The 72,089-nt window shown below is 34.8% G+C and overlaps 4 protein-coding genes across 9 annotated transcripts in view; all 4 read right to left on the minus strand.

Annotated features, from left to right (window-relative positions):
* Window positions 1-3,165, minus strand: part of dip2ba (disco-interacting protein 2 homolog Ba) — a 66,246-nt gene extending 63,081 nt beyond the window's left edge. For both annotated transcript variants that reach the window (XM_073822603.1, XM_073822602.1), the window contains exon 1: window positions 2,940-3,165. In XM_073822603.1, the coding sequence (XP_073678704.1) occupies window positions 2,940-3,024 (85 nt within the window). In that variant the 5' untranslated portion in view covers window positions 3,025-3,165. The remainder of the gene's footprint in view (window positions 1-2,939) is intronic.
* A 10,974-nt stretch (window positions 3,166-14,139) lies between these two features.
* Window positions 14,140-49,726, minus strand: atf7a (activating transcription factor 7a). Of its 2 annotated transcripts, none has more exons than XM_073823166.1 (12): window positions 49,683-49,726; window positions 35,971-36,042; window positions 27,547-27,643; window positions 26,026-26,156; window positions 25,671-25,820; window positions 23,547-23,704; window positions 23,175-23,268; window positions 21,828-21,947; window positions 19,629-19,778; window positions 19,283-19,471; window positions 16,859-16,964; window positions 14,140-16,785 (listed from the first exon to the last, which is right to left on the minus strand). In XM_073823166.1, the coding sequence occupies exons 2-12, from the start codon at window positions 36,016-36,018 to the stop codon at window positions 16,550-16,552; spliced, it is 1,479 nt and encodes a 492-aa protein (XP_073679267.1). In that variant the 5' UTR covers window positions 36,019-36,042; window positions 49,683-49,726; the 3' UTR covers window positions 14,140-16,549. The 2 variants fall into 2 exon arrangements, with proteins under 2 accessions (XP_073679267.1, XP_073679266.1); XM_073823165.1 differs by having other exon boundaries at window positions 25,656-25,820.
* Window positions 49,727-51,818: 2,092 nt separating this feature from the next.
* asb8 (ankyrin repeat and SOCS box containing 8) lies at window positions 51,819-59,075 on the minus strand. 2 transcript variants are annotated; one of them, XM_073823310.1, is made up of 4 exons: window positions 58,930-59,075; window positions 56,502-56,709; window positions 56,323-56,427; window positions 51,819-53,474 (listed from the first exon to the last, which is right to left on the minus strand). In XM_073823310.1, exons 2-4 carry the CDS (start codon window positions 56,628-56,630, stop codon window positions 52,839-52,841), a joined length of 870 nt encoding a protein of 289 aa, XP_073679411.1. In that variant the 5' UTR covers window positions 56,631-56,709; window positions 58,930-59,075; the 3' UTR covers window positions 51,819-52,838. The 2 variants fall into 2 exon arrangements, with proteins under 2 accessions (XP_073679411.1, XP_073679412.1); XM_073823311.1 differs by having other exon boundaries at window positions 58,837-58,993.
* A 3,425-nt stretch (window positions 59,076-62,500) lies between these two features.
* larp4aa (La ribonucleoprotein 4Aa) overlaps window positions 62,501-72,089 on the minus strand; it is a 21,219-nt gene continuing 11,630 nt past the window's right edge. The window contains exons 11-17 of one of the 3 annotated variants that reach the window (XM_073822641.1): window positions 70,750-70,791; window positions 69,380-69,589; window positions 68,976-69,027; window positions 68,717-68,875; window positions 67,569-67,690; window positions 67,298-67,490; window positions 62,501-65,475 (exon numbers count right to left, since the gene is read on the minus strand). In XM_073822641.1, the coding sequence (XP_073678742.1) occupies window positions 65,089-65,475; window positions 67,298-67,490; window positions 67,569-67,690; window positions 68,717-68,875; window positions 68,976-69,027; window positions 69,380-69,589; window positions 70,750-70,791 (1,165 nt within the window). In that variant the 3' untranslated portion in view covers window positions 62,501-65,088. Of the gene's footprint in view, window positions 65,476-67,297; window positions 67,491-67,568; window positions 67,694-68,716; window positions 68,876-68,975; window positions 69,028-69,379; window positions 69,590-70,749; window positions 70,792-72,089 lie in introns of all 3 variants that reach the window. The other 2 variants (XM_073822638.1, XM_073822642.1) reach the window with 2 other exon arrangements.

The raw sequence follows: 72,089 nt of genomic DNA on the forward strand, positions 1-72,089 counted from the left end.
GAGGGGGTTGAGGGAGCTTGCAACCGCCCTCCAATTGACCAAACACTCCAGATCACTCACCTGCCCCAAGGGCACTAAAAGCCCTCCACTAAACACACAGTTGCAAGAGCTTTAATGCCGTTTTCACATCTCTCTCAAAAGTCACAGACCTCTAGTTCGCATACAAACACAGTTCATCCAAAAATGAACATTCAGTCATGATTTACTCACCCTCACGTCTTTGCAAAGCTGTATGACTTTATCGCTCCAACATTTGGATAAACTATTCCATTACGTTCTTTCGCACTCAGCAAATATTTTATAGTGTGGCTAAATGACAAAAAAATTGCTCAACGGTCATCGGTAATTATATGGTCATAATTTATAGTATATCATCATACAGTCATCAAATGTTGTGTTACTCCGGTTACAGTTTCTATGGCTGGTTTTCTTGATAAGCAGCCTGGAGCTGCTCACATCAACAAGATGTTTGAGAGTGTGGCCCACACACTAAACACTTCCAGTTGTGTAACACTATTACTAAGCTGAAAACCGACACATCTCCCCCACATAGCGCGCTGTGACAGAGTGAATGAGTACGGCGAAACCGCCTTTCACAGACGGATGACACGGCGGTGAGAAGATGCTCGAAGACGCATGACTGTGCGTGAAACAGCATCGCTGTGATGTCACGAACATTGAATGAACTTCTAAAACCTGTGAATAGACAGAATGACTGATCTATAACACTATAATGTCATATTGGTCACGCTGTCAAAGATTTAGTATCACAAAAGAGCTCTTAAAGACTGAAGAACTCAGCATGGTTCTATGTATGGTCTTAAAATATTAACAAAAATCAAAGCATACTGCCTTTCAAATGGTTAGTTTTTTAATAAAGTAAAGTAATACTTTTATTCAGCAAAGATGCATTAAATTGATTAAAAGTGACAGTAGAGATATCCAAGTAAAGATATTTGTAATTCTGTTCTTCATATTCATCAAAGCATCCTGGGGGGAAAAACCGTATCATGGTTTCGACAAAATTATTAAGCAGAACAACTGGTTTTGCAACACTGATAAAGTTTTATAAGCACCAAATCAGCATATTATAATGATTTCTATAGGATCATGTGGCACTAAAGAGAACAGAAGTATCAGCTACACAAAATTCAGCTAAACTACATTTAAAAAAATATTAAAATATACATATTTAAAAATGAAATCAATGAAATATCAAAACATTTATGTTTTTACTGTTATCTGCCAAATGCAGCCTTGGAGTGCATATTAAAAAAAATCTTTAAAAAGAAAAACATCTGAAAAATCTTACAGACCCCAAACTTTTGAATTGTTGTGTATAGAGGGTTTGCACTTATGTCACGATTTGGTCAGTTACCCGGATGTGCGGCCATATTGGCGATACTCAGATGTAAACAACAGTGTGAATTGCACTGTTAATGTACTACTGAATACTTTGTTCTGCTAATTTATGCTGTCTAAACCACGGGAATAAACGTGTGGAAGCTGCTAAATCATATAGAGAAGGACTTAGTAAGTAGAAAAGGGCGCAATATTTTAAATAACTAAATTTAATAGGTGGTAAAGACACATACGAGCAGTATTAACTAAGATATTAGCCTAATATATCACCTATCTGATCGGAAATAAAAACAAACACGAATGTAGTCAAGATTCTTGCCCTGGAAATGCCCTGGCCAACCGCAAACGCCACTTGTTCCTCAGACAGCATTTTGCAATCTTCTCTTGGATTTGTTATAACTTTTGGCAGTCTATAGTACTCCAAATGTTTTTCCTGGTCCAACCGATTAGTACAGCCCAAAATGACAATAATTGACCATTTTCAGCAGAGTTTTGTGCATTGTTTACGTTTAGTGCCATCAATATGGCTGAAAACACTATATATTCTCTATAATATACAAAAATGAATTATGTCTTCCATCAAATGCATTGCAGACCTGTACAGTCAAGTATCAATGTTAACCAGATGTCTCTATCTCCACAATACAGAACTGTTTATGAACTAGATATAAAACTACTTGAATAAAGGTAATAAATGTAATAATGATTTCCCTAAGCTGACTTCTGGCTACAAATGTAGTTTACAAAAATCAAACAAAGGTAATGTCAAATTGGATAATCATCATTTCATAATAACGATTAAAGGGGAGAGGAAGTATCAACAGAAAAGGTGTGTTTGACAGATGTCTATGTGCAAACAAGAGTACAGCAAAAAATAGCCCAACGCTGTCATTGAGTTTCGCATTCGAGCCCAGACACACACTGGCAGCAAAAGTGATGCCCCTTTAACAGCGTCTCCAATATGGAAACAAAGGTCTTTGAGAACAAAGATCGTAACATTCATGAATCTATATGCAGTCGATGGGTCTCTGTGCTTCGGTATTGTGTCTAGCAGAACTGTCAAGAGCTCTCTTTTCTTTGAGGTCTAGATCTGAACAAACAATAGTCTGAGTCTCCTGAGGTGAAATCAACAGCCGGATGCAGCAGCATTGCTATTCTATCTCTCATTCCCGTTCGGTTCTTTCATACACACGAGTTTAAAAGCACATTTGAGAAAGGAAAATCATAATTTCTGATGACACACTCCGGCTCTGTCTCGAAACCTAGTGAGCTGCCTACCTAGACAGCATGTCTGGGCATCACAGGCGCGTTCGCAACCGTACAAACTGCATTTTGGACATCCAGACATTCTCTCTAGATAAGCAGCTCACTAGTTTTTGAGACACAGCCTATTTGGGATGAAATTCTTTGAATGGAAAACAGAGGGCATTCAAACATTCAAACAAAGCAGTAGACAGCCGTCTGTTTGAGCTTATGTATGTGTCTGTTATAGCGCCGTACGACTGTGGGATTTAAATATTAGGTTAATGTTGTTAACATTAACTTACTAAGGCTGAGGCGATAACTCCATCTCTTACCTTCAGACAGCTCGAGCTCCAACTCCGCCAACTGCTCTCTAACCTCTTTCGGTAGAACAGCCAAATCCACACCGCGGTCTGCCATCGTCGTGAGAAAACGTTGAAGTTGTTTCAAGTGTGATAAAATGCGTTTCGAAAGCCAAAAATCCTCCCGTCAAGACAGAAGACGTGAATTAAAAGGTGAGTAACAATCCATCCGGACAACTACTCCTTCCGCCATGCTGTGAGAACTCACCAACGGCACTGTGCGGTCACGTGATCGCGTTTACCTCCTGTGTGTGATCAATGACACCCCCAAACACACGCACGCACGCACGCACGCACTCACACACCTCGAGACGACACGCATGCGCCCTCTAGCGACAACACCACAGAGATTGTAATGCCGCCATGGACACGTACTATGATATTACAGAATGTACTCTCTGTCTGATAGACAATGTGTCTGGAACAATTTTTGCCCAAGAGACTTTTTTTGTTTAATGTATTTTTCCAAAGGAGCCACAGTAAAAATGATATCACATTATTATTATTATTTTCAGTTGAAAACAATAAATAAGTTGCAATATCAAATTAATTGCACAGGGGTTTTACTGAGGTTGAATTATCACCTGAGGACTAGTACTAGTGGTGTAAAGATACTAGTATCTTTTTCATTAAGTACTATTTATTTTTTATTTATGTTATTATTTAATACTGACCTGAATAAGATATTTCACATAAAAGACATTTCATATAGTCCACAAGAAAAAATAATAATAGTTGAATTTTAAAAAATGACTCTGTTCAAAAGTTTACATACACTTGATTCTTAATACTGTGTTGTTACCTGAATCATCCACAGCTGTGTTGTTTTTTATTTGTTTTATTTTTGTGTTTTTGAACCCTTTCCAACAATGACTGTATGATTTCAAGATCCATCTTTTCACACTGAGGACAACTGAGGGACTCATGTGTAATTATTACAGAAGGTTCAATCGCTCACTGATGCTCCAAAAGGAAAAACCATGCATTAAGAGCCAGGGGGTGAAAACTTTTGAACAGAATGAAGATGTGTACATTTTTCTTATTTTGCCTAAATATCATATCTTTTTTATTCAGTACTGCCCTTCAGAAGCTACTTACATGTTTCCCAGAAGACAAAATACATTAAATTTACCTTGATCTTTAAATTGGAAAAATTATGCCTTTTGGGAAACATCATTTTCATGTACTAGTATTCATTACTTATTTTTTAGATACTAGTACCTATAATTATAAACTAGTACATAATCATTAGACCTGTGCCTATTTATTATACTCTTAGTACTTTTACATACTAGTATTTATTAATTTGATACTAGTTCTTATTTAATAGTTACTAGTAGTTACTTATTCATTAGGTACCGAACCTATTAATAGATACTAGTACTTACTCTTTACATACTGATAGGTACTTTAAATTATAAGATCCTAGTACTTATTTGATACTAGTATTTATTTAAATAGTTACCAGTACTGTTACTAGAAACAAATGTAATTTTTTGCCATTGACTTAGGGGTCACTGAGATATCAACTGTTCAGTTTTGACTCTATGTATTCTATATATTTTTTATTTATTACATACTAGTATTTATTCATTAGATACTAGTAATTATTTATTAGATACTAGTATGTATTCATCAGGTACTAACCTAATAAAAAGATATTAGTACTTATTTGTTACATACTAGTACTTATTTAATAGCTACTAATATTTATTCAATAGATACTAGTGTAAGGTAAGGTAAGAAGTCTTTCATGTATGCAGCGCCGTTTGATTGGAATCTCCTCCAATCAAAATTAAAATTAGAAAATTTGCTGACTCTAGATCATTTTAAATCAGTTATCCGGCAAATGGAAGTTGATCTAACAATATGCAACTGTTTTTAAGTGTTTTTAGTCTGTTTGTGTGATGTTTATCTGTGATGTTGTTGATTGTACTGCTGCACATTTTGGCCAGGACACTCCTGTAAAAGAGATTTTTAATCTCAGAGAGCTCTTTCTGGTTAAATAAAGGTTAAATTAAAAAAAAAAGTGCACATTTATTAAATACTACTACTACTTACTCAAAATGTTACAAGAATGATTTTTTATCTTAGCCTACTAGTACAATTTTTAACTGAATTGTACTGTGGCCATTCGGACTAGTCATTACATAAGTACTAGTAGCCAATGAATAAGTACTAGTAAAGTTAATGGAAAAGATACTAGTATCTAAAAAATTAAGAAAATAGATACTAGTGCAGTTAAATGTTACAACTGGTTACAACGGATTACCATATACACAGCGCTTACATCAACTGCGTTTATGTGACTACTCATGAAAGCAGCCATTTTGTCATCACACATCTCTTATTTACATTGAATATGCTTTATTATAATGAATAGATTCGCCAGCGCGTATTGGACAAAAAGAAAAAAAACTTCCTTTTGAGCAGTGAGTGGATTCTAACTTGAATGCTTCTGACTGGCCATTGCCTTCAAAAAATAAACAGATGCCTGTTACTGGCTACAGTGCTCAATGCTGCAAAAGTACATTGTAAATAGAAACCTTTGAGGCTCTGCAAGAGTGCGAACACAACTACACTTGCCATATTATTACAGTTTCAACTGAGGGTGCTCTTACTGTCACCTTCTAATGCTGCGTTCCAGGCAGGTTTTTAAGCTCGTAAATCACGACTTCAAATCACGACTCAGTAGCGTTCCAGGCAAGTCACCCCAAACTGCCTGAACGCATGTATTATTATTACATTATTATTGTCATGTTGAAGAGGCTGAGAGATGAGGTCTGGGTCCAAGTGCAGGTGTGTATATTTAATTAACTATAACCAAACAAACAAAACATAATAAAAGGCCAACACGGCACAACACAACTTGAATATAACATAAAATAAACAGAACTTGAAAACCAGGATACAGGATACAGGATACAGGATCCAGGAACACAGAGACAGACGGTACAGAAGACAATGCAGCCAGAATGAGGAGTGGGAAGTGCGCAACTTTATAGTCCATATAATTGTGAACAGGTGTGGGTGAGACAAGTGTCATGATCACAAGACAGGTGTACACAATCAGGGGAGTGAAGTGCGTGTGTCGGCATAATGCAAATGTTTTTTGTATAGTTAATTTAATGAAATAGTTCTAGGTTGAACTATCTTGTGTTGTTGGTGATCCGCTTTAATATAGAACTTGGTCTATTTCAGTTATAATATGGGTTGTTATTGTTTTAGTAAATGTCTGTTTCTCATATTATAAAAATTGTGGCCCCCTACGAAAACGAAATGCTCCCTCCCCCCACCCAATTTTATATGTTAGGGAGGGGGCCGGCTTCACGTGTTTGCCTGGGGGTTCTCAGCGCCAGCCTTAAGGGGGTCGCACACCGAACGAGAAGCGCAGCGTCGCGTCGCGTCACGTCGAGGACAGCTGGAGGTATCGCACACCGGACGCGCACATTCTATACGCGCCAGCTCATTTTTAGGCTAGATTCCCATTCATCAATTAGTAGCATTTTGTATTATTACAAGCAATTTCAACATTCCTTATGCTGTAGCTAGTAATATGATTTGTTTGCTCAATAAAAAACTACATGCTATTTTGTTGTGTAAGGTATACTTATTTCTTTGTAAACTTCAATTATAATCGTATTGTTGTTGAGGCAGTTTATTGGAGTCTAAATTCAACATGAGGGTTTGTATTTAAAATAAAATAATTGTCATTTTGTGGTCAACAGTATTGATATTTTTAAGGACATGAAATGACAATGCCTGTACTGTACATTATTTTATGATTGTACTGTACAATTACATACAGTTGCTCACTATACATTTTACCTCAGATCGTACGTAAACAAAATTGAACATTCTTACCTGAAAAACCGATGACATCGGTAATCTTCCTCCAAGCTGATGAATTCCTTATGTTGAATCTATGATTTGTTGCAAATAATTCTGGCTATTTCTATTGCCCTACTTCCTTGATCAGTTTTTCGTCGTCCATCGCGCTCCGCTACACCGTTATTTAAATGACCTGAATGACGGTTGTGACCTTGTAAATCCAATAGATGGCAGTCAAAGACAGTGAATATAATAATGACAGGCAAATGTTACATAGGACTTTAGATTTTGCGTAGCCTATGTAAAAATGTCTCGAGAAAATAAAATATGAATTAATTATATAGGTTTACATTTTTTTCAAGCTGTAAACCTAATGTAAGTAGTATTTTGCAGCAGTGGTATCTTGTTTTTTTAATCTAATAGGACGATTTGAGACAAATATGATGTTATTTAATATAAAACTATGCAGATGGCGCTCTGTGGCGCGGCAGAAATTTGAACAGCTTCCTGAGTCGTAGCTGGGCGCCGCGGACAGACGCCGAATGGCGCCGCCGGTGTGCGTATGCTCATAGAAAACTATGTGTTCGAATTTTAAAGACGTGGCGCGACGCGACGCGGCGCTGCGCTGCGCGTTCGGTGTGCGACCCCCTTTACACCCTTGTCTAAGCGTGCGCTAGCGCCTCACCCCAGGGTGTGCACGAGTAAACCGGGTGCCAGTCCGTGCCGGTAAACGGATGCTGCTTCGCGGCACAACCGAAGCAGCAGACACGTCAAGTCCTTCGCGGGAATTGCGTTTAGCGTACGCAACCCGCGAAGTCCTAAGCACAGACTCGCCGAATGAAGCTTCACGAAGAAACTTCACTCGACCGTCGGTATTGAGCTTACCTTTCCATCCTGCAGTTACAGACACAATGACTGCGCTCCAAAAAGAATTCAGCTGGCGCGAATCTTTAGAACACTTGTCATTATGACGTCACGGAACTAGGCTGTGTGTTGCCAAGTCCTTGGTTTTAAAGCGATAATTCACCCAAAATAAACATTTTGTCATTAATTATTCACCGTTCCAAAACCGTAAGAGCTTCGTTCGTCAAAGGAGCATAAATTCAGATATTTTTGATGAAATCCAAGAGCTTTATGAGGGTTCACAGTATGAGGGTGAGTAATTAATGACAGAGTTTAAATTTTTGGATGAACTATTCCTTTAATACTGTTGCCGCATGTTAATTTTCATGTCCGCGGGTTGAAGCGACCGTAATTACGTGATGTTTAGCTCATGGAATGCGAATTATAACCTGTATTTTACCCCCGGAACGCAATTTTTTTTTACCAGGGGACCCCCTCCGAAATGCAATTGGGCTATTTTTGGGTTAGGACTAGATGGTATACAGGTGCGGCTACTGGGCATGCGCACATCAATATAGTGTCATTTTTGTCACACTGTACAACAATAATTACTGTTCCATTATCAGGGCTCTCAAGTCTCACGCATTCACCGTGAGACTCACGCATTTCAACCGGTTCACACGCTCTCACGCCACACCTTGTATTTCTCACGCTGAAAAGTAAGGGATAACTTGTCCCGCTATATGGTGTAAATGGACGAGGTGCAGGCTTTGCAGAGAGAAGTAATCTGCCAAGCTCATAGCTGTCTTGAGAGTTAAATGGCACCTACCAGCCAAAAAATTAGAATTTGCTGTTTTCTGGTATATTACGTGATCCCGCTAAAATCACGTTCGTCACTAGGCAACGTAGACGCGCACACACGGGACAAGGCCAGCGGAGGAATCGTTGCGGGGCTGCGGCTTTCTCTCGCAGTGGAAGCGTTTAGTACAGTTGAGGAGGTGGTCGCGTTGCGGTCTCGGAGCGGACGTTGCCATTTGTATTTACTAGAAACTAAATAAATGCAGCAGGGTTTTTCATATTTATTTTTACTTATTTATTTTTTCCATTTTACGATTCCTAGACAAAATCACTTGCCTGTGATCAAAGATAGTGAGAATTTATGTTGGGGATTACAGCCAAATTTGTGCAAAATTATTAGTTCTTCAACAGCTTTAACTAATTGTGGGCCTGAAATTAAGGAAAAGACAAGATAATTGGTAAATCTGCTAAAAAAGACAGACAAATTCATCCAAATAAAATAAATTGTTTTATATATTTCAAAACACGAAATGCATCAACATTGTTGGGAAGGTTATTTTGGAAATAGACTGTAATAGGCTACAGATTAAATTTCCCTATTTAAAATGTAATTTAAAAGTAGAGCAACTATTTCAATTGCTTTAGAGGTAGTGTAACATTACATTTGATTACTAAATTTCTAAGGAATGTTTTCAACTGTTAATCCTTTTAAAAACTTTTTAAGCAGGCAGGTTTACCTTACAGTAGCACTCAACACTAATTACTGTCAATTTTACAAAATCCTTCATCACTTGAATTAAGATTATAATAATTTAATTTTAAAGCACAGCCACCACAAAATCTTTAGCATCTCTGTTTAACTCCTGAAACATTGGTGTCTCTTATTTTAAAGCAGTCAATGCGATTTGGGAAATAAATCAATCAAAATATTTACATGTAACCCACTTTGTAATTGTAAACATTTTTAAAAGTAACTGTAATTTAACTATATCTGTTATTTCTCAGTAACTGTAACAGATTAGTTAAATGCCATTTATAATTAAATTACATAATTCAGTTACATGTAACTAATTACTCTAGCTAAGTTCAAGCCCCTACCACTGTCATCAAGGCATCAAAGTGTGCAATAAACACTTGAAATACAAAATGACATTAGTAAGCTGAAATATGTACCCTCTCTCTTTCACAAACACACACACAGATTGACATACATGCTATGAGCAAGTTCTGCAATCCTCCTGTGTGTTTACAGTATGTGCATTGAGCACTGCTGTTTAGTTTGCTCGTTTGGGGCCAAATTTCTTTTTTTACTTTTGATACATGAATTTGACTTATCAAATCTATCAGTTGTTATATTTTTTTATTTTGTGCAGGTTAATTATGAACAACAGATAGTTGAAAACTGGAGAGAATTGCGTGGGGCCGAGGGGCCGCTGCTGCAAATATTTGAGTGGCTCCTCCCCTAACAGATAAAATCTCACTCCAAACTTTTTCCAAAACTTGAGAGCCCTGCATTATTGTAAGGGGTAAGTTTAGGGTTGGGGTAGTAACACAGTTTAATAGGTAGAAAATGTAATTTCATTGTTAGTTTCCGGCCACAGATGTATCCCTGCCGTTTTCAATATAATATACAATGCATAAGAAACATAACTTATTACATCTAAATTTATATTATATTGTGTGTGTGTGTGTGTGTGTGTGTGTGTGTGTGTGTGTGTGTGTGTGTGTCTTTATTTTTATAAATATTGTTATAAATTAAATATTATCCTTATATATGTATATTATTGCTATAAATGTATGTGATTTTATATTATTGATATTCAAAACATAGTTATGTATATTTTATAAAATAGGACTATTATTACAAACATTACTTGTTAATACATCAAGTTAATACATCTATTATTTATTTTAATACCTATTAACATTATATACACTGCTGCTCAAAAGTTTGGGATCAGTAAGATGTTTAATGTTTTTATAAAAAAGTTTCTTATGTTCATCAAAGTTCCATTTATTTGATCAAAAATATGGAAAAAGGTAATATTATGAAATATTATTGCAATTCAAAATAACAGATGCAAAGCTGAATTTCTATTTTGAATAAATGCTGTTCTTTTAAACTTTTTATTCATAAAAGAATCCTGAAAAAAGTATAACAGGTTTCAAAAACAATATTAAGCAGCACAACTGTTTAGAACACAGACAAATCAACATATTAGAATGATTTCTAAAAGGATCATGTGATAAGACTGGAGTAATGATGCTGAAAAATCAGCTTTGCTTCACAGGAATAAATTCTATTTTAAAGTATATTAAAATAGAAAACCACTATTTGAAATTGCATTAACATTTCACAATGTTACATTTTTTCCTGTATTTTTAATCAAATAAACAGCCTTAAAGAGCAGAAAAGTCTCCTTTAAAAAGCATAAAAAATATTACTGATCCCAAACTTTTGAGCGGCAGCGCATGTATATTATTACTGCTACTTTTATATTACTGATATTTAAATCATATGTATATCTTAATGTATATTTTATAATATAAGACCATTATAATGTTTGGTGGGTATAATAAATATTTTTTTCATAACGTTTTTAAATAATATATATTACCATTAACACATAAGTCACACTTACAAGCATTTGATACATTTGATCACAAAAAAAAAAACTAAAAAAAAAAAAAACACCTGGATGTCCTCTTTAATATAAAAGAGGATTCAAAAAGGATTTTGGGGGTTTAGTTTAGTTTATACAAGAATTAAACAATGACCACTTATATTAGAATTACATAAAACATTTTAAGTATGTACAGCGTTTTCCGCAGCCTAAATAAGACTAGAAACATTTGCTTTGTTTTTTTGTTTAATCAAAACTGCAGCACTGTGTTCAAAGTATTTCACTTCAACATGCATGAAAAATAGTAAATATATATGGTACACATATGTACATTATAAGGACAATTCCAAAAACTATCAGTCCAACTTGGAGTGAGGTTATTTCCCATAAAAGACATACACACAAACAACTCCTTTTCCCACAATATCCTCTTTTTTTCTTTAGCCTATGTGATAATCCTATTCTAAATGACTTCTTGTTGTATTTTGTTCAGTCTATCTCAATGAAACTGCATTCAATTTGACTTGCATGAACTAACTCCATAATAAATTAATTGTGCATTATGTTGGAATTACGGATCATTAAGTCCATCAGAAATCTGGTACAACTTTAAAGTGATTATCGGGGGGGAATCAGACATTATGAATCTATACAAATAAAAATACCTACAAATATTTGAGTACAATGTGTTAGAAGAACAAAAATAGAATGAGAAAAAAAAGTCTACAAAAAAGAATGTACTTTTCTGTCTTACAACACACACACACACACACACACACACACACACACACACACACACACACACACACACACACACACACACACACACACACACACACACACACACACACAAAAAGATTTATTATAACAAGTAATTTCTATAGTCCTGGCAGCGTACAATGAAAAAAAAAAAAAAAAAAACACGACGAAATTTCAGAAAAAGTGCCAGTGAAGCTAAAAATTCTCCATTCTGCTCATTTCAGATCAACAATCTTTTATATGGGTTTGGCTGAATGACTACAGTGCCAGCAGATAATAGAATGACAGAAAAGCCAGGGTCAGCACTTAAACCAGGAGTCATTTGTGAGATATCGGTTAAGTGGTAACCTTGATATGCTATTTAAAAAAGAACGAAAAAAATGAATCCAAAATGTCTTTTAGTGCATTCCGACAGGCCTATATACAGTTTGGACTGACATTGTGTTAATGCAGCATTACACGCTGCGAATAACGAAAGAAAAGTTAGACAGAAAGTTCAAGTTACAAACATCGAGCAACAACAGTACATCTTAGTCCCTTGTTTATATGCTGCCTTAATATATTTTTTAAAGTGTCTGATATTGCCATGTGTTTGGATAAACATCTTAGTACAGATAAAAGCATTCAAACAACAGTAGGACACTCTTTGTTCCCTGCAGCTTTTCGAGTTGCATGTAATAGCACTCTATTACATCCAGGTGGCAGTATAGAATATGTTTCAAATTAAGGGCAGTGCACTCTGGCTGTTTGAAAAGTATTAAAGGCATTACTGATGATTTATTACCCCAGGTCTGATGGTACAGATAAAGCTTTTAACATCTCTGAATACGCTAGGAGTGAGGTTATGCTAAAAAGAGGCACTCGTGTGATTGGTAAGGCAGAATTCTCGTCTTTTCTCATTGTTTGTAAGGGATTGTGTGTGTTGTTAATGTGTGGATAAGCGACTAGAGAAACAAATAGTGTTATGAAGCATTGTGATATCAACTTTAACAGTCAGGTAAATTGTGAAAGCGACTGAACGGGAGCATACAGAGGCACTAGGCTGTTCTGTAAATTGAGCGGAGAACTGTGGAAGCCAATTTCTGCCACATAAAGAAGAAAAAAAGAAATCATGCTTTGGTAAATCATATTTGTGACATAAATATTATATGGAGACTTGAAGACTTACTAAGACAATGAGATTAGTCTTTATTATGCGAGGTTATGACAAGTCGAAATTGTAAATGATTGTCATAATTATAAGTCAAAACCATGACATACTGAGTTATCATTATGAGGGAAAAGTCAAAATTATGGGGAAAAAACATTTATTTTTTGACTTTATCAACTTTTTGGTCGATTTCTGTCATATATATGACCTTTTTATAATTTGTTGACATTATGAGAGAAAAGTCAAAATAATGGAGGAAAAACTCTTGATTTTTCATAAGTTCGATTTGTGTTATATTTATGATTTATTTTTATCAATTTCAAATGTTTGTCAATTTTTTACTTTTATCTTATGAATTTTATGACATACTAAGTCATAATTATGAGGGGTTTTTCTCAGTTTCGAATTTTTTGGTCACATTTCACTTATGTACTTTTTATTTCATAATTCAAAGAGTTTTATACTCTATTTTCTACTTTTTAATCTCATAATTATGCATGTTTAATTATGTCATATATTTGTCATACTTAGTATGTTATATTTTTGATGTTTCATCTTTTAAGTCTTTATTATGAGATGCTGTCATGAGAGATTATGACAAGTCAAAATTGTAAATAATTATCATAATTATGAAAGTTAATATCACAACATAAGTTATCCATATAAGAGAAAAGTCAAAATTATGGGGGAAAAACTCATGATTTTTACTTCTTATTTTTGACTTTTCATAAGTTTCGATTTTTCATATTATGACGTTTTATCAATTTCAAACATTTTGTTCAATTTTTACTTTTATCTTATGAATTTGTATGACAGGCATAGTCATATTTATGATTTTTTTTCCCCCATAATTTTTTAGTTTTTACGGCTTGATTTCTACTTTTTAATCTAATAATTATATATTTAAGCAATAAGGTACGAGAGGCCGTGCTGTATCGTGAATAAATCACAGCTGTAGGGCGTTGTTAGGCACGACACGAAGCGGAGTGCCTGCAACCCCTTCAGCCGTGATTTATTCACGATACAGCACTGCCTCAAGTACCTTATTGCTTTTATAAAATGGTTACCACACAATAAAAATATTAATATCAAAAATATATATTAATTTATATATATTAGGTTGTACGTTTTCATGAAGTAAAATCATTAACTGCCTTCCGCTGTAAAAAGTAGTCCCTAACTGCTAAAGCTTTGTTTACGTTGCTAAGGGTGGTTGCTAAGGAGGTTCAATGATACACAGAACGTTGAGTGAAGCGGTTGTAGCCGTGCTGTATCGTGAATAAAACACAGCTGCTGACCAATCAGAATTGAGGAATGAACTAACCGTTTTATAAATATAATTATATCATACTTAGTATGTCATATTTTTGATGTTAAAATCTTTATTAGGAGATGCTATCATGAGAGATTATGGCAAGTTAAAATTGTAAATAATTGTTATAATTATGACAGTCAAAATCATGACATACTAAGTTATCATTCTGAGAGAAATGTCAAAACTATGGAAAAACAAACCCTCATAATTATGACTTTTTTTCTTGAATTTTAACTTAAATATGACTTTATCAATTTTATTTATTTATTTTTAATTATGACATTTATTTTTTAATTTTCATAAGTTCTGATTTGTCATAATTATGACTTTTTTTATCAATTTTGAAATATTTTGGTCAATTTTTATTTTTATCTTAGAACTTTTTATGACATTCTAAGTCATAATTATGAGGGGATTTTTTTTCGCCTCAATTTTGTTTTCAATTTCAAATGTTCAAGTTCCACTTCTGTACTTTTTATTTCATTATTTAAATTTGTATGGCATGATTATGACTTTTTAATCTTAGAATTATGTACGTCAAACATTTATGTCATTCTTAGTATGATATTTTATCTCATGAATCTTTATTATGAGATGCTATCATGAGAGATTGTTACAAGTTGAAATTGTAAATGTCATAATTATGACAGTCAAAATCTGGAAATATTAAGTTACTATATCATTCAGAAAAAAAGTCAAAATTATGGGGAAATGTTTTTCTTATTTTCGACTTTTCAGAAGTTCTGATTTCTGTCAAAAATATTACTTAAAAAAATCTTTTTTGTTAATTTTTATGTTCATCTTATGATTTTTTTTATGACATTAATTAATAATTATGATTTTTTTTCCCCTCAGTTTTAAATTTTAGATCCACCAATGTATTTTTAATTTCAGAATTGTAATTTGTATGGATGGAATATGAATTTTATGCTCTATTTTCTACTTTTAAAACTCATAATTATGTATTTCATAATGTACGTAGTATGTTGTACTTTTGATGTATTATCTCATAACGACTTAGCATCTAAAATCTTTCTGTAATACTTTTTACATAATAATGATTTACCAAAGCATGTTTTTTCTCTCTTATGTAGCAGAAATGGGATTCCATAAAGAACACAGCAGCAGGGTTTATCTCATAAATTATAAAAGTTAGATAACTAATAAAAAGGGCAAAAAAAGTCTTTTTTAGGAGTTTAATAACTCATACTTATCTTACTTAACTCAATCTAAGGCTGCATTTTAAACATTGTAATCACAGGGAAAGGAAATTGGAAATGGCCTAATTTAAAACAGTCAATACATCGATTTCTCAAGACGTTGGATCGGGCGCAAAGATCCTGATTAAAATAAATCATCCATAACGACCTCGGACAGTAAGCTGTTTGAGGTTTCTGAGTTTGTCGTACGAGAGAAAACAACGATAGGACCAAACAAACGACAACTATGAGGTTCCAAGGCCCAAACTGAACGCAATGTGCCAATACAATACAGTTTATATAGAGCAAAAAGTTTGCATGCTAACAAGGCAGTCTTAGTGTATCAGTCCTTCACAAACTGCTATTTTCCACTGTACATCACTGTACACCCACACGAGAAGCACACATGCACACGTCGATTATAAACGTATATAACAGGTTAAAAATGAGGTAAGATGAGCAAGGGTCAGATGAGGGGGGGATGGCCACCTGAAAACTAAAAAACCTGCTCTAAAAGAGCAAGGTAGAAGATCCTACGGAACATTAAAGCATCATGTTTCTCTCAAACACACACACGTACTAATACATATTTATATATATAAGAATATATAAAGTATTGCATCTTCTTAACTTTGAGACGCAGCCTGCCTGTGTGACATACACATCCACCGAGTGTGCACGGTTCGAACGATGTCTTTATTGCAGCGTGTGTCTGTGGGGATACATTTAATGACAGGAAGTGCTTTGCAGTCCTACAGCCAGTGGAGGAGCAGGAGAAAGTTGAAGGAAGGAGCAGGAGTTACAAAGGATGCAAATGAGAGCATGGTTTGGAGTCCAGCCCCCGTAGTCTATGGCATAGTGAACGACAATCTCCTTCTGTCTCTCTCTCTATATGTGTACACAGTCCCAGTTTCATTCCCAGAATGCAGCTGAGCTCCAGGCCAGAGCGTGACGGCATGAGAGGGAACCAGACTGAAGAACGTGAACAGTGTGCGTTCTCCTCTCGCAGATCTGCCCCTCTCCCGGGATGCGGAGAGTCCCTGGCAGACTGTTACCTGCTCTCATCATCTGCTGGATGGGTGGGACTGTGTGGCCATGATGACGTGCGACGGCCCGCCGCTCTCCCCGCGCTGGCTGCCCATCCCTGCCAGCACCGACATGGCCACCGCCTCGGCCGCGGCGCGGGAGTTCAGGCCGTTGGGCCCTACTCCAGACGAAGGGCTGGGGGCCAGAGAGCTGTGCTGAATGACTGGTGCCGGGGAGCCCGTGGGCTCTGACGTCTCTTTCATGTGCTCCTCTCCTGAGAGATGTAAATAAATGAAGCTTAGATCCTGCAGAAGCAAGTGTAATATCTCAACTTGAGCGCCACTCACCCAAGTAGGCGGCTTTCTTCTGGAGGTTGGTGACGGGACAGTCTTTATGGGCTAACAGCAACTGCTTCAGATGAGCAACTTCGTTTCGTAGATGGGACACCTCGTTCTTGTACACATACAAATACAGGAAAAAATTAAAGTGTAAACATCACACGTAGACAAACTAGTTGACAGCAAACACATTTGTATCTAATTTAAGTAAAATGCCAATCCATCAATGAACGAAACAAAACTAATTTAAAAAAACAGTAATGGTAAAAACAAATGAATACATACATATATAAATTACTAGAGATGTAACGATATTATCAATATCTTGGTAACGTGATAGCAAAACTGTCACAATATTATCGTGGTCACATGATGATATGAAGCGATAGGTCTTCCGGGCAAAAACTGTTATTTTTAAAAAGATATTTAAACTTCTTATTCTAACATAAAAGGTCTTTAAAGTTATGTTTTGGGCCATTGTGCTTTGGCACAGTATCTGTCAAACGAACTAAAACGGAAAGCACAATATGGCTTAATCCCTTTATCAAGTCTGTTTTCGTTGTGGGTTTCAAAGCGAAGCGTGCACTTCGTTCAGGCTATCAGCTCGTGATCCGGTGTTTTCCGTTCCTCAGAACGGCTCAGTTCACAGTGGATGCGATTAACTTATTTATTTATGTGCTGTGAGTTTATCATGAGTTTTACTAGATTTGTAGGGAGACGAGTTTTTGTAAGCCTGTTTTTTTTTACTGAAGCTGTAGTTTTCTGTCAAAATAAAAGCTTTACTGCAGTTTCCATCAAATAAAAGCTTAAAAGTGCAGAAAGAATTGCTGACAGCTAGTGGTTTAAATAGGTAACGTTACTACAGTCCGAATTCAAAATATCTCTTTTAAGCGTAGAAATTAGGAAAGTATTATATTGTAATTTCCCTACTGTAGTGTAAAGCAAAAATAATATACCCATGTAATATCCATTTTCATTTATTTTTACAGTGCGATTGTTTTACAATATATGGCTATTACTGTCATAGGAATAACATTACTATGAAATTGCTGTGGCCCTATAAATCTGAAAGCTGACTAAATACGCTTTCAATTGATGTATGGTTTGTTAGGATAGGACAATATTTGGTCGATATACAACTATTTGAAAATCTGGAATCTGAGGGTACAAAAAAATAAAAAATACTGAGAAAATCACCTTTAGGTTGTCCAAATGAAGTTCTTAGCTATGCATTTTATTAATTAAAAATTACATTTTGATATATTTTTGGTAGGAAATTTTCAAAATAACTTGAACATGATCTTTATTTAAAATCCTAATGATTTTTGGCATTTGCTACAAATATACCCATGCTGCTTAAGACTAGTTTTGTGGTCCAGGGTCACATATTCTACTTTGTTTGGCTTCCTAAAACACCAGTGTGAATGTAATTTAGACTGAGACAGTATATCACAAATAAAAAGAGGATTGAGTCCCCTTTAAAGTTCAGGTACAAGTGAATTCACTTACTTTTTTTCTGACTTATGTATTCTTAATTAAGATCATGGGTTAGAGCTTTTATTTTGAACTCTCAAAGTGCATTAGATAAAATAATTTAACTTTAAAATGTACAAAAATAATTTTTTTTCCTAATTCTTCACTTGTCTTTTTTTTTTTTTATATTGCAATAAATATCATATCGTGGACTCCACGTTGCGATATTATCATATCATGAGATTTTGATATCGTTACATCTCTATACAATTCATAAATTTTTGATACAAAATAAATAAATTGTAAATAAATTACAAATTAATAAATAAATAAAGTAAATAAATTGAAAAATAAGCAATATTTGCAAAAAATTTTGTGCAATTTTGTGAAAACAAAACCTGCCTTAATGTTTGCCACTTAAAGAGATAATAAAACATCACAGTTGATATTGTTTTTGGTGCAGACTTGACTGTTTAAATAAAAGTTACAGACAAATGCATTGCATCATGGGATACAGAATCCCACACAGTATGCTCTGGTTGCATAAAATCTGGGTTTTCCATGCATTGCATACAGAAATGTAAAAAAAATCAAAATCAAAATATATTAAGGAATCACCACACATTTCTCAAGTTGCTATAAGCAATATCCACCTTTTTCTTCAATGCGGAAGTAAGCCTATGGGTGAGACTTCCGGTTCATTATCCACTACAGGGAAATAACGAGAAGAATCACAACGTGCAACGTGAAAAATTATATGGTAAGACACACCAATTTGCAATATCAAGCAGCAAAACGAGCTGTTTTGTACAGCTAAAAAAAACTGGACACGGATGAGACCGAAGTCAGATTCATTCAATTTACAAATGGCCATGCCTGCTCTTATGGGAAGAAAAAGGTGGATATCATTCACATGTTAGATAAAAAAAAAAAGTCCGAAAATCTTTCGCACACACTAACCGACAACGAGACGTTGATGGAGGTGAGCTCTTCAGCCTTCTTCTCCAGAGAGTTGACCCATATCTTGCGTTTCTGTCTGCAACGAGAAGCTGCCGCCCGGTTCCGCTCCAGGAAGCGCTGCCTCCTCTCATCAGGATCGTCATCAGCCGTCCTCCGCCTGCGACCTCCGGTGGGCTGAGCGGGTGACACCTGAACACAGCAGGGCAGAGTAAACAGAGATGTTTACTACATAATGCCACAGCAAAGTGACAGACTGCTCCCTGACAAACGTCAAGGCATCTGTTCAGGCATCTGTTGTACATATAATGTTTACGCTCGACAAATTGAGGGTGAAGAAAGGCCATACCTGTGGTTGAGCAGGGGATGGAGCGTCTGGATGCTGGACCAGCAGCTGGCTTTGCTCCACCCTTTGAGGGATCATCGCACTGGATCCCATCGCCACACCGAGACAACCCTGAGCTGAAGGCATCTGCTGAGATAATGCTGCCTTCAACCTCTGAAAATAACAACAAACACACCATGGTAATGTGGCACGAGATGGCATTCTGTCTAATTATAAGGCAGCTGTCAGAGCCGCAACATTCAATTTTATTTCTCTTTCATGTGGAATGGTGAGAGAAGACATTTCATAAAACTGAACCGTAACTCGTCAAGCACGGAGGAGAGAAATCATGTGACAGAAAGGAAATAAACGTGTGAACTTCTGCATTTTTTTTCACTGGGCCAGGATGGTCATTTAGATTTTTTCTCAGTTTTTTTTTGTTTGTTGTTAGTTTGTTTTGAAATCTTTGGGAAACATCTCTTAGGGAACCAGAAGTGTAGCGCGATTTATTAATAATAAAGAAAACTACAGAAGCCCGTTTCCACCACTGATTTAAGAAAAGTCAGAATTGTGAGATTTAAACTCGCAATTCCGAGTTATAAACTAAGAATTGCAAGATATAAACTTGCAATTCGGGGAAAAAAGGTCAGAATTGTGAGATATAAACTCACAATTGCGATAAATAAAGTCAGTAGTCAGAATTGTGAAATATAAACCCACAACTGTAAAAAATAATGTCAGAAATGAAAGATATAATCTCACAATTATGAGAAATAAAGTCAGAATTATAAGATTTAAACTGCAATTGTGAGATAAGATATAAACTCACAATTCTGAAAAAAAAATCATAATTGTGAGATCTTCGAGTTATAAAGTCAGAATTGAAAGATATAAACTCGCAATTCTGAGAAAAAAGTCAGAATTGTGAGATATAAACTTGCAATTGCGATAAAGTCAGAAAAGTCAGAATTGTGAGATGTAAACATGCAATTATGAGAAATAAAGTCAGAATTGCCAGCTATAAACTTACAATTGTGAGAAAAAAAGTCAGAATTGTGAGATATAAACATGCAATTGTGAGAAATAAAGTCAGAATTGCCAGCTATAAACTTACAATTGTGAGAAAAAAAGTCAGAATTGCCAGCTATAAACTTACAATTGTGAGAAAAAAGTCAGAATTGTGAGATATAAACATGCAATTGTGAGAAAAAAAGTCAGAATTGTAAGATATAAACATGCAATTGTGAGAAATAATGTCAGAATTGCCAGCTATAAACTTACAATTGTGAGAAAAAAAGTCAGAATTGTGAGATATAAACTCGCAATTTTGAGAAATAAAGTCAGAATTATAAGATTTAAACTGCAATTGTGAGATAAGACATAAACTCACAATTCTGAAAAAAAAATTCATAATTGTGAGATATAAACTTGCAACTTCGAGTTATAAAGTCAGAATTGAAAGATATAAACTCGCAATTCTGAGAAAAAAGTCAGAATTGTGAGATATAAACTTGCAATTGCAATAAAGTCAGAAAAGTCAGAATTGTAAGATATAAACTCACAATTGTGAGAAATAAAGTCAGAATTGCCAGCTATAAACTTACAATTGTGAGAAAAAAAAGTCAGAATTGTGAGATATAAACATGCAATTGTGAGAAATAAAGTCAGAATTTTAGGATTTAAACTCGCAATTTTGAGAAATAAAGTCAGAATTATAAGATTTAAACTGCAATTGTGAGATAAGATATAAACTCACAATTCTGAAAAAAAATCATAATTGTGAGATATAAACTTGCAACTGCGATAAAGTCAGAAAAGTCAGAATTGTGAGATATAAACATGCAATTGTGAGAAATAAAGTCAGAATTGTAAGATATAAACTCGCAATTGTGAGTTATAAAGTCAGAATTGCCAGCTATAAACTAACAATTGTGAAAAATAAAGTCAGAATTGCCAGTTATAAACTCACAATTAGCCAAATTATACTAACTAGTCTATTATGTATTTTCTGCATATCCCTGTACAAGTGCATTTGAAATACAGACCGTTAATGACAGAGCTGCTTTGTTCGAACAGCCTGTGTTTGTTTGTTGTGAAAACTATCGCCCATGTGATGTGCTGGATAAAGACTTTCAACATGCAAACTCTAAGAGAAAGCTATGCATCCCAGCATTTTGCAAAATGATCCACAGGCTAGATTAGGAAGAAAACATTTGCCCTCACCATCTTTGCCTCATTGTGGGAGATATATCCAGAGGGTGAAGACGAGCCGCTGCTGCTGCCCCCTAGTGGAGGGCCGGGTATTCCTGGAATGTTGGGCACCATACACAGGGGCCTCGCCAGCTACACCACAGAGCAAAATGCAAAACAGATTATGAGCAAATGGCAAATTATGAATGACTCCAAAGATCGGAAAATAACAGCTCACAGGAATACCATATTAAAAGAGAAGTGGGTCAGTTTTTAGCTATAAGTGGCGTTGTGCTGAAACAAAGGGCTTGTATGATACTTTAACATTGGAAAAATATGAACACTTTGCCAATTTTGCAAACTAAATCACAGCAAAGTCCCTGCTTGGTTAGTCACGAGAACCTAGTTTCTTTCTAAGTAATAGGTAAGTACAGCTAAAGTACAAGTACAAAGTCTGCTTCTTTAACTCAAATTATGCTAATAAGTATTTTTATAGACTTCTAAAAATGATGCAAAGAACCTCTTTCTCAAATTATAAATGCAGCTATATATTTTAAGACCCTGAAACACAAAATCAGTATTATATTCTATTTAGCTTTATTTTGACTAAAATACCTTTCTCAAATGTTAAAGAAGCTATATATTTTAAGATTGGTTTAAGATGTGAGAAAAAATATATACTATGTCATAAAAAGACAAAAGTTTGTTTAAAAAATAAATAATTAATAATACTGTTACTGTACTAAAGTCAAAATAATTTCTTTAAATATTGTCTGGAAAATATTAGTATTTATTCAAAATACTTAGTGATAATTTATTTCTACAATGTATAAATGTAAATTTAAAAATCTAATTTATTTTTTAAAAAGATACCATAAACAGCAATTTTTTGGTTACTGAAAACTTTTTGTAAGATATTTTAGTATCATTTATTAGTTATTAAGATATTTTGCATTTATTTTGAAATCTTCAGTTTTCAATTACATTTTCAAGTAAATTTGTTATGTGCTCTGTCATTTTTTTAGTTCTGTTTGATTTATTTATTTATTTATATATATTCTATTTTTTTTTTTTTATTAAAATAAAAAAAAAACTAATTTTGATTTGAATTTCAGGAAATCTTTACTACTTTAACTAAAATCTATTTTATTTCATTTCAAGCCAATATTTATATATATTAATATATATTAATTTTTATTTCTATTTTTTTCCCCATTTTTATTAATATTTTTAATAGTTTTAGAGACCTTTGAAAATCAGTTTTACAGTAAACAAAAAGGCAAGTGTCACAAACTCTCCTATTCTTTTTCCTCTAAATGGGCCATCTCTTTATACTCCATACATTTATATTCCATATTTAGAAACACACTTCACACTTACAGATATTACAGAGGGCATCTGCATAGGACCTGGAAGCACAGGAACTGTTTGACCATTGGGAAGCATCATCATTGGGTATGGCACTGTGGGAGATCTAAAACAGAAGTAGAGAAAAGCCCAGTTTGCACAAGCAGCGACAGCAAAAAGCATTACACAGACTTAAGTTTTGCTCTCTTCCTGTCCACTATCTGACCAAACATCCGTGGAACATCAAGTACAGCATAAATGAGCCAGCTGCCCACAGTTTTCTAAGAATTACTACAAAAATCAACTTATAGCAGCACAGTGAGTCATACAGAAATGAGTCACAGACAATAAGTTGACGGTCCAAAGCAACGGCTCCTCACTGACAGGCCGTGGTTTTACTCTTACCCCAGTGTGCGGTTGGATGGCGGGGTGTGTGTGATGACGGAGGTAGGGGAGGGCATGGTGGGATGCAGGCCGTCATAACCCAGGTGCAGTGGGAGGGAGCCAGGACGCACTATGGCAGGGGTGGGAGCCGAACTGACGGCAGGCTTTGGAGGAGAATCCTGTAAGAAAGATAATCAGCCAGCTAAGCACAAAATAATTGAAAAAGCAACACTGTCCGCTTCCAAAAGAAATGTCATCCAGTCACAACTGTTTGTTTAGTGAGGCAACACATCTAGTTCAGTTACTGCTAATTACATAGTTTAGTGAAATGTACAATTATGGTCTCTACAGTGGCCACGTGAATGCCAAATGTGTGCTAGCTTACATTGCTGCGCACTATTTTATATATTTTATATTCTAAGCATTCCACAAAAAGTCTCAGACCATAAGTATTAATGCTTAAAGGGTTAGTTCACCCAAAAATAAAAATCTGTTGTTAAATACTCACTTTCATGTCAAGAGCTTTCTGATCCTGCATAGACAACAACTGACACGACCCTGTTCAAGACCCAGCAAGGTAGTAAGAATATCATTAAAATAGTCCATGTGACATCAGTGGTTCAACCGTAATTTTATGAAGCTACGAGAATATTTTTTGTGTGTAAAGAAAACAAAAATAATCACTTTATTCAACAATTTCTTCTCTTCTGTGCTAGTCGCATGTTTACGAGAGTAACACAACGTTGAATAAAGTTACTCTCGTTTTCTTTGTGCACAAAAAGTATTCTCATAGCTTCTTTTATTTGATCTATTTTATCAGTGTCCTCACTACTTTTCTGGGCCTTAAACATGGTAGTTGTGTTGCTGTCTATGCAGGGTCAGAAAGCTCTTGGATTTCATCAAATATATCTTAATTTGTTTTGTGAAGATGAATGAAGGTCTTACAGGTTTGGAATGTCATGAGGCTAATTCATGAGTAATTTTTGACAGAATTTTAATTTTTAGGTGAACTATCCCTTTAAATTGAGCATTTTCTCACTTTTATTATTTTATTGTATTTTAATTAATTAAATAAATTATTTGGATAATTCAATAAATAGTTAAAATGATTTTCAATTCATTATTAAATGAAATAAATCATTAAAATGACATTAATACAAGTGAAAAGTTAAATGTAAAGTTCAATGTAATTTCATAACGTCTTAGTATTTGATTTGTCATCCTTTTGCAGAACTCAAGCTGCATGAACTTTACAAGATTAGCATGTTCTCCATAATTTGAAAATGATCTAAAAAGTATCTTGTACTTCAATAAAAGAACATCTGACTCTCTACAAAATGCACATCAATGTCAGAATCTTAAAGTCCACATGAAATCAAAATAGTTTTTTCGTTTTTCAAACTGAACATGTTAGCCATAAGCTAGTGTGCTCTAAAACAACAACAAAATTTGCATTTACAAGATATAAGCATTCAAAAGTTACAGTCTCTAACTTCCAACAACATGGATCAATGATTTTGATGACATCACCCTGCACTTCAGCTTCTCATGCAACCTTCTGTCCAATCAAATGCTCTCTAGAATCTGAAGCGTCCCACCCCCTACATTATAAATAGACGCTGAAGCTGCAGCTGAATTAGGATTTTCTGTATGGTGAATGGCATGTAGTGCACTATATGGTGGATAGGGAATGATTCAGACAATGCAAATGTGCTTTCCTTTGAAGCCAAATAGATCTGGTTTCATGCTGTGTCACATAAAAAGCATTAGACACAATTGAATGCTTGATTTCAAAGCAATATGTATGAGATTGTGGCTGTACATACATGTGGCTTTACTGGGCTCAACAGCTCTGGCCCAAGCTGTGATATAAACTAAATGCTATTGGCTATTTAAAAAAGGGGGCGGGACTGCTTGATATGTCTTCCTGTTTCAATTGTAATTATGTCAGCACATAGACAAAAGCTGCGTGTTTCAAAGCACTTCAGTGCACCTTTAAATCTTAAATATTCATTTTACATAGTTCAAAATCCTAACATTTTAGGTTTAAATCAGACTTTAAATGAGTTTTGGACTTGTATTTGTGCTTTTGGATTTGCTTTAGCAGTCTGGTTTGCATAAAGCATGTACCTTTCCTATGCTTACAGGTTCTTTGCTGCTATCCGACATGCTGGAGATGGAGTCAGGGCTGGCAGGCGGAGAAGAGTCCACCTCCACGGGGTCCTCCTCTTTCACTTTAATGTCTGAAGGCGTCTGCAAACTCATGTCAAGTGCTCCTGAATTAGGAGCAGGCAACTACATGGAAAAAAAGAAAGACAAATTACGAATGTGACAGACAGAGAAGGAGAGAGCGAGACGAGACGGAGTTACACATGAGAACTGATAGGGAACTCTGCAGTCCATAAATCTTAAGTTTTTGGCAGCAGGCAGCCCGAGCTCTTCATGTTTGGAGCACGTCTGACTGTATGACTGAATCCCTCCACCCAGTCCCATAGCTCACCGGGTTCTTGGCCCTCTTGTCCTCATCTTCCTGGGCCTTGGGGAACTCCTGCTCGAACGAGCTGGCCAGCTCATTGAACAGGCCCACCTCTTCACAGTTTTTCAGGAAACGAGTGGGAGTCGGCGTCTGGTCTGGAGTAGAGAGCGAGAAACAGAGAGATCTCATTGTTTCCTTATGCAAGACGGCCTCAAGGACAATATAAACTGCCTGTACGTAGCAGTGCAAACTAAATCTGCTTGCGATTTAACATGATAAATCTGGGAGAGTTCAAGGCTGTTATTACATTTGTGTTTTTTTCCCAAGGGTTTAATGTGACAAAAAAAACAGCACGTTGTGAATTTTCTCCCTTAAAATTATAAGCTTAAGGGGACTTAGCTTCACTCCACAGCTATAAAGTAATCATATCGAATTACATTGTTAAAACTCTACCATTTGTTTTGTCAATGGCATTAAAACAAGCATTCCAGGTTACCATTAACCACAAAAGAAGTGACAAAAAACATTTACAGAAATACGGGAATGGATGGTAGGAACAAGCACCTACCAAAGACGAATTAATAATAACTAGAGTATTTAGTTTATAAATATAAAAATGCATAAAATTGTTATATAACTTAATTATATAATATATAAATCAATATTGCATAATTTAATTACATAATTAAAACACACAAACATATATTTAAACCTAAAACACTTTATATGTTTTATATACAAAAAATTTAAATGTAAATTCTAAATATTAAAAATCGATTATTTAGAAAAACTGGCCTTTTTTGTTTAGTGATAGTTGTCCATGAGAAAAGAAAAGTCTTTCAGGTCCCACAAATTCTTTGGTTTTTCAGCATTTTTTGTGTATTTAAACCCTTTCCAACTATGACGGTGTGATTTTGAGATCCATCTTTTCACACTGAGGACAACTGAGGGACTCTTATGCAACTATTACAGAAGGTTCAAACGCTCACTGATGCTCCAGAAGGAAACACAATGCATTAAGATCCTCTGAAAGCATTAGTGAGCATTTGAACCTTCTGTAATAGTTGCATAAGAGTCCCTCAGTGTAAATAAGATGGATCTCAAAATCCTACAGTCATTGTTGGAAAGGGTTCAAATACACACTTTCTCAGACTTTCTAAGACCTGAAGGATTTTTCTGAAAAACAGCAGGCAGTCTAACTGTTCAGGGCAAACAAGGGACTCATAAACAACTATCACTAAACAAAAAAACAGCTGTGGATCATTCAGGTAACAACACAGTATTAAGAATCAAGTGTAAGTGTGGACTACACATAAACATCTTTTATGTAAAATATCTTATTCAGGTCAGTACTAAATAAAAAAAAACATGCATTTTGGATGATCCATTTTATTTTGGTAAAATAATTAACATTATGCACATTCTGCCATGAGCATGTAAACTTTTGACTTCAACTGTATACTGACGTGTATATAATAATATGTTATAAAACAATTTTGACAACTCTGCATTCATACTGTATCATATTCTCTGCGTGCAAAGTACCTGCAATGATGACTGAGTCAGTTCTGGCAGGTCCGAACTTCAACGTCATTTCATGTTTGTGTTTATGGACAGCCAGGTGGTCCTCATTAGTAAACCTCTACAAAGCGACACAGACGAACAGATGGATTACGAGACAAATCTGACTAGAAGAAGAGAAAGAAGAATTTCAAGACCTCAGGGCAAAGATACATTTCCAAAGGAAGACGAGGGAGTGGCATTGACAAGATTTGTCTTTTCGAAACAGATAATGTAGGCCAGAGACGACTTCATAATGATCGTTTTTCACCAAACCCGTGCTCTACTCCAAGTCTCTGAGGTATAGGATGTAACTATACAGTGTCAGTGTTCAAAGACGTACAGTAGAGGCGGCTTTCTGTTTCACAGCTGACCTTTGTGCCCTCACACAGCCTCAAGGCTTACAACGCTTACGTTTCTTTGTGCTTCCGTTCAGAAGTGCAGCTACAGCATTACACAGTAAGTATTGAACTTCCACATTTGTCACACAATGAAAAAATGTTCCACCAACTTTCGTGCCAATACAAAATACATTGTGCAGACGACAAAAGAGCTAGTGCTAAAGTGGAGACCGGTGGTTTAGCACTTTGACCCAGTGCCCGAGCCATGATGTTATGTATGCAAGACACAACTCATGGGCTGAGCAAACTACACAGATGTATTCAATTAACATTTATGACAGGCAATCATGCATTCTCCAACGTGCTTTTATATTTACCTTTGAAACAAAGCAGCTGTTAAGGTGGTAAAACTGTACGCTGCAGATGCACAGCCAGTGAATCATGGATATTTAAGAAACCAGTGTTAAACATGCTTTTGTTGGAATATGATGCATAAAAAGTCCCTATGATCTGACATATATATTTTTTGATTCATTTTTATGATTTCAGTTCCTTAACGGAACTATCTTTCACAACTTTCACAACAAAAAAAATCTTGAAAAAAACTAAAGCAACTCCATTACCAAATTATGAGATAATTTTGCTATATAACTATAACAAATTATTGAAAAGGGTGTTTACACAGTCTTTCTATTGACTTTTCAGCAGCATTATCATATTGTCTGTTTTAACTACATGTTAAATGAATAATAGTCATAATATCATATGAAAAACTGAAGTGCAAGATTACACAGTAAGACGTGAACTGTTCATTTTTTATTAAAAAAAGATCATAAGAGTCATTTGTTCAGTAATCAGACTGCTTTGAATGAGCAAAACAACAACAACAGCTCATAAGAGTCATTCGTTCACGAATCAGACAACTTTCAGACTACTTTGAATCTTCTGCATGAGTCACTAAAAGAAACTGGCTCAAAAAAAGACTTAATCTTTTGGGAACCAGACTACTTTGAATGTGCTTCATGTGTTTGATTCGCTGAAAGGAACTTTCTCAAAAGAGTCAATTGTTCAGAAATCAGACTACTTTGAATGTTCTGCATGTGTTTGATTCACTAAAAGGAGCTGGCTCATAAGCCTCAATAATTCAGGAATCAGACGACTTTAAATGTTCTGCATGTGTTTGATTCACTAAAAAGAAATGGCTCAAAAGAGAGTCGGGAGAGTTAATCATTTGGGAATCAAACACCTTTGAATGTTCTACATGTGTTTGATTCACTCAAAAGAAACAACTCAAAAGAATCAATGTCAGAAACCAGACTACTTTGAATGTTCTGCATGTGTTTGATTCACTAAAAAGAAACAACTCAAAAGAATCAATGTCAGAAATCAGGCAACTTTGAATGTTCTGCAAGTGTTTGATTCACTAAATGGAACTGGCTTATAAGAGTCAATCATTCAGGAATCAGACTACTTTGGATGTGCTGCATGTGTTTAATTTACTAAAAGCAACTGGCTTATAAGAGTCATTCATTTGAGAATCAAACTACTTTTAATATGCTGCATGTGTTTGATTCACTAAAAAGAACTGTCCCAAAAGAGTCAATCATTCCGGAATCAGACTACTTTGAATGTTCTGTATGTGTTTGATTCACTAAAAAGAAACAATTCAAAAGAATCAATGTCAGAAATCAGGCAACTTTGAATGTTCTGCAAGTGTTTGATTCACTAAATGGAACTGTCTCAAAAGAGTCAATCATTCCGGAATCAGACTACTTTGAATGTTCTGCTTGTGTTTGATTTACTAAAAGCAACTGGCTTATAAGAGTCATTCATTTGAGAATCAAACTACTTTTAATCTGCTGCATGTGTTTGATTCACTAAAAAGAACTGTCTCAAAAGAGTCAATCATTCCGGAATCAGACTACTTTGAATGTTCTGCTTGTGTTTGACTCACTAAAAAGAACTGGCGCAAAAGTGAGTCAGTTCCTTTTAGTGAATCAAAGACATGCAGAGGATTCAAAGTTGTCTGATTCCTGAATGATTGACTCTGTGAATCATTCTGTTTTTTGAAAGTGTGCTTTATGTTTGATTCATAAAAAATAACTGGCTTATAAGAGTCATTCATTTGGGAATCAGACTACACTGAGGGCACTGAATTGCATGTGTTTGATTCACAGGAATAGTTTTTGACTCAGGGCTACACTGTTTACTCTGTATGTTTGTAATTCACTAAAGAGAACCGACTCGAAATGGTTATTTGCCTGGGATTTGGACATTGCTGCTTGCGATACATAGTTTGGACTCCCTAAAAAGATTGATTCACAATAGTTATTTGCTCAGGAATTGGACTACACCAGGGGTTTTCAAACCTGTCCTGGAGCCTCCCCTGCCCTGCACATTTTGCTTGTCTCTCTCATCTAATACACCTGTTTTTGATTCATTAAAAAGAACCAGTTCAAAAGAGTCATTTGCTCAAAACTTGGACTAAACTGGTAAGCTCTGTATTTGTTTAAGTCATTAAAAAGAACTGGCTCACAAACGTCATTCGGAAGCAGACTACACTGGTCAAACGTCATTCATTTAACTTTTTTTGTCGTTTTAATGGAACGGTTTGCGGAAAATAACAGTTGTTTAAAGAAGCACCTCAACTACTGGATCCTTGCATTCTTTTCCAAAACAGCTTGAGCGGACGTGGAGCCTCTAGGATTAGCTCTTTTCCTCTTTCTGAGTGGATTTCATGACTCAAGCCATGTTCACTGGGCTTCACAGTCTTCTTCAGACTATTTCTGGCTCCGTGTCACGGTTACAGTTCAGCCGTGACAGCGCAAAGTGGAAACACAGTCAAGTGTCAGAGACGTATTTTTAGATGTGCCAGCATCACCAATACAACAACTGCATGGCCTGTAGCTTCTTCCCCTCAACTTAAATGAAGTTACTTTGGCAAGGACAACACATGATGACAACACAAGGACAACAGCATGGCTGAAGCAAACAGAGCAACTAATTAACACCAACAAACAAGAAGCGCAGCTAGAGAGCCTTATGTGCACGCAGAAGACTTTTTAGACTTCCTCTTTTGCAGCCATATCTTAACTTTGAGCCTTCTTCTCAGAAAGGAGAATGTGACACAGGGAAATGCCAAAAATAGAGCTTTTCTAGTAATCAAGATAGAGATATATGTTAATTAGCAGCATAATAGTATTAAACTCACCTTACTAAGAACAATGTTATATGCATTTCTCAAGATCTTGTTTAAATGTTTTCCATTTTATCTCCTTGTAAGTGTAAAAGAGATACAAAGGTGGGTGAAATGTGACCCTAGACCACAAAACCAGTCTTAAGTAACATGGGTATGTATGGGTCAAAATTGTCGATTTTTTTTTTATGCCAAAAATCATTAGGATATTAAGTAAAGAACACGTTCTATTAAGATAATTTGTAAATTTCCTACAGTAAATATATCAAAACACTTCATTTGGACAACTTTGAAGGTGATTTTCTCAATATTTCGATTTTTTTGAACCTTTAGATTCCAGATGTTCAGATAGTTGTATCTCGACTAAACATTGTCCTATCCTAACAAGCCGAAAAATGGACCCTTATGACTGGTTTTGTGGTCCAAGGTCACAAATAACATGTCAAGCAATGCACATTATTTGTCAAATACCAAAGTATAACTACTCTGACCAACTTCCCCCAGCAGGACATGGTCATCTATGCATAAAATCTGAGTTTTTGTTGGCCTAAGGTTAGTACACATGCTTCTACATGTTGTGCTGCGGTGCTCATGCGGGCAGAAATAAAGTTAGAGCCCAGCTCACTTCTTTTCCTGAGCTTTTTCTCAATTATTTTCAGTTTTTTTGTATACCATATCTAGCAAAAATGTAAAAAAACAGCCTAAATATATTGAAAAAACAGTTATATTGCTCATTCCAATTGCTAATAGCTAATAGCTAAATTTACTGTAGATTTGAATAAAAAAAAAGATTAATTAAAACCAAACCTACACTACAATTAAAAAAATATGGGGTCAGAGTAAGATTTTAAACTGTTTTTGAAAGAAGTCTATGAAAGCAGCATTTATTTGATCAAAACCACAGTAAAACAAGTATTATAAAATACTGTTACAATTTAAACAACTGTTTTTAATTGTAAAATATGTTAAAATGTAGTTTATTCATGTGATGGCAAAGCTGAATTTTCAGCATCCATTAACTTTAGTCTTCAGTGTCACATGATCCTTCAGAAATCATTCTAATATGTTCATTTGCTGCTCAAGAAACAGTTCTTATTATTATCAATCTTAAGAACAGTTGTTCTGCTTAATATTTTCAAAAAAAAAAAAAGTTCAAAAGTAAAGCATTTTTTGAAATAGAAATCTTTTATAACATTATAAACATCTTTACAGTCACTTTTGATCAATTTAATGCTTTCTTACTGAATAAAGTAATAATTAAAAAATAAACAGACACAAAAACTTACTGAAACCAAATATTTGAACGGTAGTGTATGTCCTGGACTTCCTGTTGTAAAAACGAAACCATAAACTGACTAGTAAGCACTAGTTAAAGTGTATCCTTTAGTTAAACCCAATTTGAATTTAGCTGCACAGTTTTTTTTATAATAAGAGTATGATACAGAGGAAATCAGTCTAACATATCAGCCATTATAATGAGGAGTACATTAAAATGGATTCATTTACTCTTTAAACAAGCTCTAGCATTAATAATCTCAAATCTCAGTTTCCTCTGGTTTGTTATTTTTCAGCAATAGGTTGACAAAACAGAGGAGTCACGTGAAAATCTGGTTCACTGGGAAGAAGCAAAACAATCTTAAACCCCTATGGACTTCAGTATGACGCAAACAGCGTTTGCTCGACAACAAAAGAACAATACCTCCACTAGAGTAAACCCTCACTCCCCTCATCCAACTACACACCGGTGTTAATAGAGCCTGACAGATGTGCACAACCTGATCTCTATTTCAACCATGATCCTTTTTTTCCCCTTCAGTTTTGGTTTACGGGAGCTGAGTGGTCTTAAAACTGCCTTATTTTCACCTCACGACATGATCTGTTATTAAAACTTATGAACAAGGTATTCAGCTTAGAAACCGGAATGCTTCAATGTACACTACTGTTTAAAAGTTTGGGGTCAGTATGTTTAAAAAAAATAAAAAATAAAAATTAACACATTTATTAAATGCATTAGGATGCATTAAATTGATCAAAAGTGACAGCAAAGACTTCAGATTGTAACAAAGATTTCTATTATTATTTTAAAATTGAAACACTTAAGCATCCGCATATTAGAATGATTTCTGAAGGATCATGTGACACTGGAGTAATGGCTGCTGAAAATTCAGCTTGCTATTATGAGACTAAAAATAGAAAAAAAAGAAAAAGAAATCTCACGTCTCCCTTCAAAAAACAATACAAGCTGAAATATCATGTCACTATATTAGTTCAAATCCTAAGTATTAGCAATAGTAATATCTAAGGCACCTTTTTATGTAAGGAAAACAGATTTTTCCTGCTCAAAGTCTGGCTGGGTCAGAGCAAGAAGTATTAAACAGTCATGGTCCCTGTGGCTTCTCAGAAAGAAACATCTGCAAACAACTAACTACCATAAATTATTCATCAAGTTCATGCTGTTCCTCTCAATTCTCAAGATTATGCCGCCAACAGTACGGTTAAATGATCATTGTTGCATTCGGTATTGGAGAGGCAAAATCTAACTGTTAAATTGGCTCATTTTGATCCATGCTACTTTTCTCATGCTGTTTTCTACGTAACTTCGGAGGAGAACATTCAGATCAAAACCACAAAACGAACATCAGTGTCTCACTGAGTAGGATGGGTCTCAATCACTTCCTCTTTCGGTTTTCAATGCCCTCAAAGCAGCACATGCCTCTAAAGGCCACAGTGTTTTTCAGTTCTTACACTGGAAAAACATCATTTCTGGTTTTATGATCCTTAATTGCATAATATATTAAGACTTGTTTTCAGAGAATAAATTTATTACATTTTATACACTACCAGTCAAAAGTTTTTGAACAGTTAGATTTATATGTTTTTTTTAAGAAGCCTCTTCTGCTCACTAAGCCTGCATTTATTTGATCCAAAGTACAGCAAAAACAGTACAATTTTTAAATATATGTTTACTAATTCAAATACCAGTTTTCTATTTGGATATATGTTAAATTGTAATTTATTCCTGTGATCACATTTAAATTTTCAGCATCATTACTCCAGTTCTCAGTGTCACATGATCCTTCAGAAATCATTCTAATATGCTGATTTGCTGTTCAAGGAACAATTCATTACTTCTATTTCAGATAAATGCTGTTCTTCGGAACTTTCTAATAATCAAAGAAACCTGAAAAAAATTCTACTTAGCTGTTTTCAACATAATAAAAATACATGTTTTTTTGAGCAACAAATCAGAATATTAGAATGATTTCTGAAGGATCATGTGATTGGAGTAATGATGCTAAAATTGAGCTTTGAAATCACAGGAATAAATTACACTTTAAAATATATTTAAATAGAAGTAGTATAAATAAATAGTAAATATTTTATAAATACTTTGTATAAAATAAATACAGGCTTGGTGAACAGGACTGTTTGACTGGTAGTTTATATTATAAAAAAAAATAATAATAATAATTTACATTGGTTTGTTGGTGTGTTTTTCTAACTACATTTCACTATACAATATTTTATTTACAAATTTAATCAAGACGTACACTGTCGCTCAAAAGTTTGGAATCTGTAAGACTTGTAATGTTTTTTGAAGAAGTCTCTTATGCTTATCAAAGCGGCAATTATTTGATCAAAAATACAGAAAAAATTTAATATTGCAAAATGTTATTACAATATAAAATAATGTTTTTTTTATTTTAATATACTTTAAAATATGATTATTTTCTGTGAGTCTTAAGTGTCACATGATCCTTCAGAAATCATTCTAATATGCTGATTTATTATTAGAATTATTAGATTAATTATTAGAATTATTTATTCAAAATATAAACAATTTCTAACAATGTAAATCTATGCTATCACTTTTTATTAATTTAACACATCTTTGGTGAATAAAAGTATTAATTTCTTTAAAAAAAAAAAAAAAAAAAAAAAAGAATAGAAATGTACTGAGCCCAAACATTTGATAGTGTATATTGTTAGAAAACCTTTTTCTTTTTAACCTTTTATTGATCAAAAAATCCTGAAAAAAAGTATCACAGATTCCCAAAAAATCTTTCCAGCTCTGATAATAAATCATATTAGAATTATTTTTGAAGGATTATGTGACACTGAAGACTGGAGCAATGATGCTAAAAATTTTACTTTAATTACAGATACAAATGAAATTTTAATGTATATTTATTTCAGAAAAACATTGTTTTACATCGTAATAATATAACATTTTTTCTGTATTTTTGATCAAATGAACACAGCCTTGATGAGCATAAGAAACTTCTTTAAAAAAAACATAAAAAATCTTATCTTATTTAAAAATCTTAGAACTTTTAGCAGCAGTGTGCATCCTCTGTAAACAGTGATATTACCAATGCAATTTACTTGTTAGGTACTTTTTTTGTTCAAGGATTTTTTTTTTCCATTGAAAAACAAAACAAAAAACATTTTTTTTTTTTTGCGGTGCACTCCCTCCACCTACTTCGTCTGCAAGTTCAATGTAAGTGCATCAATAATCAAAGCGTCTGCATGAACTTTGACTCAAACCAGACAAGTGTAGACGATAACTGCGATTACTCATTGGCCAAGTCTGTGAGTGAGTCAGACAGAGCAAGAGACATTAGCGCAGTTTCACAAGCGCGCTATCAGCTTCATCAGTGTGGCCCTGGGCTGCAGTGTGACAAAAACAACACGTTTTTAGAGCGGTGCAGCTGGCGCGCCTCCCTCCACACACGCCGGGCGGACGTCTTGCTACCGTGCAGCCGAGAGGCCGACGTGCGCGCTGGCACTCTACAATAACCAGAGAATGCCCTATGATCCAGAAAAGCACACCCACAACTGAAACCCAAGACAAAGTGAAAGCGAACTTACCTGCCCACAGCCAATGGCATTGCACACAAAAGGCTTGTCGTCCCCCATCTTTGCAAAGGCTTTGCAATGTAACTGTGGAAGAGAAGACGAGAACATTACTGAAAGGCTTTTCTAGAGGTTCAAGCCAGGAAAAAGTTCTACAGCCGTTCCAAGGGATGCTTCTGCCTGGATCCTCGCTCAACGCAGGAAGCGACGCGAGTTTAAAAATAACGAAGAGCCGAGCACATGCATGTTAGTGTAGTGCCTACAAGTTTCCCTGGTGATACTTCCTTCACACCGGGGGGAATCTGGCAGACCAATGACACACGGAGTTCGGGATTTGTCTTTTTAGCCCCTCCTCTACTTTTCATTGTAGTCCTCCTGACACCACATCTCCACAATGCTCTTCTGCGGCAGCGACGACTCTAGTGCCACTCTACACCTTTGTCTGCAGTCATTCTCTGAACTCCTCCACCCGATTCTCAGGCTCAAATATCAGCAACCCACACTCCCAGACACTCATCACTTTTCACAGGAACTCAAGACATCTACACTGACATCAAGAGGTCGTGCTGGTTGCGTTTTGCCAGACGCCGGGAACCAATTTCCCTTGGAGATAAGATCGATTGATTGCTTTCATCCAATTCAAGAGGGTGTACTGAGTGTTGTAAATGAAGAACGGACAGTGCAATAATGGTAATTCTGGAGAGACATGTCTGGAATGAGCCGCTCTGATCCAGGGGAATGGCATGCGTGTGTATTGGCTTGTTGTAGACACTCCCTCTTTTCCTATTAGCCGAACCACTGCAGTTATTCCAGACAAACTGCCAGCACCTTCCACACAAACACACACATGCTCGACATTACTCTGTAATCAAACTAAACGAAAGCTTCCCTGGACTCTGATGGATCCATGATATGTCCACAATTTGGACCAATTATTTTCCATGACTTTTCCAGTTGTTCACGTTAACGGGACTTGAAGTAGGCATGAAATGAATCTCTACTTTCTTTTCTGGACCTTTTGGTGAAAACACTTCTCTCTGGTGACGTATGCAGGACAATTTCTTTTTACCTACATTCTTTTGAATTTCTTTTTCAATAATCCATTACAATCAGATGTCACAACATGGAAGAAAAGATCTGTCATTACTTCCGTTTCATTAAGACAACAAAATTTTACTCTGACAAAGAGCAGTTTCTAGCCAATCTGTCTCTTTCACTCTGTAAATACATATATTCATCTTAGCATTAGGGATGTAATGATGTCAAAATCTCACAGTACGATAATATCACAATATGAAGTCCACAATACAACATTATTGTGATATTTAAAAAAAAATGAAGACAACTGCACTGTAAAATAAATGAAAATGTATATTTTATAGGTATATTATTTTTGCTTTACACTACAGTAGGATAATTACAATACTTCTTTCCTAATTTCTATACTTAAAAAGAGATATTTTGACATTTATACTGCAGTAACGCTAACAGTCAGCAACACTTTTAAGCTTTTATTTTGTCGGAAACTGCAGTAGAGCTTTTATTTTGACAGAAAACTCCAGCTTCAGTGAAAACAGGCTTACAAAAAAGTGTCTCACTACAAATCTAATGAAAAGCTGTAATCATCTGCCATGAAAATAAAGCATAACTGGTGGCCATTGCATTCCCAAACGTGCGCTAAACTCACAGCACATGCAATAAACAAGTTCACTGCATTCACTGTGAACTGAGCCGTTCTGAGGTGTGGAAAACATCGGATCACAAGCTGATCGCCTGAACGAAGTACGTGCTTCGCTTTGAAATGTGCTGCGAAAACAGACTTGGAAGGGATTAAGCCATAATGTGCTTTTGGTTTTAGTTTGTTTGACAGATACTGTGTCAAAGCATAATTGCCCAAAACACAACTTTAAAGACCTTTTATGTTAGAATCAGAAGTTTAAATGTTTTAAAAACTACACTTTTTGCCTGGAGACCTATCGTTTCATAACGTCATGTGACCACGATAATATATTCAACATATTTATCTTTTGACAAAGATTTTTTTTTACATAGTAAAAATAAATACACTAAAACTCTGGTTGATAATAAATAAATAAAAAACATGTTTTTTACTAAATAAACACAATAAAAGTTTAATTTAAATGCATCAACATAACATATAGCAATAAACAGCAATATTTAACAATGCATAGATGTATATTTACTAAAAGTGCAACATGGAGGGTTTAAAGGAATAGTTCACCCAAAAATGAAACTTGCCCCATGATTTACTCACCCTCAAGCCATCCTAGGTGTAGATGACTTTCTTCTTTCAGACGAATACAATCCGAGTTATATTAAAAAATGTCCTGGCTCTTTCAAGCTTTATAATGGCAGTGAATGGGTGAACAAGTCCAATAAAGAACATCCATCTATCATAAAAAGTGCTCCACATGGCTGTAAGGGGTTAATAAAGGCATTCTGAAGCGAATCGTAATCGCTAGCTTTTTTTGAAGCTTTTCTGGGCTTCAAAATCTCAACAGCCATTAACTGCCATTATAAAGCCAGGACATTTTTTAATATAACTCTGATTGTATTCGCTTGAAAGAAAAAAGTCATATACACCTAGGCTTGAGGGTGGGGTCATCTTTATTTCAGGGTGAACTATCTCTTTCAAACACTTTCCTTTTAAAAAAATCAGGTTTGAAACAAGTTACAGTACAAAATAATTAGTATCAACTAGCAAAACTGGTCAAATGTCAAGGTCCTTAGGACTTTTTGGTCAAGTAAAGAGCATTTAAGATCGTAATGGTGCACAGATGTATACAGGTACTACAGATGTACTGGAATAATCAATATATTGCCTAGCTCTAGTTTCAAATCTGTTCGTGTACTACACACACACACACACACACACACACACACACACACACACACACACACACACACACGTTTAGTATCTATTATACATGTGTTTTATATTTAGTTGTGGTGGCCTTCAGCAAGTTTGACCGGGCTGACTGAATTTGTCATCTGTCTTCACCTCAATCTACACTCTCACTCCTTTAAACCCAACGCTCCTCGTGTTGAGAGGCCGGGAATTTTGGAAAAAGTAACACGTTCATTAAATTTAAATGGAGGGAAGTTTCATTAAACTTTCAACATGCCCCACCAGCTCTGAATGACGTCTGGTGAGTTACACAACCACCGCCGCAAACAAAAGGTGAAGAATGAACCAAACATCTTCCTTGACTCTAACAGCAGGGATTTAAATGGATCAAGCTCACATGTCATCTGTAAAAATTTAAAAAGCCATTTAGAATGGCAGGTCTGCAGGCTGAGACGCTGCTAGTTTATGTAACATTAGTGCTGTAAGGTTTACTTCAAACAAAAGCAACCATCTATATATCTATAGATCCCTATTTCAATTGTGTTCAAGTGTCTCGTGTGAAGAGACGTGCAGTTATAAGCTGAAATCAACAGCCACTGCCAATACCCTTGCTCTGTTTTCCATAAAGAAAATAACTGCATCTTGTTTGCCCCAAAAGGCCCTTCCCATTACAGCCGAGATCAAAGCGGCATACAAGCTAAGCAGCTTGATTCCTTGCAGACCTCACACGCTCTACAAGTGAGCCAACAGCTTGGTGCCAGAGCTTTCGGTCTGGTTGCAATACACACAGACAGTTTGGTCAGAGAAATGCACGGAGAGACCATATAGAGATGGGAAACCACCCATTTGTTATAGCCTTGGTGAAGTGTCCCTCGAACTGAGGGAGCGCACTCATGGAGGAGTCTGACGTTTACAGTGGCACAATAAATCAGCCGAACAGAGAACGGGCCACCTGCGTCAATGTGTGCTACAACTAACCATCCAAAACAAAAATAGAGCCTTGATGGATTATTCACAAAGACATTCTGGAGTAATCTAAAACCACTTCCTGTTATGATTAAGATTACGTTTGCAATATAAAAGCACGGGAGGCATTTGAAAACGAAGTCTGTTTAAGCTACTTTAATTATTTCCAACGAATCCTCAATAAAGAACTTTTATTGATCAGACGACGTGCTCTTAACATCTCAAAAAGTCTGCATTATAACCAAATAAACAAATTAAAAAAAAACCTGTGGAGCACTGAAATTTCAGCAACCAAAAATGTCCGCAACCAAACAATTTTCTGTTTTGGTCAAAATAGTTTTGGAGGGCCAAAACCATTGAGCAAAACACTGATGTTTAATAAGCATTTTTACAATTACGTTTTATTCGTGTCAGCCAGCATTCACTACAGACAAACCACAAACAGTTCAAAACAATTCAGCAAAAAGGATGCTGAATTAGCTATATGTAAAATTTGTTTAGCTGAAATGTCAAGTGCCCACTTGTTATCGACGAACATTACTACAAGAGCACTGAAAAAAAATTTCACTCAAACATTGCTAGTAAATTTCACAAATAATTACAAATAGTAAGTCACATATTGAAAGAAATTTGAATTTTAAAGTAGAAAGACTGAAATAGTAATTTCTTGTAATACACTCCAATAATTTTTGTTTTACTAACAATTTTCAAAAAACCTTTTTACAGCGTTGTTTAGCACCTCATAAAACCCTAAAAGGCATACTGATTTTAAAGGTATAGTTCACTCAAAAATGAAAATTCTGTCATTAATTACTCACCCTCATGTTTTTTTAAATCCGTAAGACCTTTGTTCATCTTCAGAAATTTTCTCTAAAGATTAAATCCAAGAGCTTTCTTCTTTTTCTTTTTTTTGAGCAAAGAAAACACAAATAATGACTTTATTCAACAATTTTTCTCTTCTGTATCAATCTTTGTGTTTATGAGCAGGAGCCGGCGTTCTGACGTAGAACATCCATCTTTCTTGGTTCATTGTCTCTTTCTTGGGCCATTCTACAGAGTTGCAGCAAACGTCTTGAAATTTCCAAAAAATATGTATGTATGTATTGCATAATATCCAAGGTACATTTAAAGTAATTGTGCAGTTAATTGTCATATTGTATCTTCAGAAAGTTTTGAAATATTTGTCCTCTCCCCAAATTTGTCACTACCGAAACACAGCAATATATAATTTAATAAGAAGGGTTATATTGACCTATTAAGAGTTTGCTTACATCGACATTGTAGAATATTTTTTGCTATTTTCTTTAAGTTTTTTTCAGAGGTATATCAATAACAATTGAATTTTTAACAATATTTCAAGTGTAATTTATGAGATCTGTTGTATTTTGAATGCAATTTTTCTTTGTAAAAGGCAAAAAGTTGATCATACTGATTTCAAACTCCAGGATTCATTAGTGTGAGTATACACTGAACCAAACACTATCATAACATCTTAGTTGATATTTCAGTATACTTTACTTGGCAAAACATCTCATGTTTTCAGTCATGACAGCACATTTTTGGTAGTGACAGTAATGCTTTGGTAGTGACCACAAATTGCATAACTGTACTAAAATTTTGTTTATTTTCCCCAAATATGAGGATTATGTGTTCCCTTTTGTCACTAATGAAACAATGATGACGTTGTTTAGGCTGTGACAGTTTCAGTAGTGACAAATTTATGTAATAACACCCAAAAAAACCAAAGATGTCACAACCGAAACTCCAGCAAATGGTAGTGACAATTTTAGGTACTTTTGAACCTAGCTCAAATATGCTAATCAGCACATGGTTACCTAGAACAGTTCTGAACAGTGGTACACACACTAAAACTAAATGTTATGGAATAATTTCCCAAAAAAAAAAAAAAAAAGGTATTCAGTAGTGACATTCCTTAAAGTTACACACAGATTTTGAACACATTTTCCTCAAAATGATAAGACCCATCTACTCACATCTTGTAGTTATGAGAGAGAGGAACATAAATATTTTCTGATCATAAAAGTAGGGGTGTAGATAAAATCAGTCTCAGCCAATGGACTAAAACAGTAGTGACATAAAAATGCAGGACACATTTTGTTTACATAAAGTTTCCTAATTTACAAAGAAAATATAAAAAAAAAATCTACATATTTTAACTTAACTTTTTAAAAGAATCAAAAAGATACTTTAAAAACAACAATGGTTATAAATACAAAAATTATTTCAATATCAGTTTCTTAGGTTGAAATTTAGGGGTTAGGGTTCAAAACAGCCATCTCCCAATTGAAAGTACCCACTAAATGATGATTTTATATATATTAAATATTATTGTGGGTTTCAATAGATAATAGAAGGATCTTAGTAAACATCTAAGATGTTAATACTTAAATGCTTTTTAAATGTGTTTTTTAGTTGTGGAACAGCAGTTTGCACCAATTCTGTAGTATAGCCCATATATTTTGGGCAAAAAATTACAAGTTATCCTCTCTGTTGAAATCTTCAGACATATATATGAAGACTGTTTTACGTACATGTGCGGCAGAGACTGACACGGAAGAGAAGAAACTGAAAAATAAAGTTATTTTAGTTTTCTTTACACACAAAAAGCATTCTTGTAGCTTTATAACATTAAGGTTGAACCACTGATATCTCATGGACTATTTTTCGATGCCCATACCACATTTCCGGGTCTTGAACTTGTCAGTTGCGTTGCGGTCTATGCAGGGACAGAAAGCTCTCAGATTTCACCAAAAATATCTTAAGTTGTGTTCCGAAGATGAATGAAGGTCTTATGGGTTTTTTTTTTTTTTTTTTTGTAAAAATGAATTTTGGTGCATGATCACAAAAAAATTCAACCCGACTCAAACCAATGTCGCCAACATGAGAAGCGTATATCTCTGCATGAATGCTAGTTGCTAAGCCACGGCTCTGACAACATCCACCATCTTTGATAGCACTACTGAAGATAAACCGAACAGCTGGGTTTGTCTATCACCAACAATTTAAACAGGAAGACAGCTGGCAGTACTAGCAGTGCACTGCTTGAGATTTTAAAAACGCAACGCATAGGCTTCCCACACCTTTTGACCAATTGATTTCCATGACTTTTGCATGTACATTTACATTTGCATTGAATCATTAAGAGGACGCTTTTATCCAAAATTACTTGCAAATGAGGAATCACAGCATGGGGCTAACAATATATTATATAACTTTTCCATAACTATTTCTAGTTTAAAAAAAAAAAAAAAAAACTTTTTAAAAAGTTTTTTAAAAAAAAAACATAAACATGATTTTTAAAATACAAAATAATAACAGTTTACAAGCTATGAAACAGTTAAGAAAGTTGTATTTACTAAAGAAATTCCCATGACATTTTAAGATGATACTAATTTCCATGACTTTTCAAATTCACATTTCCAGATTTTTTTCCATAACTGTGGGAACTCTGTGCAATGCTTTTTTTTTTTTCATTCACAGCCCGGTTCCTCAGGATCAACTGGACCTTAGTGGTCAGACACGGGGACAAACAGCATCCTGCTGTAACTTGGATTTCTCCTACTCAGCAGGTGGACGGTGTAGCAAGGTCCGGCTATAATCTGCCTCAGGCGTGCACTGTTTGATGCTGTCTGCTAGGAAACTGACAAAACAAACTGTATTAATAGCTCCAGCTGGAGCCAAGAATGAAGAATCTGGAGAGTGAGCTGCCAGAGAGTAAGGGAGACCCCACAAAAAGGGAGCGACAGAAAAGAGGGGGGCAGGGAGCAGAGAATGAAACGAACACTTTTGGAGGGTGTTTGGTAGCTTGCAGGTAAAGGCCAAGGGTCCTGCGGATGGTGCTGGGGATGAGAGATCTAGGGTGCGGGGTGGGTTTTATGGTTGATTTGGATTTATGTAACCTTAGTGAACCTGAGCTTTGGAAAATGGAACAAATGAAACTTTAGATGCATGTCTGCATGACTGCAGTGTGCCCGGTGCTAACTCCATGGTGAGGAAATACACAATGTAGCCCAATGCAGTCCCCAGAGCCTGTATTCTGCTAGGAACAATGTGGACCCCAAGTCCCCCTCTGTAAACCTATAATCCTCCTCAGATCAGTTTGTACTGCTGCTGCAACAACGTTGGACATGCTACAAGTCAACAAAACAGCAACAGTGTGTCTTCTCTCCTGCATATAAAAATATTTTAAGTATCCATGATATACTTGCAAAGACTTTGCTGGCAATATAAACGATGCAGCAGTGTTTCAAAATGGACTCAAATCTCAGATTTAATGATTCATTTCCATCAGTACTTCATAGCATTTACGTGTTTTAAAATGCTGTAGCAAACATACACTACCAGTCAAAAGTTTTTGAACAGTATGATTTTTAAGGTTTTTAAAGAAGTCTCTTCTGCTCACCAAATCTATTTTCTAGTTAATTTTTACTATTTTAAATAGATGTTTTCTATTTCAATATATTTTAAATTTTAATTTATTCCTGTGATTAAATCTAAAATTTCAGCATCATTACTCCAGTCTTCAGTGTCACACGATCCTTCAGAAATATTTCTAATATGTGACCCTGGACCACAAAACCAGTATTAAGTAGCACGGGTATATATGTAGAAAGAGCAAAAAATACATTGTATGGGTCAAAATTACGCCAAAAATCTTTTATGCCAAAAAACATTAGGATATTATTTAAAGATCATGTTAGGGGTGGGCGATATGACCTAAAATTAATATCACGGTATTTTTCATCTTTTGAACGGTGACAGTAAAATATCACGGTATTACTTTTTTTTGGTACATTTTGGGAGGAGTAGCCTGTCCTGTCCTTTTAGTATGTGAATAAAGTTAATATTTTTATAATATAATAAGTAAATGGTAGGTATCCTTATCAAAAAGAGACATGGGAGAGTATGCATTCTCAACATTATTTTTTCAATTATTTTTTATTGAAATTTAATTTCTGCAATATTTAAAACCTTTAAATAACTGGGGGAAATCAACACATGGCAACAGTTTAAAAGTAGACCAATTCTGTGGGGAAAAACGCGGACTTGGCAACCCTGCATCCAACGCGAGCTGCTGGAGTGAATGTCATTGCACACATGAGTACGAAATTTTCGTCCGACATTTTTGCACGTTAAAAAAAATACAGGTTATGTTAATCGAGTTTACACACTGCCTCTGAAACTTTCGTCCGTCATAAAAAAATTCGGATCGTGTTTGATTTTCTGCTTTTTCGCATCCATAATAAGCATTTTGATAAGGATGGCGAATATGAGAAAACTAAAAAAAAAACGGATACGAAAATCGGACTCAGTGTACAATGACCTTTAGATTTGAATGATCACGGGTCGAAAGTAAAGAGAGATGACAAAAATAGACTGGAGGATTTGCTGCAATCTTGTACTCACTGACAAATATTTATTATAAGATGTGCTGCTCCCTTTACACAGAGTGTGCGTTATCGCAAAATCGAAAGTAAAAGTAAACAGGCCGGTCGCGTTCGCCTCGCGCCCGCTCAATTTGTGATCCGCTGTGTAAATCCTTCGAATATGTTTTACTTTTTTATTTACAACAAGATATATAGTATAAGGACAGGCATTCAGACCACAACTGAACATTTGAAGAAAATTTAATGCCTTATTATTTAGAATTAGCTGTTATTGGTGTAAATGCAGCCATTCAAGGCACATAATTGATTTATTACGGTATTGACGGTATTAGAAAATCCATGTCGTGGCGCAATCTCACACCGGTGATGACTATGACACCGATGTACCGCCCACCCCTAGATCATGTTCCATTATGATATTTAGTTAATTTCCTACTGTAAATATATCAAAATTTTTGATTAGTAATATGCATTGCTAAGAACTTTTTTTGCTTTGTCAACTTTTTGACAACTTTAAAAGCAATTTTCTCAGTATTTAGATTTTTTGGCACCCTCAGATTCCAGATTTTCAAATAGTTGTATCTCAGCCAAATATTGTGCTATCATAACAAACCATAAATCAATGAAAAGCTTATTTATATATTTGAAATCTCAATAAAAAAAAAAAGACCCTCATGACTGTTTTTTTTAGACCAGGATCACATATTCTGATTTGCTGTTCAAGAAACATTTATTATTAGTAGTACATTTTTTCACGATTTTTTAATAAATAGAAAGATCAAACAATTAGCATTTTTCTGAAATAAAAAGCGTTTGTAGCATTATAGCAACTATATACCATTTAAAAGCTTGGAGTCAGTGTATTTTTTGGTAAAGATATTATAGAAATGAATACTTTCATTTAGCAAGAATGCTTTAAAGGTTGTATCAGCGACTTCTAGCCTGAAACATAAAGTGTCAAATTCAGCTGAGCTTTCTTCACGATCCGCTCACTGCCTGCCCCATAAATTGTCTGTGAAAAAAACGCGTCTCTCTGGTCAGCCTAGGGTCCGAGATATGCCAAAAAAAACAATCGGCACTACCAACCTTTCCACAGATAAACAAACAGTGTTCCAACCAATCAGCATCAGGGGTTTGGTGTTGTGGACTTTCGCTCCGCCTCCCTCACATCCCTGCACCAGTAGGAAAGTCCACAACACCAAACCCCTGACGCTGATTGGTTGGATTGGTTTTTTTGGCATATCTCGGACCCTAGGCTGACCAGAGAGACGCGTTTTTTTCACAGACAATTTATGGGGCAGGCAGCGAGCGGATCGTGAAGAAAGCTCAGCTGAATTCGACACTTTATGTTTTAGGCTAGAAATCGCTGATACAACCTTTAAATAATCAAAAGTGATGACAAATACATTTAGAATGTTGCAAAATATTTATTTTTCAGATATACGGTGTTCCTCTGAACTTTCTATTCATCAAAGAAACCAGAAAAAAAAATCTACTCAGTTGTTTTCATCATCATAATAATAATACTAATAAATATTTTTGAGAATGATTTCTGAAGGATTGTGTGACTGGAAATTCAGCTTTGAAATCAAAGGAATAAATTACATTTTAAAATGAGTTATTTTAAAAACTCATTTTTACTGTTTTGCTGTACTTTGACTCAAATAAATGCAGGCTTTGTGAGCAGAAGAGACTTTAAAAACAAAAAAATACATTGTACGGTCAAAATGATGTTGTCTATGATTTGATTGCACAAACATTTTAAGCAATTTCAGAGCAAATAAACATCAAGATTATATTAAAAGCTGGAAACAAAATATCAAGATATATTGCTGTCAGTATGGCAATGATCTGAAAGAGCAGCTAATTACATTATAATGGACATACCAATTCAATTTTGGCATATTCTGCTTGTTCTCTAAACATTACAGCACCACGATGGTATGCGAATATCATATTTTAATGATTCCTAAATCAGAGCTATCCATCAAGCCCGGTGTGCTTGCCAAAATCGGACTAAAGCAGTTTCCAGCCACCCACATTGTCCATTCATTATTTCTACTATATGCAGTATCTCCCTCAATCTTTGCGAGCTCTCTCACAGTCCTTCATGAGCCCGGCACACCTTTAAGAGCAGACCAAATATTACATAACTTTAGACGAGCACAGATGCCCAGAATCAACTCAAGCACTGCTGGCAGTTTACCCTTATTGTCTGTTTTATTTGAACAGTCTGTTTTTTGGTCTGCTGGATATTCGAAACAGTGTTATTTGGTCTGCTCTATTGCTCTATTGTTGCATCCGGACAACTATCATTACATGCTGTCAATTATATTTTCCTGTATACAACTGTTTCCAGGGCAACTTACATAATCATAACATAATCCTTCATTCACAGTTCTAGCTTTTAATGGTTAGCATGGTTCAACAAACGACCTGGCAGTCACAAACCGTGCAGATTTCATCATACGAAAGACGTCAAACTGGCATATGAAGTTCCTTCCTGTAAAACGTCTTCACTTAACACATTGTGAACCGCTGCAGATGCCTTAAAGCAGAGGTGAAAGTAACAAGTACTGCTCAGAGCGCATATTAATCAAGCCGCTATGAGGCAATTACTGTAACAGCTGCAAAAATGCTCACTAGTGCACTGCAAATATGTCTACTGAGAGGATGATGTATTATATGGAGACGTAGAGTCATTCCAAAGAGACGTTATTGGGATTCAACAAGTGCCATGTGAAGATGACCTATATCTACAATTACAGGTCCGCAGACATACAGATGGTGTTTACAGCTATGAAGATAGGACATTCACACACTCAGAGGAAAGTTGATTGTTATCAGCTGTATCACACTAGATGAATTAAGAGCAAAGGCGTTTTTATCTTATCTCTATTTTTTTTTAATCTTTATTTTATCTGAATTATCATGGCTGAATACCACAACAATTTCATAGGATAACAAACTAATCAATAGCAGGTGCTTGTTTTATGCAATATATTTATGGAGCAAACTAACAAGACATAAATGTGACTCTGGACCTCAAAACCAGTCTTCCAAGTAGGACGGGTATATTTGTAGAAATAGCCAAAAACACATTGTATGGGTCAAAATGCTTGTTTTTTTTCTTTTATGCCAAAAATCATTATTAAGATCATGTTTCATGAAGTTATTTGATACATTTCCCACCACAAATATATAAAAACTTTATTTGATTAGTAATATGCATTGCTAAGAAATTCATTTGGACAACTTTAAAGTCGATTTACTCAATATTTTGCTTTTTTTGAACCCTCAGATTCCACATTTTCCAAATATTGTCATATCCTAACAAACCATACACCAATGGAAAGCTTATTTATTCAGCTTTCAGCTTATGTATACATCTCAATTTTAAAAAAAAAATGACCCTTATGACTGGTTTTGTGGTCCAGAGTCACAAATATATATATACTTTTTTAATTTGCAAGCGAATTTTGTGATTTACAATTCCTCTTTTAATTATTCATGAGACAGTAATTACTGAGAAAACACCTTTTTCTAAACCTTTCAGAAAAAACAGTTTAGTTAAAATATGAAACGCAGTTAAAGTAAAATATGAAAAGTAGGCTACTTTAAATCAGGACTGTCTCTGTAAGCCACAAAAATAGAACTTTTAAGTAACTTACTATAAACACAAGGCACGGTTGCCGTGTTTTGTTTTTAATATAGTTTTATGACACTATAATGTGCAATTTCTACCTTCTATGTTGGATTGCTGCGATACACGAAAAAACAACGTTCATTTCTAGTGCCCTCGCCGAAAATAAACGTCGCTAACTATTTAGCAAACCCATGCTAGCTTGATGGCTTGCGAACATGCCAACTTTAAAGCCAGCCTTTTCCCGCATGTGCCCGCCCTACCTTTGCTGTGATTGGTCGCATGCGCGTCAATCAAAAATATCGAATTGCTGTTTGGCTACAAGAAATGTCAATCACGATTAATAGTTGCGTCTCATTGGCGCACGGAAATCCCACTCAAAAAATGGAATTCACGGACTTACAGGCCGCTCATACTCCCCCCGCTAGAAACAAAAGTATGCAAAGAGTACTTTGAAGCAAACAAACTGACCACAGTATCAAATTTGTGATTTTACATAAGCCCAAAAACGTAAATACTGACATAGAGTTAAAAACTCTATAATATATAGTAATATGCTGTATACATATACAAAAATAAAAAATAACGCTAGGGGCACATTTCTTCTTCCTAAAAATTTCTTCTCTCGCTTGTCAAGAGCTCTGAACGAGCTGCCGTGTACGCGCAGACTTCGGTTGGTAACCCACTGCCAATTTGACAGCCTCACAGTCTCCTCATAAAAGTTACTCGTGAGCACAGACAAACCTTGTTAACCGATACACATAACAATTGGACACTGTTTCAAATCTAGACAATCATCGATTCCACATTTTTGACAAAAGAAGAATGTTTACAAACTTACCACAGCGCCCCTCTATCCCACTCTCTCTCTATCTCTCTCTCTCCTCTCTTGGAATCTGACACGCCCCTCCCTGTGAAGTATCGCGAGATTTTGGCGTCACACAACTCCAGTTCCCTCAACACTCACCTGGGGTGTTTACAACCCTTTCTGTAAACTTGTTGGTTGTTCAGTGTTTTTTTTCCTATAAAGATGACTCTAGCTTATTTATTTTCTGACTGTAATAATGTTAGAACATTTTGGCAGGAACTTTGAATGTTGCTACACTACCAGTCAAAAGTCAAGTTTTTGGACAGTAAGCTTTTCAAAGTTTTTTAAAGCCTGCATTGCCTGATTTGATCCAAAGTGCAGCAAAAGCAGTAACGTTGTGAAATATTTTTACTATTTAAAATAACTGCTTTCTATTTGAATATATTTTAAAATGTAATTTATTCCTGCGATCAAAGCTACATTTTCAGCATCATTACTCAATTTTTTAGTGTCACATGATCCTTCAGAAATCAGTCTAATATGCCGATTTGCTGTTCAAGAAACAATTTTGATTATTGTTATTATTGTCAATGTTTATAACAGTTGAGTATTTTTTTCAGGATTCCTTGATGAATAGAAAGATACAAAAAAATAAATATATATATATTTTTAAGCACTTTTAAGTGTTTCCTCATTCCTTGCATTCCAAAATGGCAAAATAGAAGGAATGTTTTTAATTATTCATACACTTGAACAATATTTAGTTTCCATCCTGGCCTTACTAACCCTCTTCACAAGTGGACAGTGATTCAGTTTCAGTCTGCTATTGAGTGTAAAATACTAATTTTGCTGTGCATTAACTATGATAAAGATAAAAACAGTGATTTAAACTGAAGGTGACCGCTTTGAAGGCAGAGGAAGGTTAGCTGCATTGGGCCTTTATTCATTCCTACTGTAGTTTCCTTCCTGGCTGATTTACATTCTCTTAAAGAGGACATCCTGTGCTTAGACAGGAGTTTAAATAAAGCATGATGCAAAACACAAACTCTCTTGCAGAAGTTAAGAAGTAAAATGTATGCAGTCAATTGTTTGTTGTTTTTTATCAAATTTCCTATTCTGAATAAAAAAAAACATAGCTTCAGAGAGCATTTTAAAGTCTTAGTGACATACAGAAAATGATTTGTGATACATTTATTTCTAATTAATATAAATTAGTTTTTGTAAGCAATAGCTACATGACTTTAGCTATTAAAAGTAAATATAGGTTATTAAAACTTAGTGGATTTGTTTCTCAAGATTTGATATGTGAGAGTCTTTTTCTTTCATGAAAAATCAGAACATGATTTTTATTATTTTCCCAACAAGGTAAAAGGCAAAATTATGTAGCTTTAGCTACATTTGTTTTATATCATGTGGTATTCAAGCACCCTCTGCTGGTTCAGTCGAGGTTAAAAGTTTACATACACCTTGCAGAATCTGCAAAATGTTAATTATTTGACCAAAATAAGAGGGATCATACAAAATATGTTATTGTTTATTTGGTACTGACCTGAATAAGATATTTCACATAAAAGACGTTTACATATAGTTCACAAGAGAAAATAATGGTTTATACATTTAAAAAAATGACCCCATTCAAAAGTTTACATACACTTGATTCTTAATACTGTTACCTGAATGATCCACAGCTATTTTTTTTTATTTTTTTTGTTTAGTAACAGTTAAAGTTACTGTTACAGTTCTTCAGAAAAAGTCTTTGTTTTTTCAGCATTTTTTTTTTTTGTATCTGAACCCTTTCCAACAATGACTGTATAATTTTGAGATCCATCTTAATGCATAGTTTTTTCTTTCTGAAAAAAAAAAAAAAACAGCTGTGAATCATTCAGGTAACAACACAGTGTATGTAAACTTTTGAACAGTGTCATTTTTATAAATTCAACTATTATTTTCTTTTGTGGACAATATGTTATCTTTTATGTGAAGTATCTTATTCAGGTCAGTACTAAATAAAAAATAACATGCATTTTGTATGATCCCTATTATTTTGTTAAAATAATTAACATGGTGTATGTAAACTTTTGACATCAACTGTAGCTCATCTAGTGATGTGTTCATAATCATGTTGATGTTTCACTCGCTTTGGAGGGGGGAAAAACTGCAGTAAAACACTTGAACAATGCATGGAGGCTTTTACTGTTTAGTCTGCATGCATAAAACTAGATGTAAGCACAACATACTTCGTAATCAAGCAATAGAACAGAGAAATGAAAACAGCTGCAAAAAATCTGTGGGGGATTACAAGATGTGACACTAGTGTTGACATGAATTCATTTAAGACATCCCATGCGTGATCTGCCAGTGTTTGGAATGATCATGCTAAGATGACATTGTGAAGCTAAAAAACGAACATACCCATTACTGACACAGAATATTTTAGTTAAGGTTTGCCTTTTTCATCTCAAACGTAAAAGCACAGCCCATTTTCTGCAATCATCAGCACCAAAAAAATTCTAATACAATCCAACACTCTAAACCAGATGTGAAATGAAAGTGATAGATGGACAGAAAATAGATATTTTTTTTGAAATCTAATAATGTGTTCTTAAATTATTCTGCTTCAAATGCCAGAGATTAATAAACAAATGTAAAACAAGGTTACTTTGTGGCAAGCTTACTACACTTTTGCAAAATTTCACCCACTTTTGCTAAATGGGAAGCCTTATAAAATGATTTAACAAAAATGTTAATATTTATTTGACTTTAAAACTTAATCTAAAGGTTTTAATGGTCTTTAAAAAAACTATTACTGCATAAATAAAAAAAACTAACTTCAAGTAGAAGTTTGAAACAATATATTTAATATATAATTATAACTTATAAGTGCTGTTAAAGTGTTATTTGTGTGTCCACAGGATTTACTGGTAAATAATATTTTTAAATTACTCTCTTGTTTTTGCAATTAGAGTGTTTTGTGTTCTGATATTTTAACATTATGGGTTCATAAATGCACTCCCTCCTACCAGATCAGTATTTCTCTGCAAATTTGCCTGGAAAAAAAATGTGAAACTTCCTCACTTATTCACCCACTGTATATGGACAGACACACTTTAGATTGCAGTCTGATTACAATCACATGTTCACGTACACAGAAGACATCTACCTCCTCCACATTAAGGACAGTCTTCTCGCTCAGTCCCTGAGGAGCACATATTCTTTCACTGACTCTGGAAGCGGGAGCTGTTTCACCGCAGATGGGAGGTACTGAACTCCCAGGCTGTTACGGACGGCGCATCGCGCCAAGGCTCGCAACGAGGGCGGCTGAGCTACGAGGCTAGTGAGTCGAGCCAGTAACTGAGGATCTTTACTGAGCTCACGCGGTAAAGTGCCGTCGGCCCTGCGGATCTCGAACCTCCCCGCAGCACGGCAAAGAAGCTCGAGGCACTCTTCCTCTTGTTCTGTGCCCAGGCCTCGAGCCAGCAGCGCCACCAGCCGCGAGATGGGCGTCTGGCCCTTTAGGTTGGTGACGTGGACTTGAGCGCCATACTCTAGCAGCACACGGACGCTCTCCAGGTTGCCCTTCATGGCCGCCCAACTGAGGGGTGTGTCGTTATTGTAATCGCGGACATTTGGGCATGCGCCGCTCTCTAAGAGGGCCCGTACGCACTCGGGGTTATCTTTGAAGGCAGCCCAGTGTAGTGGGGTATCCTTGTTGCCGTCCAGAGCATTCGGCTGGGCCCCGTATTCTAGAAGAAGCTCCACACAACCCTCGTCCTTTTCCGCTGCGTAATGCAGGGCAGTGCGGTTGTAGCCATCCAAGGCGTTTACCTGTGTGAGAAAGTTAGTCAAAAAATTAAGTCAAAAATCTTGGGGTGATGCTTTCCTGATAAAAAAAAAATAGTTTGGAGTGGGTAACTTTTTACAATAAATACATTTCTAAATATTTAAATATAAATTTTACAATTTAAATATTACAGTTATGACCATTTAAATAAATAACTTTTCTATTTGAACAGATAATAAAATGTAATTTATTTCTGTGATGACAAAATTGAATTTTCTGCAGTCATTTTCTGCTAATTTGGTGTTCAAAAACATTTTTTATTATCCATGTTCAAAACAGATAGGCTGCTTAATGTTTTTGTGAAAACCCTTATAAATGTTTTTCAGGATTCTTTGATGAACAGAAAGTTCACATCAACAGAATATTTATATGACTTGAAATATAAATGTTTTGTAACATTATTGATGTCTTTACTGTGGAAGTCTGTTTCCGCCACTGAATAAATTTTTTTTTTTTTAAAAAGGTAATTGCAACTTTTTAGCACATAAGTTTCAAGTTCACATCTCACAATTCTGACTTTTTTTCCAAGAATTAGAGATATAAACTCGCAATTGCAAATTATAAAGTCACAATTGCGTAATAAACTTGTAATTCTGAGAAAATGTCACAATTGCAAGATATAAACAGAACTGTGAGAACAAAAAAAATCACAGTTGCGAAATACAAACTTGCAGTTCTGAGAAAAAAAAACAATTGGGAGAAAAGGTCACAATTGCGAGATATAAACTCATAATTGTGAGATAAAAAGTCACAATTGCTAGACAGACTCACAATTGTAAGAAAGAGTCACAATTGCTAGACATAAACCCACAATTCTGAGAAAAAAGTCAGTTGTGAGATATAAATTGTAACTGTAATTAAAAAAAATCAATTGTGAGAAAAAAAGTCACAATTGCGAGACAAACTAAAAATTCTGAGAAAAGTCACAATTGCGAGATATAAACTCACAAATGCGAGAAAAAGTCACAATTGCGAGATATAAACTCATAATTGCAAGACAAAAAGTCACAATTGCAAGACAGACTCACAATTGTAAGAAAGAGTCACAATTGCTAGACATAAACTCACAATTCTGAGAAAAAAAGTCAGTTTTGAGATATAAATTGTAACTGTAATTTAAAAAATCAATTGTGAGAAAAGTCACAATTGCGAGACAAACTCTAATTTCTGAGAAAAGACACAATTGCGAGACAAACTCTAATTTCTGAGAAAAGTCACAATTGCGAGATATAAACTCACAATTGTGAGATAAAAAGTCACAAATGCGAGACAGACTCACAATTGTAAGAAAGAGTCACAATTGCTAGACATAAACTCACAATTCTGAGAAAAAAAAGTCAGTTTTGAGATATAAATTGTAACTGTAATTTAAAAAATCAATTGTGAGAAAAGTCACAATTGCGAGACAAACTCTAATTTCTGAGAAAAGACACAATTGCGAGACAAACTCTAATTTCTGAGAAAAGTCACAATTGCGAGATATAAACTCACAATTGTGAGAAAAAAAGTCAGTTTTGAGATATAAATTGTAACTGTAATTTAAAAAATCAATTGTGAGAAAAGTCACAATTGCGAGACAAACTCTAATTTCTGAGAAAAGTCACAATTGCGAGATATAAACTCACAATTGTGAGATAAAAAGTCACAAATGCGAGACAGACTCACAATTGTGACAAAGAGTCAAAATTGCTAGATATAAACTCACAATTGTGAGAAAGAGTCACAATTGCCAGATATAAACTTGCAAATCTGTGAAAAAAAGTCACGATTGCGAGATATAAACTCACAAATGTGAGAAAGTCACAATTGCGAGATATAAACTCATAATTGTGAGATAAAAAGTCACAATTGCGAGATATAAACTCATAATTGTGAGATAAAAAGTCACAATTGCGAGACAGACTCACAATTGTAAGAAAGAGTCACAATTGCTAGACATAAACCCACAATTCTGAGAAAAAAAGTCAGTTGTGAGATATAAATTGTAACTGTAATTAAAAAAAAATCAATTGTGAGAAAAGTCACAATTGCGAGACAAACTCTAATTTCTGAGAAAAGTCACAATTGCGAGATATAAACTCACAATTGTGAGATAAAAAGTCACAAATGCGAGACAGACTCACAATTGTGACAAAGAGTCAAAATTGCTAGATATAAACTCACAATTGTGAGAAAGAGTCACAATTGCCAGATATAAACTTGCAAATCTGAGAAAAAAAGTCACGATTGCGATATAAACTCGCATTTCTGAGAAATAAAGTCAAGAAAAGAAGTCGCAGTTACCTTTTTTATGTTTTATTCAGTGGTGGAAATGGGCTTCCATACTTTACTCTCACTTTTGAAGGAAATTATGTCAGATGCCTGTATGTCCTCATGACTGAGTAAGTCAATAATATATTTTGACCTTTTTATGATAAGTCAATGTTAGTTCAGGGTTTCCAAAAAATTGTGCATTTAGTGGAACTCCCCAAAACCTACAGATATTTATAAAAAAAATAATTTGGGATATTGTAATTGAACACTTTTACTTTGAAAAATATATTTCATAACTTTTTGGAAAATAAAGATTAAGATGTGCATTATCACAAGAATTCAAAATGTAAGGAAAAAAACATTATATATAACTAGACACGTGTTTTAAACTAGATTTGAACAGCCCCTAATCACTGACTTGTCACAGACCCATTAACAACTTAAGGATAAAATGTGTAATTTCCCCACCACTAGTGGCACCAAAATTGCACGCTTTACTGTTAAACTGTCAAAACACTGAAATTAGGGAAATCACTTTAGTTCTCAAACCCATTAAGAACGATCCATTTTACACTTTACCTCAGCACCTTTCTCAAGCAAAAGCTCTACACAATCAGCATCAGCCACCATACAGGCACAGTGCAGAGGCTTCAGAGTGCCATGCATCCGGTTCACATCTGCTCCCTGTGAAAGAAACACATGTTGATTCAGAACGCAATATATGAAACACTTTATAAAACTATAGTAACTAAACTCACCCTGCGTATAAGGTCTTCCACATTGTCATGTGGGAACGAGCGAATGGCAGCTATGGTTCGAATCAGCCTTTCGGACAATGAGTATTTGCTCTGAATACTCTGCATGATGTACCACATAGTAGAGCTCATGTGGAACTAAAGGACATTTCACCCAGACCGGGTGACGCCACACCAAAATGAGATGGCTGTGAAAGCGAGAAAAATAAGCCTAGAAAAAAAGAAAACATAAAAATGATTAACAACTGAATCAAGCTGATAGAACAAGTAATATCTTCAATCAAAAATGTTTTTGTGTACATAATATATGTGTGTACTGTGTATATTTATTCTGTATATATAAATACACACACATGCATGTACAAATTTAAGAAAAATGCTGTTTATATATTAAATATATTTAATAGAAATTATATGAATATAAATATATACATGTACATTTTTTCAAAATATAAACTGTATGTGTTTTTATATATACATAATAAATACACACAGTACATACAAATGTATTATGTACACAAAAGCTTTTATTTTGCATGTTTAATCGTGATTAATCGTTGCCCAGCACTAATAATTATAATATTAACAAGAGAATAATATTAAACATCAAAATAAATAAAATAAATGTCAATAGATACATTTGAATCAAATTATAAATGTTTAAATAATAATAAAAGTATATATTTATAATACAATATAAATTAAAAAATAGTTGTGTATTATTGTTACAAACAGTTTTGTGTATTATTGTTTGTGTATTATTGTAATGAAAAAAATGGTTGTGTATTATGTAAATATTTATGAATATAAATATTATATAACAATATTAACCAGAGAATAATATTAATCATCAAAATAAATAAATGTCAGTAGATACATTTGAATCAAATTATAAATGTTTAAATAATAATAAAAGTATATATTTATAATACAATATAAATATATAAGCTGGCAAATATAAAAAATAAATAGATAACATGTAAATAAATAATTAATAAACAAATATTAAATACATTATAATCAATACATTATAAATAAATGCACAATTTCTCATCAACATTAGTCATTTATTTTGCCAATCTGCCTAAAAATGTATGTAAAAGTAAATAAATTATTATAAAATAAAAATAGTTATTGTTTTGTTAATAGATTTTTGCTTTTATTTATATGAATTACCGTAAATACATTTTTTTATATTTAATTGTCCATATAGTAAAGAGGGTTAATATTGTATCTCTTCAAAATATTTTATCATTTATTAATATTTACATTTTGCATATTTCGCTAGTCCATCTAGGTCTAGGTAATACTCCAGTGGGTTACATCAAGCTGCAGACTAATTGTTTTATACTAATAACATATAGTTATTATTTGTGTGGCAAATGCCTGACACACTCGAGCTGTCTTATAAATATTAATTATAGCAAGCATGCAACATGATCACGCAAAAAATGAAGCAAAAAAAGGATATATTTATAATACAATATAAATTAAAAAAAGTTTTGTGTATTATTGTTATAATAATATTAAGCTGGCAAATATTAAAAATAAATAGATAACATGTAAATGATTAATAAACAAATATTAAATAGATTATAATCAATACATTATAAATAAATGCACAATTTCTCATCAACATTAGTCATTTATTTTGCCAATCTGCCTAAAAATTTATGTAAAAGTAAATAAATTATTATAGAATAAAAATATTTTTTATTTATTGTTTTGTTAATAGATTTTTGCTTTTATTTATATGAATTACTGTAAATAATTTTTTTTTTCCATATTTCATTTTTTTTATATTTAATTGTCCATATAGTAAAGAGGGTTAATAATGTATCTCTTCGAAACATTTCATCATTCCTTAATATTTACATTTTGCAAATTTCGCTAGTCCATCTAGGTCTAGGTAATACTCCAGTGGGTTACATCAAGCTACAGACATAATGTTTTATACTAACAATATGACTGACACACTCGACCTGTCTTATAAATATTAATTATAGCAAGCATGCAACATGATCGCGCAAAAAAAAATTAAGCAAATGTGCTGTTCGCTGCTCGTCTCATCTTGTTGTTATGCTGTCAACAAAAGGTCGTATGACAGCTCAGCTAGCGAAGAAACACGAGCTTTAGCAAGCAAATTAAAGTCTGAAACATGACATCTTCACAGTGCCAGTCAACAAAGATGTCTGGCTCTGTCTAAATTGAATGTTTTCTGAAAAAGGCAGGATTGTGTTTATGTTTATGACTCGTTTCGGTACGTGTCCTACCGGAGTGAACTAGCCGTTTGGAGCTAGTTTCGACACCCGGGACATGAAATAACATATTTTCTTACCTCGTTATCTTCTTAGGCGCAAGTGCTCGAAAAAAAAAACAAAGAGAAAACGTAAAGTATGTATTCGAAGACGATTAAGTGATAAATCGGTACCTGCAAGAAATGAAAACAGCTGCAGGTTTGTGTAGCTAATCTGCCAGTGTGTCAGCGCTCAACACAAACACACTGACGTCACATGAGGAAGTGACAAACAATTTTAAAACGCCATTTATTCGTCTGTTTGTATCGGCGAAACACATTTGTAGCGTGAAAATGCGGTAAGAAATACGGCTAAAATTAGTTATGCGCGTCTGCTTGTGTGAGAGGCCATTCTTCACATACCGTACTGTTCGTGCCAAATATAGACACGATGGGCCCCGGAGTGAATGACACTGTCACTCAGTATCCTCACACTGTACATTGTATTTTCAATGTGTTTTGAGATGACTTTATCTGGGACTTAACGTTTCGTTGCCATTTGTCTTAAAGCAATGCTTTTATTACAATTTACCCTCCTGACTAGCAGTTAGATAAATTACTTTTCTACTAACTAAGATTTATCTACTACTAAGATTTATTATTCCTTCTGTATGAATTTTACTATAGTGCTGTCAAATGATTAATTGCGATTAATCGCATACAAAAGAAAAGTTTTCATTTACATAATATGTGTGTGTACTGTGAATATTTATTATGTATATATAAACACACATGCATGGATATATTTATGAAAAATATGTTATGTTTATTATGTTTATTAAATAGTACTGCTGTCAAACGATTAATCACGATTAATCACATTTTTGTTTACATAATATGTGCGGGTACTGTGTAGATTTATGTATTTTTTTAAAACACACACATGCACGGATATATTTATAAAAAATATGTTGTTTTATATTAAAAAGGAGCGCTGTTAAACGATTAATCACATCCAAAATACGTTTTGTTTACATATGAGTGTATATTATGTATATTTATGTATATTTAAATACACGCATGGACATATTTATGAAAATAATGTTATGTTTATATATTAAATAGTAGTGCTGTCAAACGATTAATCATGATTAATCACATCCAAAATAAAAGTTTTTGTTTCCATAATATATGCATACTGTGTATATTTATTAATGTATATATAAACACACACATGCATTGATATATTTATAATATTATGTTTATATATTAAATAGTAGTACTGTCAAATGATTAATCGCGATTAAATAGCATCCATAAAAGTTTTTGTTTACGAAATATGTGTAAATGTATATATAAATAAATACACACACATACATGGATATATTTATGAAAAATATGTTTATTTATGCTGTCAAACAATTAATCGCACCCAAAATATGTTTTTGTTTATATGTGTGTGTGCTGTGTATATTTATAAATAAATACATACACATGCATGGATATATTTATGAAAAATGATGTTTATATATTAAATAGTAGGGCTGTCAAAGGATTAATCACATCCAAAATAAAAGTTTTTGTTTCCAAATACACATTCCAATATATGTGTGTGTACTGTGTTTATGTACAGTCAAGCCCGAAATTATTCATACCCCTGGCAAATTCTGACTTAAAAGTTGTTGTTTTTTTCAACCAGCAAGTTTTTTTTGACCGGAAATGACACAGGCTTCTCCCAAAAGATAATAAGACGATGTATTTCTCAGCTTTTATTTACATTTGAACAAAAAGTGGCATGTCAAAAATTATTCACACCCTTGCAAACTGTCAGTCTATGGGAAAATCCAAAGTTCTATACCATTCCAAATAGTCCAAGCTTTTCTAAAGCATCCTAATTACCCTGATTCATTGGGAACAGCTGTTTTAATCAACTCAACAGGTGAAAAACAGTCATGGCTAAGACAAAGGAGCTCACTGAGGACCTGCGGCTGTGCATTGTGGCTGCTCACAAGTCAGGAAAGGGCTATAAGACCATATCTAAATGTTTTGAAGTTCCAGTGGCTACAGTGCAAAGTATTGTTTAAAAAAAAAAAAAAAAAAAAAAAATCAGGGGTATGAATAATTTCAGGCTCGACTGTATATATAAACACACACACACACACACACACACACACACACACACACACACGAATGTATATATTTAGAAAAAATGTTTATGTATTAAATAGCAGTGCTGTCAAACGATTAATCACATCCAAGTTTTTGTTTACGTGTCTTTGTACTGTGTATATTTATTATGTATATATAAATACACACATACAGTATGAAAATATTTATATTCATATAATTTATATTATATAATTTTTTTTATTATTTTCTAATATTTTAAAAAAATTATAAACATGCATGCGTGTGCATTTATATATACACATAATAAATATACACAGCACACAGACGTTATGTAAACAAAAACTTATTTTGGATGCAATTAATTGTGACAGTACTATAATTTTATATATATTATATGAATAAAAATATATACATGTAATATTTTCAAAATATATACTGTATGTGTGCGTACTTATATACAGGAGCGTCGCTGGGAATTCTGGGCCGGCTAAGGGGCCCCCCTAAAAACTAAAAATTACGTTCTAACTAAAAACGTTCCTGTAACCCCTCTCACCCGCTCCGAGCAGGTCTCGAACCCGGGTCTTTGGCATGGGAGGCGGACGCACTAACAAGGAAGATAAAGCCTGCAACCTTTAGTATCGGTCGCTAGTGCGTCTCTTGATATCGGGGAGTTAGGTTTACCTGCACTGTTTGCGATAGCAATATCACGCACAGGGGCGGTGAGTTGTTTTGCGATCGCAATCCTACGTTTCTGGGGGGGAGGGGGATCGCGATGGGCCCCCCCCCTCGCCAAGGGCCCCTGTTACTCTGTTCCACTATTACCCCCTGTCCGACGCCCCTGCTTATATATACATAATAAACATACACCGTATACACAGATATTATGAAAACAAAAACTTTAATTTTAGATGAGATTAATCGCTTGACAGCACTAATTTGTAATTATATTATATACACATTTTTATGTAAATGTGATAACATTGTCTGTACAGTATCCCTTACTAACATTCAAAATTCATTATGGGCTCATTCATAATTTTTTTTATTATTTGTAAATAAAAATACCAAAAATTAATATTTTATTCAGCAAGGATGCATTAGATTGATGAGAAGTGATAGTAAAGACTTACATTGTTACAAAAAAATTCAAATAAATGTTTAAACTTTTTATTCTAAAAATCATTTAAAAAAAAACAAGTACTATGATTTCCACAAAAATTAAGCAGCACAACCATTTTCAACATTGATAAGAAATGCTTCTTGAGCAGCAAATCAACATATTAGAATGATTTCTGAAGGATCTTGTGACACTGAAGACTGGAGTAATGGCTGCTGAAAATTTTGCTTTACTATGAAATAATTTAAAATATAGTTATGTAATATGAAAAAATATTACTGTATTTTTGATCAAATAAAAGCAGCCTTGGTGAGTCTAAGAGACAAAAAATATATACCAACAGCAACTTTTGAATGGTAGTGTACATCAAGGAAATGTCTGTGAAAAATAACTTTCATTAATGTAATAATATTGTAATAATTAGAATTTAACAGAGTACCTACTAATAGGGAAAGGCAAAAGGCAACAAAGCAGTTTTACGACAAATTAGAAATAATAAATCAAATGAACCAGTCAAGGTTAAGGCCAAAACAAAATAATTTATTTTCTTTGTGACATTTTATGCAGACAGCTAGAATTTAGTGTCTCACTTCAATCCATTGTTATATAATTCTTCCCTTTGCCACACCAACCCCTAAATCAATTAACAATAATTACCCAAACATTAAAGAGAAATTTGCTATTTTCTGTAATTTCTGCAAGCCTGTCAACATCAATATCATTACCTTATGCTCCTAGTATAATTTCACATTACATAACAATAAGATTTTTTTAAACAAGTTAGTGCATTTCATTATCCTAAACCACTAGCTGCTCATATTCATTAATGAAAACAAGAAAGAAAAAAAAAAGCCCCAGTGATTTGTTATTTACCGCATTACTAAGCCTCTAGTAAATGCATCAAGTATTTTCTCTGCTGAAATCTCAAATAAAAATATACAAATATGTTAAATCTGTGATTCTCTCCCAATGTCTTTTTTTGTACATAGTCATGATAACAAACTTACAAGGGACAGGGAGGAGGAGTTGGGGTTGGGGGTTGCATGGGGGATGGACAGCAGAATTAAAAATAAATTAAAAATCAATTTTTAAAAGCAATACTTTATAATTGAACAGCAATACTGTATCCTCCTGATTAAACGTTCAATAACAGCACCAATTCACCACAGCACTTTGTCTTTGTAGTGAACGCATCCCTGCTATTCATATTCCTCACAGTCACTATCAGGTACCATCTACCAAAGCAACTGTCAATTTCTAATTACCCCATCAAGAAAAACGAAACAAAAAAACACGCTGGCATTGGCATAGCAATGACGACACTCACATTACCATGGCAAAGCTATAGAAGACCTTGCGGCAATCATAACGAGAGGATTTTGCACAGATATTGCCATTTATCCAACAGTCAATCCACGTTTTTTTTTTGTTTTTTTTTTATGGAGGAAGAAATGTATTGGTTTAAATAAGGGGTTTGTATTACAATTCATGGAGGACACATTCAGGGGACACCAAGCATATAACATTCAATTCTCTTTGAATCTCATCTCCTTCAAATGATAAAACTGCATTAAATGAGCGTGCCTTTTAAGTTTTGCCGAATTGGAAGTTCATATAAATGTGAGAATGACAGGAATGAGATGAAACGTCAACCCTGAGCCAGATAACCCACTCTGGGCACATAAACCATCAAAAAAGATTTTGGAGAGACCAGCACTGATGATTTTGGTTTCCAAATAGGATTTCTCCATTGAGCTGAATGTGCTGTAATTTAGAAACGATCAGTTTGATATAACAGTGCTAAGCATATTTTATCATTTCTTCAGACCAGCTTGACCTATATGACCATAATGACCATCTGCTTCATACAATCAACTCTGAATGTGCTGATTATGAATATAAGAACCAATCCACATAACGAACGTGATTCTTGACTCTGCCTTGCATTATTCCGATCCACCACCACCACCTTGTTGTAAACATAGTCAAGAGCCTGACTGATTATCAGGATATCTGAGCAGTCCAGGAAGGAGAATGCACAAAAACTAAATAAGGACAAATCTGAGATGACACAAAGTTCATGAGTGCCTATGTACCTGACTGTTAGAGTTCTCATTCACAGGCTGTTGGTTACTCAAACTAGCTACAAAAACAATGACAAATCACACACAAAATTAAAAAGAAAAAAGTAATGAATCACCCATCAGCAAATCAGTGACATAACAGCATCATAATTGGCAGGCTTTGACTTCATGACAGTAGACTATATATTGAATCATTAACAAGGCTCCAAAGTTGATCGTAAGTAAATCCGAACGCCGTTCCAGAATTAATCACGAGCTACAGTATGTCACGCGAACTAATGCAAAAGTCCAGCCCAAGTCAGCCCTAAAGATACTCGCAAAATTATTCACTCAAGCACGCGTGGCTTATTCTACACGGGATCTAAATCCCAGATGAATCGACTCTAAAGCAAACCACATCCTTCCACACGAAATTTCATTTACACGGTCAAACCAAACCCCGGGGGTCGAGCGTTGCCCAGTGTCCTGTGATTGCGAACGAAGCAACCGAAAACGAAAGAAAAGAAAAAGATGAATCATTGCATGTCAAAGTGATATCTTTGTATAGGTACATGACATCGTTTATGCATGTTCCTTTTCTTAGTGCATATGCTCTTTGCAGACCACCATCTGGGCCAGAAGACCACCCATTTTCACCTCTTCTAAGCTTAGAGAGGTCACCCTCCTTTCAAAAAGAAAAAAAACTCACATGGATTTACATTCTGAAGGGACATTGTCAAGTTAGAAGCATTTTTTTTCCTATTCGATGGCGTCCTTCAGCAAGCAACAACTGCTTCCAATTTCTGATGCCCGTTTTGCCTGGATACCCCAGTCTGTGCATTGTCACTTCATGAGACTTTTCCTCTGGAAGTGCTCCAGGCAGGAGAGGTGAATACCATTTTAAATTTTGACTTTTTTATAATATCATATTTCATCTCTTTATATATATATATATATTTATATATATTTACATATATATCTTATATATATGTGTGTGTGTGTGTGTGTAAATATTCATACATTAAGGATTTTTGTTTAGAGTCTTTACTTTGGCGATACGGGGGGGATGTTCTGCTCTTTTCCAGTGTGTCTGGAACCTCCCTGGGGGGAACCGCGATGGCCGAAAGGAGGGCGCCTCTGCTGCTCCCGTAGCTTGAACCCCCCTGTACTGGTTCTGGGGGGTCCGTTGCTGCGAGAAAAGCCTTGGGAGTCACGGGCCGGTCGGCCCTCCCTGGCCTTGCAGTTTCCCCCCGTTTCCTGAGGCCGCTCCTGTTTGTTTGCTGGGCTGGAGGGCTGCTCCTCCACCTTGTTGACGCGCAGCTCTCTCAGAGGCTGCGTGCTTGCATTGTTGGGGCTGGAAGTGGATGCTGGAGGAGGGGGATCCTTAGGTGGTCGCTGACATACTTCAGCATAACTGAGCTTGCGAGGTTCCTGAAAAGACAAGAAAAATGTCAAGTTTTCTCAATCAGCACTTTTAAAGGAATTAATTACTCACCCTCATGACATTCCAAACCTGTAAGACCTTTGTTCATCTTCAGAACACAAATTAGGAGATTTTTGAATGAATCTGAGAGGTTTCTGACCCTGCACTGACTGCAATTCTACCACGTTCAAGGTCAAGAAAGGTAGTAAGGACATCATTAAAATAGTTCATGTGAAATCAGTGGTTCAACCGTAATTTTATGAAGCTATGAGAATATTTTTTTGTACACATAGGAAAAAACACTGGGTCAGAAAGCTTTTGGATTTCAATAAAAATATCTTAATTTGTGTTCTGAAGATGAGCGAAGGTCTTACAGGTTTGGAAGGACATGAGGGTGAGTAATGACATAATTTTAATTTTTAGGTGAACTATCCCTTTAAGTGTTGGGAGACACATCTCAACTACATATTCAAAGATAGGTTACAGAACTTTGAATAGCTGTGGTATATGGAAATGTCTGGGAGACTTAATTGAATCCAAGTCTGTTTTAGGTTTGCGTTAGATGGAGGGGGTAATATATTTATCCACGTGAGCCATATTTAAATAAATAAAGGGAAATGATCAGCAATATATATATTTTTAATAATTATATTTATATTAAACAAAACGAAGACATATTACTATTGCAAAGTACTATTGTACTGCAAAATAAGAAGGGTATTATTATTAATAAAAATAATGATAATTTATTTTACAACAGTAAAATTACAATACTAATATCTTTATAATATCTTGTTGATGTATACACTCAGATCTTAAAATAAGTTAATTGTAATATTTAAAAATATTAACATTTTCAATCAAACATATGCTGACTTGGTGAGCATAAAACACCCCAAACTTTTGAACAGCAGTGCATATAATAGCTTCATGAATTAGTTAAAAAAAAAAAAAAAAACATTTCTTCTGTATATGTAAAAAAAAAAAAACATACATTACCAGTGTTTTGAGAAATACATTACATGGTAGTAATATATTACAATGCAATTTTTACATATTACAAAAAATAAAACATATAGTAAACAAAAACACTACCAGTGAAGTCTTTGAACAAAAGTATTTTAAAGAAGTCTCTACTGCTCACCAAGCCTGTATTTATTTGATGAAGTAAAAAAAACAAAAAACTTTTGAATGGAAGTGTATGTAAAAATATGTTTTGTAATATGTTAGAATACACTTCAATACTTAAATATAAAAAAATAAATAAAATAAAAACTGCAAGAAGGGAGTGGGACATCAAAGACAAACAAAAAAATAAATCAATGCATCCCAAATCGGGAAATTATTCCTCATTGATACTGAGATTTACTGAATGTATATCGATTCTCTCAAATCGTATATGCTTTAGAAACAGCCAAACTCAGCTTGCTTCCAGCTCCTTGCATACATTTAAACCTAAAATAATCATTCATAAAGTTTAGAAATTAATAATTCAAAAAGGTTGAAGCGCATTACAAGGATGTTCACAAGGCATCATAAAAGCATTCTGAGCCAAGGTGCAATTACGTGTGACAGCTGAATGCACAAGCACTCTTCTTCATGAGCATTTAAAACTAGATTAGAGCGGCATCTGCTATTAAAAACTAAGCTCAGAGAAAATCATGATGCATTCAGAAAATCTCAGAAACGATCCATGAATCACAATGCATTAATTTATTGTCACAGCCCTATCTTAAACCTACATCCCACTGAAAGGAAGACCAAATTCACACCACAGACTATTTGGCCCTTCTAAATATATTCATCAGTCTGAGAGAAGCTATAACTCACCAGCACAGGGGTACTGGAGGGGGCAGTGTTAGTTTGGGGGGCTGCAGGTGTGGCCGAGGTGGCCTGAGGCTTTGGACCAGGTGCTGTTGGGGCAGGGGTGGGTGCTGCGGCTGCGACTGGAGCAGGGGTCACAGACGTCTCTTTATAGACCGGAGTCTCCACCTTCTCCGGTTTCTTCTCCAGGTGGTTGGAGCTACAAAACACAAGTAGCAAAACTCAGACACTAATAAAACAAGATTCAGAATGCCAGCCATTTGTGACAATCGCTTACCTGGAGGTCACAGGATCAGGGACGTGAGCAGTTATCTTGGCTACAGGCTGGGTGGGCCTGGAGACGTTCTCCTCTGAGGCTGGGCCTGCGGGACTCACAGTAGACTCCTTGTTTGAATCCTGCTGCTGGAGAGAAATGAAACAACAAGCAATGAACAAAACAACAACAACAAAAAAACATTTAGAGTGGGTCAAAACGTATTATCGTATTTTAACTAGGACTGCCAGGCGACTAAATTTATCTAATTAATTACGTTTCGATTAATTAAATTAAATCACAAAATAAATTTGACTGAAAATACCCATAAAAGATTATTTAAAGCTATTTTTTTGCCTTTTTTTTGCCTTTGTGATAGGACAGATCAGAAATGACAGGAAGAAAAGTGGGAGAGCGATAGGGTACAGGATCGGGAAAGGACCTCGTGTCGGAATTCGAACACGGGACGCCCATAGCGCAACGGCGGTATGTGTCAGCACGTTGCCAATAAGGCTATCGGCGCCTATTTTTGTGTTAAATGCGAAAATATCAAGTAGACATTACAAATTGTAGCTTTAGAAAAAAATTTTTTTATTTGATTCAACATAAAATTTATGACACATAAACATTAAGGCTGCAGCGGCCTAACAAACTATGGAACATAAAAGATAATCTAAGAAGCATCTTGCTATTTTCTGTTCATACAATGAAAGTCATTGGCAACCAAAACAGCTTTGTTATCAACAGTCTTCAAAATTATGTTCCACAAAAGAAATGTGTGAAATTATATGAGAGTGAGTAAATGACAGAATTTAATTTTGGATGAACTATCACTTTAATGTTTTTGTTTTTATTTTTTAATGGATATTCTAAATAAGAAACAAAATCTGCCACCAAGTGGCAGTAAATACTGAGTCATTCGATTCATTCAAGCAGCTGATTGATTCAGGAATTAAGCAACGGCTCACTTTGTGAATTGGCCTTTGAATCACTGGTTTACAGGATTCATCAAAATGCATCAAAAGTTCAGAAACTAAACATATACTATATGTAATATAAGATGTACAAGTCTGGGGCAGGGCCATTGCGTTAACATTTTAATCACGTTATTTTTTTTCATAACTAATTAATTAAATTAACGCGTTAAACTAACAGCCCTAATTTTAACATACCTTTTCCCTATTCAGGCCCCGTACAACATCAGAGAGGCGGTTCTCCAGCACAGGCTCCCCCTGCGGACTCGCAGAGCAACCAGGCAGTGGAGGGAAGTTGGAGGCAGCCAGGTCAAACTTGGGGGGCGGTACCTTAACTTGAGACAGAGGAACTGGTCTCTGTGGAAACAAAAAAAGAAAGAAAAAAAAACAATTAAGAAGGCATAAATAGAAAGGGGTTTAACTGTAACCAGCAACAGAAAACATAGAAATGCATTACGGTTGTGCGATCATCCTCTCGCCGCCTTCGAGTGCCTCTGTATGTCGTTCTCCTGAAACAAATCAGATTAGTACAAATTAACGAAATGTGCGATCTGATTGAATTTATATTAAAATGACATTCTAAACAGGTGAAACACACACAACTGCACTGGTTCACAAGGCTAAACTAAAAGTAAAATTAAAGGATTACATTTTGTAGGTCACATGGGATCCGGAAAGGAAGTAGGGCAGTAACTAATGACTATTTTGATCATACACTACCATTTAAAAGTTTGGGGTCAGTAAGAGTTTTTTTCCCCGTTATGAAATTATTACTTTTATTCTGCAAGGACCTTTTAAATTGACCAAAAGTGACAGTAAAGCTAATGCTATTCAGTATTAAGAATGGAAAACCTGACAAACCTTCCACGGCCCGACATGGTACCATCATCAGTTGGATCATTGGAAGCTAGATGTGGAAAGGATGAGTTGAGCTCGGTGGATGACAGCACTGGGCCGGCGCTGGAGGGAGGCTGGGGACTGTGCAGGCCAGACAGTCCATCCACAAGAGCCACCGGAGACACAGTGGAAGACAGACCATCATTAGCCCTCGTCTGAGGCTTCACATGGTTCCTACTCAAAAAGCAGAAACAGAAGAACACATGAGATTTGCTTCTACGTAACAGTGTCTTTAGTCCATAACATATCTGAGCATGAATGTAGATGATGGTTTTTCAAATGGCGGGCAGCATGCAATGACTCTAAAACAAAAATTGAGACAAAAATGTGAATTCTGGTGTTAAAGGGATCATTTAACTAAAAATGTAAATTCTGGCTATAATTACTCTCCCTCTTGTCGTTCCAAACCTGTGAAACATTTGCTCATCTTCAGAACACAAATTAAGATATTTTAGATGAAATCTGAACCCTGCATAGACAGCAAAACAACTGATACGTTCAAGGCTTACGAAGGTAGTAAGAACATCAATAAAAAAGGGTCAGAATGAAAGCTCTCGGATTTCATCAAAAATATCTTAATTTGTGTTCCGAAGATAAACAAAGGACTTACGGGTTTGGAATTACATGAGGGTACGTAATTAATGAAAGAAATTTTATTTTTGGGTGAACTGTCCCTTTAAAACCACTATACTTTTCCCGCCAGTGAGCTTAAAGTGGCATCTATTGTTGTTGTTGTTTTTTTCTGGTTTATTGTCTACAGTAAACTCACTTCAGGCATTTAAATTAGGGCTGGAAATTGAGTAAAAAAAATTGTTAACACATTTTTAGTAAGTTAACATTTAATGCAAAATTGCATGCACATAATCTTTTTTAGATTAATTAATTTAATCTTTTACATTAATTCTGACAGCCCTTAATCTAAATCATTTTTAAATAAATAAAAGAGACAGAAATTTTTAAACACTGCTTATGAAGATCACTCAACATAAAAAGCTGTTAGTGTAATGATTTGAGTGGCAATATAATAAAGACAGAAAAATAATTAGTTAATGAAACTTACTCAAATATGTAAAATACACACAGATACAAAAGAATTGTAATTCTATTTCTGAAAGAAGTTGGCTAATGTGCATTCTGTGTGTTTGAAAGATGGTTTGAATTAAGTTGACAATAATTGCAGCAATTTTTTTCTATAACCCTCCCCCACTCATTTTGTTAGTAAAAAAAAAATTTGAGCTAGAGAGCTAAACACCAAAGCTGGTATTTTAGCTGTCTGAAGAGGAAAGTAAGAATGGATTGATGATTGTTGATATTTGAAGTTTTTGAAGCTGTACCTGAAGGCATTTATTACATTCTTTCTTGAATAGAGTGGAACACTGTGGGAACAGTAAAAAAATATCCAAGTGATCTACTGTAACTACCTACATTCTTGCACTAAAGAACAAAAGCTTATACATTAATAAAACTTTCTAACTTCTCGTATTTTTCAAATACAAAAATGGGAAATCAGATATCAGAAATTCTTTATAATAGAGTACAACAGTGCCAGCCCACTTTTTCAGCAAGTATTTTTACAGTCATTTTTCCCCATGGGAAATTCATTATAGGGATAGTTCACCCAAAAATGAAAATTATATCATTAATTACTCACCCTCATGTTGTTCCAAAACCTGTAAGACCTTTCATTCATCAAAACACCAATTAAGATATTTTTGATGAAATCCAAGAGTTTTCTGACCCTGCATAGACAGCAAGGGTCCTACCCACGATCAAGGTCCAAAAACATAAGAGCATTGATAAAATAGTCAATGTGACATCAGTGATCCAACTGTTATTTTTAGAAGCTATGAGAATACTTTGTGCACAAAGAAAACAAAACGACTTTATTCAACAACTCTTCTCCATGTCATCCTAGCGCCATTTTGTGCACACAAAAAGTATTCTCTCAGCTTCTAAAAATTACAGTTGAACCACTGATGTCACATGGACTATTTTAATGATGCCCTTACTACCTTTCTGGACCTTGAATGTGTCAGTTGCATTGCTGTCTACACAGGGTCAGAAAGCTCTCGGATTTCATCAAAATTTTAAATTGTGTTTCGAAGATGAATAAACGTTTCACGGATTTGGGACATGAGGGTGAGTAATTAACAAAATTACATTTTTTGGGTAAACTATACCTTTTAAAGTTCTAACAGACAAAGGTACAAGACACTGTACATAATATCATTGTCAAAAGTACCAAGGTCCTTTCATGTGCTCAACAAATATGTTTGTGACTGGCTATAATAAGCATCAACAGCATGAAAGATGTGCATTTACACAGTTTTTGAAGCGACGATCATTGTAGGCAATTACAGACATGTTAGTTGAGTGCTTAAACACAATGGCCAATCAGAGGCATTTAAGAATCTGCTCAACAGTGGTCAAAAAGCTAGCAGGAAATGCTGGTATCATCACATTTGTAAAATTTCAGTCCAGACTGGCACCGACGTGGGTACTTTAGTCAGCACTAGCACATAACGGCTTTAATGAGGCAAAAAACTACAATCCCAAGAAACACTAAAAAAACAGATTAATCATTGAATTTTTAATTTAATTTAAGGAAGACTACCACATCATTTGCAGTGCTTTGCGAGAGTGGGTGGGCCCTAAAGTGTTCTTTTGGTGTGAT

Source organism: Garra rufa, chromosome 18 (assembly GCF_049309525.1).
Source record: "Garra rufa chromosome 18, GarRuf1.0, whole genome shotgun sequence".
Lineage (NCBI taxonomy): Eukaryota > Metazoa > Chordata > Actinopteri > Cypriniformes > Cyprinidae > Garra > Garra rufa.

What these genes read in the sequence shown, in the direction of transcription:
- atf7a (XM_073823165.1), bottom strand. Translation starts at nt 36,018, where the DNA reads ATGGGGGACGACAAGCCTTTTGTGTGCAATGCCATTGGCTGTGGGCAG. An exon ending in AACCTGTAAGCATAGGAAAG is followed by an intron (nt 23,705 to 25,655) that starts GTACATGCTTTA and finishes TCTTTCTTACAG; the next exon opens with GATTCTCCTCCAAAGCCTGC. An exon ending in CCATCAACGTCTCGTTGTCG is followed by an intron (nt 16,965 to 19,282) that starts GTTAGTGTGTGC and finishes TATGTGTACAAG; the next exon opens with AACGAGGTGTCCCATCTACG.
- asb8 (XM_073823310.1), bottom strand. Translation starts at nt 56,630, where the DNA reads ATGAGCTCTACTATGTGGTACATCATGCAGAGTATTCAGAGCAAATAC. An exon ending in TGGAAGACCTTATACGCAGG is followed by an intron (nt 56,428 to 56,501) that starts GTGAGTTTAGTT and finishes TTTCTTTCACAG; the next exon opens with GGAGCAGATGTGAACCGGAT. An exon ending in TGCTTGAGAAAGGTGCTGAG is followed by an intron (nt 53,475 to 56,322) that starts GTAAAGTGTAAA and finishes TTTCTCACACAG; the next exon opens with GTAAACGCCTTGGATGGCTA.